Source organism: Pelophylax lessonae (genome assembly GCF_965119305.1).
Source record: "Pelophylax lessonae genome assembly, chromosome: 3".
Lineage (NCBI taxonomy): Eukaryota > Metazoa > Chordata > Amphibia > Anura > Ranidae > Pelophylax > Pelophylax lessonae.
Genome location: NC_138770.1, coordinates 89601239 through 89666734, shown reverse-complemented (window position 1 = coordinate 89666734; position 65496 = coordinate 89601239). Strand labels below are relative to the sequence as shown.

At 42.6% G+C, this 65496-nt stretch overlaps 1 protein-coding gene across 1 annotated transcript; it reads left to right on the top strand.

Annotated features, from left to right (window-relative positions):
* Positions 1 to 7152: 7152 nt before the first annotated feature.
* On the top strand, positions 7153 to 41732 carry LOC309551763 (serotriflin-like). The gene is made up of 10 exons (XM_082252456.1): positions 7153 to 7221; positions 7646 to 7709; positions 12133 to 12210; positions 18789 to 18920; positions 24829 to 24948; positions 26721 to 26808; positions 30587 to 30729; positions 36862 to 36956; positions 38524 to 38609; positions 41547 to 41732. Exons 2-10 carry the CDS (start codon positions 7653 to 7655, stop codon positions 41678 to 41680), a joined length of 933 nt encoding a protein of 310 aa, XP_082108582.1. The 5' UTR covers positions 7153 to 7221; positions 7646 to 7652; the 3' UTR covers positions 41681 to 41732.
* Positions 41733 to 65496: the final 23764 nt, after the last annotated feature.

Genomic DNA, 65496 nt, shown 5'->3' with positions numbered 1-65496 from the left:
ATACAGAATGGGAGGAGCTGATCATAGGTTCCCGCCCAGTGTTCTCTCATCAGTAAGGATGCATTGTACATAATAATTCATGAGAAAAGGAAGAAATAAAAAAGGATCCATCCACACAGGACACAGGGGGGGGGGGGGGGTGGAGGGGCACATATACAGTATAGATGTGCTGGGCTTTGAATGAAGACTACCATAGCATAGTTGCCAACATTTGAAAAAAATTTCCAGGGACACTTTGCAGCACAGCTATCAATTACTTACCACACCCACTTCCCAGAAGCTCCGCCCACTCTGCATAATTAATCTCCGCCTACTTATCAGATTATAGGGTCTACTTCATAAAGAGAGAATTACAGGAATTTGAAAAGGGAATTGAAAACTTGAGGCCAAAGTAGCAGAGTTGGAATAATTCTCCCATTCAGCTGCACTACTTCTGCCTAAAGCTTAAAATTCTCATCACAATTCCCTGCAATTCTAAAGTGTCAGCTTGTCGGAAGGTGCTCTACCTCCCCCTGCTGGCGGATTTCGGAAAGTGCACGATGCTGACACCCTGCCTCCGGTGACACGTTAAATTTGCGACAGGCGGGAAGAGTGAGCGGGCACCGAGAGAGAGACAACCTGCTGCCAGAACTACAACACATAGCTGGGGTGAGAGCGACACTGGGTGGAACAAAATTTTTTTTTAATGATTTACATTGTCCCTGATTAACAGGGACAATGTAAATTACCCGGAACAGGCTCCTATTTGCCGGGATTGTCCCGGGAAAACGGGACAGTTGGCAGGTATGCCATAGGAGAAGGAAGCTGGACACGGGGGGGGGGGGGGGGGATGACTGTCAGTGTAGCTGGAAGTGCTCTGGGGTCTCAGCTCATAGTCTATACAATGATTATAGTACAGGCAACCACACTAAGTCTATGTTTTACACTAGTGCGACTTGTCATGCGACTTTGGACACATAAAGTTGCATGACAAGTCACAGCCCATTGATTTCAATGGCACCCGTTCCCATCTATGCAACTTTAAAAATCAGCGACTTTGAAAAGGTACCTGCACTACTTTAATGCAACTTTTGATGCGACTTTGATCCAGAGAGTGTAAAGTTGGATTAAATCTTCACTCAAAGTCGCATCAAAGTTGCACCCCAAAGTTGCTCTCCAGCCTAGTGGCTATTTTTCCACTAGTGCAACTCTTAAGTTGTGCGATTTAGAGTGCAGGCACCTTTTCAAAGTCAATGATTTTCAAAGTGGCATAGATGAGAACGGGTGCCATTGAAATCAATGGGCTGTGACTTGTCATGCGACTTTATGTGTCCAAAGTCACATGACAAGTCGCGCTAGATGAAACTGAGCCTAAAACTCGTTACTCACATGTAATAAGCAATATAAGTGGATCTGTATCTGTCTAAACTTTCAAAAATGTTTCTTTGTATCTTATTTCTTTCATATACAGTATTGTGCCAGTCACGTGATCTCTCTCTCTCTCTCTCTCTCTCTCTCAGGAGAAGCTGCTAGGCGGAGATCATGTTCTGTGAAGGATAGGAGGGATGGGGTGGGGCTGGGCTTGTCTAGGCATGCCTGTCCAAGAAAGACCGAAAACCTTTTCAGGAAGTGAAAGACAGCTTAGCAAATTCAGATAAAGTGAGATAGCGTTGTCGGTGAAGCACAGGAGGAAGCTAATTGTCTAGCAAAGATAAGACTTTCTAAGCTACACAATCAACTAGCCAGAAAAAGAATAATATCAAAGATAAAGATATTTAACATACTATTAATACAAAAAATTAAATTTTTGACTGGAGTTTCCCTTTAAGGCTAGTAGCATGTAGTTAGGTGCCTGCCTTATGTTTTGGGTTTGTGTATTTATTAAGCAATGTGTTACTGTGGCTTTTTAAAAAAACGGGGGGGGGGGGGGGGGTTGTGAAGATCTCTTTAAAATTTTGGATGATGCTATAGGGGTCGAGCCAGTAGTGAATTAGTTCCCCCTGCAGGTATGCCACTTTTCCTTGTGAAGGGCATAGGTACAGGTGAACTGGCCTCGTGTTCAAGAGTTCAGTGTGGGAAGCAGACAGTGAGGACCTGTATATTTATGTAGCTCTTCTCCAGGTTGCAGCATCCTCAAATGAGACCCCTTCCATAGGGCAACCAAGTGTTATGGAGTTTGTTGCCAAGGTGTACTGCACCTTAAGGTATGGGAGGCACTATTTACTATGAACCATTATCCTAAAGCATCACTAGGGATAGTGTGTCTAAACACCACAGCCAAATAGCACAGCCAACTATTGGTTACCAGTTACAGCAATGTGATTGCAAATGTGAGAAGAATTATGTATTTACTGGGATAAGAAGTAAATGGAGTGTGCGAACAGAGTGTAACTATGGTGTATGAAGAAGAAATTAAGAACTGAGAGTGAAGTCATGTTAACTCTCTGGGTTGGCAGACATATTTAGAAGTGTAACCAAAATAACCCCTTGTGGTTAGGAGTATACCAGTCTACAGTCAACCTTTATGGCTGTGGAAGTAGAAGGTGAAGGAGTAGTGGCCAGCCGGCAATGGAATCGGGCGATGGTAGTGGGTTATGCCAGTCCTGTTGGTTAGGGAACAGTTCTGCTTCTTGTTCCCCACTTCGCGACTGGTACTCCATTTTGGAGTCAAGCACAGCATTTGCCTAGGGACCTGGCCTGGGGTCATGACTGCAAGGCCTTGTGAATTAGAAGTATAGTGGCTTCCCTGTGTGCCCAAGAAGCAGAACCAGCTAGGTGTAAAGGGGGTGTCAGGGAAGACATGCCTGTACAGGTGGAGGTTCGCGGTGCATAGATACGCGCATGCGCAAGCCAGCGACTGTTCAGGCAAAATTACATGGTGGTGGACAAGGGAGTGTGCAAAGGCGAATGCGCACTCGCCTGTCACTAATGCTGGTGCCAGGCGGGCTATTTAAACTGGTTGCAGTATAGACTTGTTTCTGTTTGGTCTGTAGTTTCTTGTGTTATTCCTGTTCCCTGTGCTGACCTCTGATTTTGATCTGGCTTACTCTTGACTTACATTTGTCTGCCTAATACCCTGACCCTGATTCTTCTTCTGCCTGCTGTTTCTGCTCGACCTACCTGAACGTTACCAACCCAGCTCGTCTGACTCTTCACCTGCACTTCCAGTCTGCCTCAGCTGCTTCTTCAGTCTGCCAAGATCTCTGCCAGAGTACCCACCACCAGTCTGTCTGCTGCACATCCTACTGCTGATTGCTGCCATGCAGATTACTGGACTGATTGCAGGCACTCCTACGTTTCAGTGCTCTTATGGCTGCTGTCTCCATATCAGTAACCCCCGAGCGGGTGCTGTACGCGAGGCTCTACTTTACACATCAGGCTCACTGACCAGGTACGTGAGAGGGGGCCTCCGGCCTGAAGGTGTTACTGCCCACACAGAACAGTGAGTTAGAGTGCTACTTTATTGCCTGCAGTGATATTGGGCGTACCTAGGGGCGGTTAATGAAGTGTAGCTCCTCATCTCCCTACCAGTACTTGGAAGCTGTACTGCCTGGCAGAGGGGGAAGCTGAACCAAGATGAAGAATGGAGATAGGAAGAAGCTGGATCCAGGGGCCTGTCGATGTCACTTCCCCTGTATAGAATACATGCCCATGGATATGGAGGGAGGTCACAGTAACACGGAAGTGGAGGAGGTGCACTGTATTCATCAATAGGTTTGTTTCAAGGTGGTCCCACAGTTTTTTGGACTTTATAGAAGGAAGAGCAACTACAGGAGTGAGGACTTTTTTATAAAATCTTGTTAGCACCGTGGTTCACTAATTTAATCATTATTATTGCACAATATGTGCATGATTTAATTTTGTTTTTTAACAATCTTGAAACATCTTTATATCTATTGTTTTTTATGCACCAATCATATATTTTATGTACTATTTGCTGAGTATAATTTTGATAGTACAATATTTAATAGCATTTACATGAGGTTGTTTGTCTATATCATTTTGCAGTAGCGCTGCTCCTCCTTTTTTTTAATTTTTATGCACATTAGTACCCCAGGGTAGAGTACTTGTTTGGTGTTCAGCAGAAGTAATAATAATATTTTTTTCCCTGTAATTAAGGGGTCTGTTTGTTCCGGTAAGAAGTTTGTGCGCACTGGGTGGTCTCGATCTGGTGGAGGTGTGGAGACATTGTAAGAATTGTGTCACTAAGAACATCTTGGAATTAAGAGACTTCATTTCACACTATTTATTTCACATTATATTGCCTTATTGATATTGCACTTGCAGTGTGGTTTAATTGAATTTTTTAATTTGTTCATTATTTATCTATTTATTTATCTGCACAATACCAAGTGTGTTTAATTGGTTGAGCGCAGCCTTTTTTATATCACTATATAAGTTTATCACATTCACGTTTATCACGTTTACGCTGCAGCCCCCAATAGGAATCATTTCCGTATACAGTGTTAATTTCTTTATTTACTCATTTTATTTATTTATTTATTTTTTCCCCAAAATATTTACTCATTTTATTAATTCACATACATTTAGTCCCGGTTCACACTAAGGCGACCTGTGAGGCGACCTGGTCGCCTCACAGGTCGCCTGCGGACCCGTTCTAATAGGAGTGACACAAGTCGCTCCGATTTAGAAAAAGGGTCCGGAGCTTCTTTGGGGCGACCAGGAGGCGACCTCCATAGACTTCAATGTTATGAAGTCCGTGGCGGCCGCTCCGAGGTCGCGGCGCGCTGCTCGCAATGCGACCTCGGAGGTCGCGGTGCGAAGTAGCGTCGCCCCTATGTGAACGGGGCCTTATGCTCATTTTTTTTTTTCAATAATAATATTATCCTCAACATAAATGCAGGAAAAAAGTAAGGTTTATTAACCAAGATGATAATTACCCTTATCTGGCAAAGAGCTAGTTGCGGTAGAATCGGATTATCTTTTTTGTGTAAAAAAACATCATGAAAATATGGGAGAGTAAGCGATAAAAATATGGATCACTAAAAAATGTTTTTCATTTATTTATTTATTTTAATTAGTTTTACAATAACAATTTAAAAATGAGTACTAACCAAAATACAATATACAATATCTCACAAAAGTGAGTACACCCCTCACATTTTTGTAAATATTTTATTATATCTTTTCATGTGACAACACTGAAGAAATGACACTTTGCTACAATGTAAAGTAGTGAGTGTACAGCTTGTATAACAGTGTAAATTTGCTGTCCCCTGAAAATAACTCAACAAACAGCCATTAATGTCTAAACAGCTGGCAACAAAAGTGAGTACAACGCTAAGTGGAAATTGGGCCCAGAGTATCAATGATTTGTGTGGCCATAATTATTTATCAGCTGCCTTAACCCTCTTGGGCATGGAGTTCACCAGAGCTTCACAGCTTGCCACTTGAGTCCTCTTCCATTCCTCCATGATGACATCACAGAGCTGGTGGATGTTAGAGACCTTGCTCAATAAGCTTTAGGTCTGGAGAAATGCTTGGACAGTCCATCACCTTTACCCTCAGCTTCTTTAGCAAGGCAGGGGTTATCTTGAAGAAGTGTTTAAGGAATACTACCCTGCATCCCAGTCTCTGAAAGGAGGGGATCATGCTCTACTTCAGTATGTCACAGTACATGTTAGCATTCATGGTTCCCTCAGTGAACTGTAGCTCCCCAGTGCCAGCAGCACTCATGCAGCCCCAGACCATGACACTCCCACCACCATGCTTGACTGTAGGCAAGACACACTTGTCTTTGCACTCCTCATCTGGTTGTCACCATACACGCTTGACACCATCTGAACCAAATATGTTTATCTTGGTCTCATCAGACCACAGGACATGGTTCCAGTAATCCATGTCCTTAGTTTGCTTGTCTTCAGAAAACTGTTTGCGGGCTTTCTTGTGCATCATCTTTAGAAGAGGCTTCCTTCTGGGACAACAGCCATGCAGACCAATTTGATGCAAGTGTATGGATTGAGCACTGACAGCCTGACCCCCCCACACCTTAAACCTCTGCAGCAATGCTGGCAGCACTCATACGTCTATTTCCCGAAGACAACCTCTGGATATGACGCTGAGCACACGCCCTCAACTTAATTAGTGGACCATGGCAAGGCCTGTTCTGAGTGGAACCTGTCCTGTTAAACCGCTGTATAGTATTGGCCACCATGCTGAAGCTCAGTTTCAGGGTCTTGGCAATCTTCTTGGAGCCTAGGCCATCTGTATTTAGAGCAACAATTCATTTTTTCAGATCCTCAGAGAGCTCTTTGCCATGAGGTACCATGTTGAACTTCCAGTGACCAGTTTGAGAGAGTGAGAGCGATAACACCAAATTAACACACCTGCTCCCCATTCACACCTGAGACCTTGTAACACTAATGAGTCACATGACACCAGGGAGGGAAAATGGCTAATTGGGCCCAATTTGGACATGTTCACTTAGGGGTGTACTCACTTTTGTTGCCAGCAGTTTAGACATTAATGGCTGTGTGTTGAGTTATTTTTAGGGGATAGTAAATGTACACTGTTATACAAGCTGTGCACTCACTACTTTACATTGTAGCAAAGTGTCATTTCTTCAGTGTTGTCACATGAAAAGATATAATAAAATATTTACAAAAATGTGAGGGGTGTACTCACTTTTGTCAGATACTGTATGCTGGACACAGTGACACTTCTTACAGCCATGTGATCTGTAAACTGTCACAGTGTGTCATGGATCCAGGCCATTTGGTACAAGGTGAGCTTTCCAGCCTTGCCAAATCTTACAGGAAAAAGCTTTCTGCCCTTTTATATCTATTATATCGTTTTTGGGGAAAAAAACATGTGTACACGTGTGTTCCAGGCAGGTGCAAAGTCACAAAGTCTTACCATGTCACATACTAAATCTATTTTACACCTGAAAAGCTGTAATTACTATTACTTAATAACAACAAGAAAATGTACACAATAAACATTCCATCGAAATTATGTTTGAAGAGAGTCATGCATTTTTTGTAAGACGGCGAGGAAACGTACTGTGTTCCAGGTGTTTTATCAGGTTATGTTGTTACATTGTGTCTCAATGAGGAAGACTAAAAAAAAAAAAAAGACTAAAAAGCAAACAGGAAGTTGGGAAGGAAGTGTTCCTTGAAATGCCCTATATATATGGCTATATTGGTACAGACAACCAGCATTACCTGGAGGGCTCACTCCTATACAAACCATTGCGGAACCAGCAACCACTTCTAAAACAAGGTAATATAGCAGAAAATACCAAGCTCATCGGTAGGACATGGTCAGTAATCATGCACTGGCAAAAGGATATCAATCATATTTTTAAATGAGGATTAACTTTGAGAAATGTGTAAGAGCTCCCTCTGGTGGTTAACTAAATGACAGACAGAAGAGTTAACATCTTTTCTGAACAACTGTACTGGAAAGAAAAAAAAAATGGATAAGCTACCTTAATCATTTGTTGTTTTCTTTTAAAAGCCTACTAGTAGAGTCGAGCATTGACAATACACTTGCAGGTAGATAAGGTAGGGAGCAAAACAAGATAATTTAGCTGTACTACTTTTAACATAGCAAGTATATGTAATATAATAATAATAATATTAGTAATAATAATGATGATATTGATGATGATAATTTAACTAACTGATGTCCCTTTCTTTTACAGAAATACAATGTTGCTACTTGTTATTATATGCTTCATGGAGCTTTTGGAACACCAAGTAGTACACGTATGTATAAAAAATAGGAATTATGTTTCCAAGAGATTTTTGACCAATATATATATATATATATATCAACTATCTGCCCTATTCCCTGTTCTTCTCTTTCCCCTCTCCTGCTCCCTACCATTTTCCTCTCCTCTTTATTTCTATACCTCCCTGCCTTATTTCCAGTCCTCTCCTCTCCTTCTTGCTCCTCTCCTCTCCTTCTTGTTCGTTTCCTCTCCTTCTTACTCCTCTCTTCTCCACATCTCTCCTCTCTTCTTGCTCCTCTCCTTCTTGCTCCTATCCTTCTTGCTCCTCTATTCTCCGCATCTCTCCTCTCCTTCTTGCTCCTCTCTTCTCCGCATCTCTCCTCTCCTTCTTGCTCCTCTCTTCTCCGCATCTCTCCTCTCCTTCTTGCTCCTCTCTTCTCCGCATCTCTCCTCTCCTTCTTGGTCCTCCCTTCTTCGCATCTCTCCTCTCCTTCTTGCTCCTCTCTTCTCCGCATCTCTCCTCTCCTTCTTGCTCCTCTCTTCTCCGCATCTCTCATCTCCTTCTTGCTCCTCTCTTCTCTGCATCTATCCTCTCCTTCTTGCTCCTCTCCTACTTGCTCCTCTCTTCTCCAAATCTCTCCCCTCCTTCTTGGTCCTCCCTTCTTCGCATCTCTGCTCTCCTTCTTGCTCCTCTCTTCTCCGCATCTCTCCTCTCCTTCTTGCTCCACTCTTCTCCGCATCTCTTCTCTCCTTCTTGCTTCTCTCTTCTCCGCATCTCTTCTTTCCTTCTTGCTCCTCCCTTTCTCCGCATCTCTCCTCTCCTTCTTGCTTCTCTCTTCTCCGCATCTCTTCTTTCCTTCTTGCTCCTCTCTTCTCCGCATCTCTCCTCTCTTTCTTGCTCCTCTCTTCTCCGCATCTCTCTTCTTCTTGCTCCTCTCTTCTCCGCATCTATCCTCTCCTTTTTGCTCCTCTCCTTCTTGCTCCTCTCTTCTCCAAATCCCTCCCCTCCTTCTTGCTCCTCCCTTCTTCACATCTCTCCTCTCTTCTTGCTCCTCTCTTCTCCGCATCTCTCCTCTCCTTCTTGCTCCACTCTTTTCCGCATCTCTCCTCTCCTTCTTGCTTCTCTCTTCTCCGCATCTCTCCTCTCCTTCTTGCTTCTCTCTTCTCCGCATCTCTCCTCTCCTTCTTGCTCCTCTCTTCTCCGCATCTCTCCTCTCCTTCTTGCTCCACTCTTCTCCTCATCTCTCCTCTCCTACTTGCTTCTCTATTCTCCGCATCTCTTCTCTCCTTCTTGGCCCTCTCTTCTCTGCATCTCTCCTCCTATCTGCTCTTTTCCCTGCTCTTCTCTTCTTCTTTCCATTATTCTCCTCTCCTCTTTTCTACACATATCTCATAACCTTTGCTATTCTCTCCTCTTCTCCCTGCCTTTTTCACTTCTCTTTTTAGCTCTTCTCAGCATATTTACTCTTCCCTTCCCTTCCATCATCCTTCCCTTTCACCTCTTGCTTCTTTTCTGCACATCTTCCCCCTGCCCTCCTTCTCTACTACACTTCTCCTCTCATCCCGACATTTCTCCTGTACTTCTCTCCCCTCTGTCCTATGCCATTTCCCTCTAATTTCTTCTTCTCCTTGGATCTCTTCTATGCTTTGCACTCCTCTCCTTCTTGCCTTTTCCCTCTACTCTCTTCTTATCCCTGCCCTTTTCCTTTTCTCTTCACATCTCACTGCCTTTTTCTTCTCCTCATCTCTCCTCTTTTCTTTTCCTCTCTTTTATACACCTCTTCTCCTCCCTGCCCTCCTTCTCTACTACACTTCTCCTCTCATCCCCACGTCTCCTGTACTTCCATCTCCTCTGTCCTATGCCATTTCCCTCAAATCTCTTCTTCTCCTTGGATCTCTTCTATGCTTTGCTCTCCTATCCTTCTTGCCTTTTCCCTCTGCTCTCTTCTTCTCCCTGCCTTTTTTCCTTTTCTCTTCACACCTCACTGCCTTTTTCTTCTCCTCATCTCTCCTCTTTTCTTTTCCTCTCTTTTATACACTTCTTCTCCTCCCTGCCCTTCTTCTCTACTCTCCTTTACGTTACTCCCCTCCTTGCACCTCTTCTTTCGTCACATTCCTTCCTCTGTCTTCCCTTTTCCCCCTGATTGGTGAATTGATTGATTCATTTGAGGTGTATTTCATGCCAAAAGTTATTACATTCATGCATAGAGTGTGGAAGTGTTAGGACCCTTTTCAGGTCACTCAGCTGTCTGTTTTGCCTCTGCGGAAATTCATCTTCTGTATTTGTCCTGGGGACCACTGTCAGTGAGACAAACAATGCTGGGACACCCTTACCTTAGAGAGATTTCCGCTCACTTCCTGTAGTGTCTCCAGGCCTGGAAGTGAAATAAAAACAATAGGACAGCAGAAAAAAAAAACAGAAAGAGGTTCTTTGTAAAGTCCTACTCTGCCCAAAACTTTAGATACAATATACTGTATGTATATTATTAAATAACAACCAAACAACTTATCCTCCACGAAAAATCCAGGGTTCCCGTTACTCACAACATTATTAAATCGGTATTTAATTGTTAGTTAACCTAGTTAGTTAGTGTTAGTTCAAAAAGTGAACTAACACCATACACCCTGCCCCTCCCCACTGTCCCCACTGTACTTACCTCCGGAGATGCTGTAAGTACCCAGCAGTCCAGGGATTTGACATCCCCACTCTTCGACCTCTTTTCCATGCATTGCTTCCAGGACAGACCAGAGTGATTCAATGTGCTGACCAATTTAGGATCACTCTGATCTGTCCCAGAAGCACAGCACAAAGAAGAAAATGACCGGCTGTATGGACACTGACAGCTCAGCTCCATGGGGACCAAGTACAATGTGGACCAAGGGGGTAGGAATGAAGTAGGGTGTTAATTCATATTTCATTTTTCCTGGAAAGTTGAACTAACACTTCAAAAATGTAAAATAATATTGAAAACAAATTCCATAATATTCATTCCATACAGGTGATAGACCTTTCGCATTACCATGCCTCAAAAGATCTAATATCCCTGTTGTAGTAATATGGACCTAAACACAAGGTCAAGTATGGCTGAAATCATGTGAACCTAGGAGTATGATTTAGGACTGTGCAAAAAAACAAAACTTAGAAGCCCAGAGAAAAGATTATGTTCTACATACTGGCTTACTTCTTGGTTGAGACCAAAGTCAGGACCTCAGGGAAGGAAGACAAAAGTGCAAACCACTCAGCCCCAGAGCTAAGGACTGCTCATTTATGACTGCTACAGAGCAAAAATGTTGCAACAGAACTAAATGGTCCTCCGAAGTAAAACTGGTCCTTAGATTTTATTTAAATATGTAATAAAAAATTTGCTTCAGAGGACCTTCTGATGTGTGGTGGCTATTAGGGATGATCGAACGGTTTGGGTTGACCATCGGTTCGACCCGAACATTGGCTGTTCGAAATTCAGCCGAATTCCGAACTTGTTGCGGTAAAAGTTCGGAATTCGGCACCAGAACCGACCAAAATGCAATGGGACAGGAACTGGGCTTTAAAAGCCTGTGATTTTTATCAGAAACATGAGTAAAAGCCAATTGAGGGGGCAGGAGTCTGCTAGGAATGTGATTGGAGTGACTAGGGGGTCCAGAGGCCAATCAGTAGTGAATATGCCCCCCAGTATGTAACATAGCCCCGCCAAATCTCTAGCACTGTAATACAGGGGCTGTGGAAGAGAGTGGAAGCAGTTCTGTTACTCCTGCTTCAAAAGTATCATTTAGCAATTATTAGTGTGAGGAAAGGGATATCTAGTGTAGTTAGGGTACTATATACCACTATAGTTAGATTCAAAAATCTAGTTTCTGTAGGGAAAGTGTTAAGTGTCAGGGTAACCGTAATGTAGTTTAGGGTGAACTGACTCTGACTGCTATGCCAGGGTGACCAAACTCATCCATGTCAGGGTGACCGCCAGAAGAAAAAGATCATTTTTCTTAGAATTATTAATAGAGCAGGGATGGGGTTCAGCTCCTTTCACACCTCTGTGTTTTTGTTTCAGGCGTTTATTGGGCTTTTTTTGTGGACGTCTTTGGAGGCAGGCATGACATCTAAACTTCTGTGTAGGGGTATATATACACACACACATATATGTATATATACACATACACACATATAGGTGTGAAAGGAGCGAAATCCTATCCATGCGCTAATGAAATTATTTGCAGGGATGGGGTTCCGCTCCTTTCACACCTATATGTGTGTATGTGTATATATATATATATATATATGTGTGTGTGTGTGTGTGTCTGTGTGTGTGTATATATACCCGTATACAGAAGTTCAGATGTCATGCCTGCCTCCAAAAATGCCCAAAAAATTCCCAATAAACACATGAAAAAACACACCTGGGCAGAGGGCTTAACATGGTCACTTTTTGTTGCCTGATTTATTACTATTTTTTTATTTCTAGGGTAACCCAAATACAGAGAATCTTGGTGGAAAAATAAGCAAGGTTGAAGGGTCATTTTCTGAAAATCCCCCATTTGAGGTGAGTAATTTACTTAATTTAATATGATGCCCTTCAAAATGTCCAATGCTTGGGGGAAGAACCTACAAGAAGGCAGTTAGAGTACTGTGTAAGTCTTTACTGCCTTTTTGTCTATAATGCTTTGGTATTGTTTCCCCACTGAGCAAGAATGCCAGGACTTTTTCTACCATTTATGAATTTAAGAAAAGAGGTGGTAAGGTAGCAGGGGTTGTTATTACTATATGAATCTAGTGTAAAAATGTAAAATAATTGTTTCTATAGTGCTTTTTTCCTGGTGGAGTAAAGTGCTTTATCTACTTTTGGGACAGCCATCTTGGATGCACCCAGTAAAATTGGACCATAGAAAAATTATTCTCTTTGGCTGTTATGAGTACTTAGCCCTTTACTTTATATACTTCTTTCTTTAAAGAGCACAAAAGGTTGGCCAAGGGAATGAGACCTACTCACTTCTTCATTCACTTACTTACACATAAGAGTAATAAAGGGTGTCAGTCAGATGAAATTCAAAGAGGGACCAATTACTGATATGTTAATAATTGCAAGAAAAAATGAACTAACCCCATAGCACTGCAGAGACTGAAAGTCTTCAAAATAAGTGCCAAGTCAGTGGTTTAGCCTTTATTATAACATACAAAACCTGAGCATTGTATGAAATTACACTCCCCTAAAATCCCTTAGAATTAGTATAAGTGTCACACCAGAAGCCCAAATAAACCTTTACAATGTATTAGTATAAAGCAGTCAAGACCAGGGCTTTTTTTCAGGAGGAACGTAGTGGAACGCAGTTCCGGCACCTCCAGCACTAAATGTACCGTATGTAATGGCAAGGGGTACTTGGGTGTGCTGGAGGAACTATTGTTGCTAGGGGGTCAATAATTGCTGGGAGAGATCTACTGTTTAGGGAGAGGTCTATTTTTGTTGGCTGCTAGGGGATCTATTGTTGCTGGCAGATGTCTGTTGTCACTGGAGTGGTTCTATTGTTCCTGGTGATATATTTTTTTGCAGAGGGGTCTAATCCTGCTGGGGATTATAGTGCCGAAGGGAGATCTATTTTTGAAAGGGGGTTGTATTGTTTCTGGCTGAAGGGGATCTATTATAATTAACAAATGATTTAGCATCAACGATTTGATTACCAATGATTTGAGAACCAATTATCATTAGCAAAATGATACTTGGTTCTGAATGCTCTAAAAAGGACAGTTCTGGGAGGGGGTTAGGGGGTGGAACCAAGGGACGGAGCTCAGGTGGATAGGGGGCGGAGTCAAGGAGTGACTCAACAGGGGGTGTTCCTGCACCTATTCCCTGAGCAAAAAAAGGCCTGGTCAAGAATATACAGTAATAAATATGGAAGTATTAAAACATGCTGGATGCACATGGGGGAGCCAAACTACTACTCTTTCACACAAAGCAACAGTCCGGGTCTCCACCGTTCTGACAGCCCCCCTTGCTCCTGCTCCAATCAACAGCACTGCCCATAGAGCAAGAAAACTGTTGAATTAAGCAGTGTTCAGTGTAGTGGGGAAGTATCAGACCGCTGGAAAGACAGGCTGCTGCTTTGCATGTGGGAACAGTGGTCTGACTCTTTTATGTGCTGCCAGCACTGGGTAAACCATCATATTTATTATTGCATATGCAACCTGATTACATTACAGTAATAAATAGTGAGAGTTTACTTGGTTTTTAAAACTTCAGTTTCAGGAAGCTTACAGTGCTACATAGGGCTATATCATATTAGATATATTTAGAGAGCTTATGTGGGCACACCTCCATTTTGCAGCCCCTGATAATTATAGCATAGACGAAATCCTCAGAAAAAAAAAAACTGAATATCAAAAGATAATAATTAATAAATGTGTGATTTGTTTTGTTCCGAATTGAAATTCTAGCAAAATTTGCATGATTTGGAGATTTGGATGGATCCGAAACTCCCAATCACCATAGTACCAAATTTCAACAAATCCAAAAAAAATTAAATAAAAAAAATTAATTTTATTCAGATGACGTGATGCCAGTGTTGGGGTAGTTACTCAAAAAATGTTACTAGTTACTTCTGTAAATTGTAACGAGATTACTTTACTAGTTACTGCATTTGAAAAGTAACTTCACTACTTATTACTTTACTTTCCTCTTTCTTAATTGACCGTGTAGAAGAAGATACATGGCACTCTTTCTGCATAGAGTTTATTGTATAAACACAGGCTTTGGGAAACATGAGAACAAAACCTGAAAAAACAGAATAAAACATAAAGTGCAACAAAAAGTCATAAACTTCATCCCTCTCTATTCTTCGAAATAACGATTGTATCGCACGGCTTGGGTAACGCAGGAAAGCGCGCTCCTATAGCCTAGTAAAGTAATTTAGTTACCTCCTATAGCCTAGTAAAGTAGCGTAGTTACCAATATTAGTATTGTAACTAGTTACTTTACTTCGTTACCAGAAAAAGTAATGTAGTTACTGTAATCCGTTACTTTGTAACTAGTTACCCCCAACACTGCGTGATGCAATCGTTTGGGACTTTTGGAAAAGGAGGAAGCTTGGACTTTGCAGGCACTGGGTACTTAAAAATCACATTTTATTATATAATACATCTAAAATCATCAAACAAAATCACAAAAAACATATAACGATAATATATCCCATATAGAGGGAAACATAAATACAAAATTGACAGATAGGTGATTACATTGTTGGTAATGATGGACAGTTATACAACCACAGTATAATATGTCAGTAATAATACTTCACATCGAGACGATCCTAGTCGCAGGTGACAGGGAATAGTAGTTTGGGACTTTTGTTAATGTTTGAAGCATCGGAAATAACATAACGACGTAATGAATGATCTGAATTGATTTGGATTTGTTTGTTTTGAGTGTAGCGTGAATATTCATATAAAATTCTTTTTGTATTGGGGTTGAACTTGAATTCTGTTCATTTCTATGTGTGTGGACCAACAAGCAGTCAGTTAGGAATAAGGAAATTAATTCAACGTGATAACATAATAAATTAGTATACATTCATGTGAATTCATTTGTTTTATTCAGATGAGAGTGGTGCGGTAGTCTTTGAGTCTTAGATAATCTTTTTGCATTAACATTTTTCATTATTATAAAAAATGCACTACATATCAAATGGAAACCATTTAGGATTAAATATAGTAAGGTAAAATAAGATGATTCCTACATATTTTGTTTGGGTTAGATGGACGTGGATCCATCAGAATCTCTGAATCATAACATAATGCATGAATCTAAAATTAAATTTGTTTCATTTGTTACTTTCGGATGCACGCGACTCCAGTTGACATCGTCCAATGAGCTCATTCCATTTCTCTTTGCGTGTTGGAATAGCAGGGATGACTCAGACTGCATAAGTAATCTCCTGAAATAATGAAATAACACGTTAAAACCAATATAACAAATCCGAATTACGAATTAATTCAGAACAATAATTACATATATATTATTCATTGATTTACTACTTTGCACATTTGGACTGGATTAGCACATTCTGCACTGATTTGCCTATTTGCACACTTTTTTGCTTATTTGCACATTATTCTATGTCAGTGGTGCTGTATCTTTCTATTTAAAGTGGAGTTCTGGCCACAAAATCGACATAATCAATTGTGGGCCATCCGCTTGCTCTTGGTCACCTGAAAAACAAATGGATAGTTATGATTGTTTTTTTTTTGTTTACTTACCTTGTTATTGAAGAAAAATATACTCACCTTTCTTCCACTTCCTCCCTTGGCGGCCGCGGACCGCGCCGTCACTTCCTCTTTGCATTGATTCCTGGGAGCTGAACGTCATCGCTCACAGGAATCAATGTGCCTGCACCGGCCCCGCTCGTCACTTCCAGTGCGGGCGCTCATTCCCTGCTAAACAGCTTCTGGGCATGCCCAGAAGCTGTGGAGGGATGACGCGCCCGCACTGGAAGTGACGAGTGGGGCCAGTGCAGGCACATTGATTCCTGGAAGCGATGACGTTCAGCTCCCAGGAATCAATGCAAAGAGGAAGTGACGGCGCGGGCCGCGGCCGCCAAGGGAGGAAGTGGAAGAAAGGGGAGTATATTTTTCTTCAATAACAAGGATGCAGAAGAGGATCAAGCTGGCTTCAGCTGCCCACATCCGAGATGGCAGCGCTGGAGAAGAAATTGTCAAGGTAAGTATTTCTTCTAAAAGGTAAGTGCAACCCGGGACATTTCAGAGGCTATCCATTGTGGAATGTACTAGCCCTGACTGTCCCGGGAGTATTTTTAGCTAAATTTCACCCCGTGGCCGGAACTGCGCTTTAATAATTATATATACTCTCCGAGAATAACGATTATGACAAAACAAAAATACTTCTGGACCCGAAGGATTTGCCCCCTTAATGACCAGGCCATTTTTTGCAATTCAACACTGCATTATTTAACGGAAAATTGCACAGTTGTGCAACGCTGTACCCAAATAAAACTAATGTCCTTTTTTTTCCCACAAATAGAGCTTTCTTTCGGTGGAATTTGATCACCTGTGTGATTTTACATTTTTTGCGCTATAAAAAAAAATAGCGACAAATCTGGAAAAAAAAAAAACAATATTTTTCACATTCTGCTATTAAACATTCCCCCCTAAAAAAATTAAAAAATCAAAATTTTCATCCTTTTAGGCCAATTCGTATTCTGCTACATATTTTTGGTACAAACAAAAAAAATCGCAATAAGTGTATTTTGATTGGTTTGCGCAAAAGTTATCGCATCTACAAACTAGGGGAAAGATTTATGTCATTTTTATTTAAATATTGTTTTTTACTAGTAATGGTGGCGATCTGTAATGTTTAGCTGGACTGCGACATTCTGGGGGACAGATCTTACAAGCCGCCGATCACCGCCATTACTAGTAAAAACAAAATAAATAAATAAAAAATCCATGAATATTTCCCATGTAGACACTGTAACTTTTGCGCAAACCAATCAATGTACGCTTATTTTTTTTCACTTTTTTTTTTTGTTTATAGCGCAAAAAATAAAAACCAGAGAGGTGATCAAATACCACCAAAAGAAAGATCTGTTTTTGGGAAAAAAAGGATATACATTTTAGTTGGGTACAGTGTCACACAACCATGCAATTGTCAGTTAAAGCAACGCAGTGCTGCATCGCAAAAAATGCCCTGGTGCTGTAGTGGTTAAACACTGAAGCCCTGTTCACACCTGAGCATTTTTTAGCTCATAAAACACTAATTTCTGAAGTCTCAAAACACCCAACAAGCAAAATCCTATTCTGTTCAATGGCCCCTGTTCACATATGAGGGTTTTGTCGCCTAGAGCAAAACGCCTGAAGCTCAAAAAAGTACATGAGCTTTTTTTTGGCAGATTACAAGCGTTTTTGTTAGATGTCAATGCCTGCCTCCAAACACCTGAAAAAAATGCCAGAAAAGCACCTGAAAAATGCCTGAAAAACGTTAAAAAAAAATGCCTGAAAATTATATGCTCAGGTGTGAATGAAGCCTGAGGCCCTGTTCCCACCCTGTTCACATATGAGCATTTTGTCAACTGAAGCAAAACGCCTGAAGCTCAAAAAAGTACATGAGCTTTTTTTTTGACAGATTAAAAGCGTTTTTGTTAGATGTCAAAGCCTGCCTCCAAACACCTGCAAAAAAAAGCCTGAAAAAACACCTGAAAAAATGCCAAAAAAAATGCCTGAAAATCATACGCTCTGGTGTTAATGGAGCCTGAGGCCCTGTTCACACCTGAGCATTCTTCACCTCATAAAACACTCATCTCTGAAGTCTCAAAACGCCCAACGAGCAAAATCCCATTCATTTCAATGGCCTCTTCACATCTGAGCGTTTTTTGCCGCCTGAAGCAAAACGCCTGAAGCTCAAGAAAGTACTTCAGCTTCTTTTTTGGCAGATTACCAGCAATTTTGCTAGATGTCAATGCCTGCCTCCAAACACTTGCAAAAAAAAAAAAGCCTAAAAAAACTCCTGAAAAACGCATGAAAAAACGCCCAAAAAAACGCCTGAAAATCATACGCTCAGGTGTGAATGGAGCCTGAGGCACTGTTCACACCTGAGCATTCTTCAGCTCGTTAAACGCTCATCTCTGAAGTCTCAAAACGCCCAACAAGCAAAATCCCGTTCATTGCAATGGCCCCTGTTCACATATGGGTGTTTTTTGTCGCCTGAAGCTCAAGAAAGTACATGAGCTTCTTTTTTGGCAGATTACAAGCGTTTTTGTTAGATGTCAATGCCTGCCTCCAAACACTTGCAAAAAAAAGCCTGAAAGAAAGCCTGAAAACTCCCGAAAAAAGCCTGAAAAATGTCCAAAAAACGCCTAAAAAAGATACGCTACAGTGTGAATGGAGCCTAACACAAAAACAAAATAATATTCAATACATACACTTTAACATGACCGCAGTATCTAAGCAATATTTTGGCATATATAGAAATCAATAATGGATGTAAATTAGCAGTGAAAATAATTTGCAGAGATACTGAACAGCAAAACAGCTTGATATTGTATCCTGGTTTAACATATTGGGAGTAAGGTATCTCCATGTCATCCATGCATTTATTGTAACCTTGATTGTTCACAGTTTTCGGACCCCCCTGTGGCATATGTGCCCCCTAACGAGGAAGAATTTACCAATACAAAGCACAAGAAAACTGTAAAGAAAAGGTCAGCTGGAAGAGCAGTAAATCTGCCTGCAGACATTGTGAATAAATACGTAAGTCAATTGTTTAATTGTAATGGCAAATATTTCCTATGGGGAGTCTAAAATGAATAGAATGATCTGTGGATATAATATAATATAATATAATATAATATAATATAATATAATATAATATAATATAATATTTATGATAGGGACCTAATGGTGTCTGGAAACATCTTAAGTTATCATTTGGAGTCAGAAAAGAAGATGTTTTAGTATATGGAGAGTATGGATGAGCCAAAATGCACTGGGTTGGGTGCGAGCAGGGTTTGGCAAACTTCAGCAAAGTTCAAATACTGAAGACGACCCCAGTCTTTTTTTTTTTTCTAATAGCAAACATGTTATAATTACCTGCTCTGTGCAATGGTTTTGCACAGAGCAGCCCCGATCCTCCTCTCCTCAGGTCCCCCTTGCCAGCTTTCCTGGCTCCTCCACCTCCCTGCAAGCCCCTTGTTATAGGGGAACTCGTGCGTGCTCATCCCCGAGCCTCACTCTGTGCCCCCCCCCCCCGCTCTCTTCCCACTGGCTGTGATTGACAGCAGTGGGAGCCACTGCTCAAACACACCACTGCTGTCTTTAGAACAATGAGGAGGCAGAGAGCTGGATTGAGATCGGGCTCAGGTACAGTGCCTTGAAAAAGTATTAATACCCCCCAAAATTTTCTACATTTTGTCATATTACAACCAGAAAAGTAAATGTGTTTTATTGGGATTTTATGTGATAGACCAACACAAAGTGGCACATAATTGTGAAGTGGAAGGAAAATTATAAATGGTTTGCAAAATGTTTTACAAATATATATATATATATATATAAATATATAAAAAGCGTAGCATGCATTTGTATTCAGCCCCCCTGAGTCAATACTTTGTAGAACCGCCTTTCTCTGCAATTACAGCTGCGCATCCTTTTGGGGATGTCTCTACCAGCTTTGCACATCTAGAGAGTGACATTTTTGCCCAATCTTCTGTGCAAAATAGCTTAAGCTCTGTCAGATTGGATGGAGAGCTTCTGTGAACAGCAATTATCAAGTCTTGCCACAGATTCTCAATTGGATTTAGGTCTGGACTTTGACTGGGCTATTCTAACACATGAATATGCTTTGATCTAAACCATTCCATTGTAGCTCTGGCTGTATGTTTAGGGTCGTTGTCCTGCTGGAAGGTGAACCTCCGCCCCAATCTCAAGTCTTTTGAAGACTCTAACAGGTTTTCTTCTAAGATTGCCCTGTATTTGGCTCAATCCCTCTTCCCATCAACTCTGACCAGCTTCCTTGTCCCTGCTGAAGAAAAACATCTCCACAACATGATGCTGCCACCACCATGTTTCATGGTGAGGATGGTGTGTTCAGGTTGATGTGCAGTGTTAGTTTTCTGCTACATATAGCGTTTTGCTTCTAGGCCAAAAAGTTTAATTTTGGTCTTATCTGACCAGAGCACCTTCTTCCACATGTTTGCTGTGTCCCCCACATGGCTTCTTGCAAACTGCAAACAGGACTTCTTATGGCCAGTCTTCCATAAAGGCCAGATTTGTGGAGTGCACGACTAATAGTTGTCTTGTGGACAGATTTTCCCACCTGAGCTGTGGATCTGTGCAGCTCCTCCAGAGTTACCAAGGACCCTTTGGCTGCTTCTCATTATTGCTCTCCTTGCCCACCCTGTCAGTTTAGGTGGATGGCCATGTCTTGGTAGGTTTTCAGTAGTGCCAAACTCCTTTCATTTTCAGATGAGTGATTAAACAGTGCTTCGTGAGATGTTCAAAGCTCGGGATATTTAAACTGCTTTAAACTTCTCTACAACTTTTTCCCTGACATGGCTGGTGTGTTCCTTGGCCTTCATGATGTTGTTTGTTCACTAAGGTTCTCTACCAAACCTCTAAGGGTTTCACAGAACAGCTGTATTTATACTAAAATGAAATTACACACAGGTGGACTCTATTTACTGATTAGGTGACTTCTGAAGGCAATTGGTTCCACTAGATTTTAGTTAGGGGCATCAGAGTAAAGGGGGCTGAATATAAATGCACGCCACACTTTCATATATTTATTTGTAAAAAAAATTAAAAACCATTTTATAATTTTCCTTCCACTTCACAATTATGTGCCACTTTGTGTTGGTCTAGCGCTTAAAATCCCAATAGAATACATTTACGTTTTTGGTTGTAACATGACAAAATGTGGACATTTTCAAGGAGTATGAATACTTTTTCATGGCACTGTATATAGAAAGTATAGGTATGATTTCCCTTTAGCGCAATAAATTGTGTTCATAATTTTAAAAACCCACATCCTAGTGTCAATAAAATATTTTCCCATTTTTTAATCAATGCACGCAGAAAAATAATAAAAAGTGCACATCATTTTAATCTGTGGCCTGTCCCCCCTTCTCCCAGCATTGCTACTGCACTGTGTCAGAGAGGGCAGTGTGATCCCCCTCTCTATCCTGCCCCCCCCCCCCGGCAGTTGCCGCTCGGATAATATAATCAATAGCATTTGGATGATGTGGCCACGGTGGATTATGGGAAATGTAGGGTCCTTAACATGGGGTGGACAGGCTGCAGAACTACAATACCCAGGCACACCATGCACACAGAGGAGGAGTGGACAGAACTTTTTGCAGCTAAACTATGGCACATCTGGGCACACAGTGCAGAAAAACCAGACCGTGTGAACCTGCTGCTGTGCATGCCTGCTCTGGGGAAACAACCCGGTGGAGATCAGAGTTGAGTGTTGCATGCAAAGAGGCTGAGGACTGAGCCACAGAGAGCCTCTGGTGATGCGGACTGTGGGGCAATGACATGCTGCCCTTAACTCACTGTGCCTACCTTCAGAGTGACTGACCCTGAGAGAGCCAGTGAGAGTCTGAACACAGGGACTGAACCCTGTATGGACCTGGTTGTGAGGCCTTGTTAATGAAAACAGAGCCTTCTGGGACAACCGACCGCCATGAGTGTGGGACCAGATGTGTTGCATACCAGGATTGGTGAATAGAATAACCCAGGCTAATCCCTTATTGCCTACAGTTAACACCAATAAAGATTGCCCCTTACTTAACAGCCCATCAGCCATATTTTGTGTACATTCTTAAAGGGGCAGCTTCATGTGCACCACCTTATAGAAAGGCCCCAAACTTAGCTGACTTAAATCTTCTAGAATAGGCATCAGGTACTTTACATTCACTTCAAAGGTGCTTCCTTGTCAGGAACACATACATTATCCCACTACAATGGCTGTATGCATAGAGTGCACTTGGTAACATTTTTTTTGAATAACTATTCCCAAGAGTAACAATGAGGCTTGTCTTTGTGCCATTCATGCTTTCATGGTTGATGCTGTTTATTCCAATGTTGTGCATACTGGTCTAATGAGAAAGGAAAGCTGGAATTCTGCACTCTAATAAAACTGCCCAGGTAAGAAAAGGTAAAAGCAGTTTCAGCCTGACTCCTCTCAGGACATGCAGCTGATGCATTTCGCCCCTCCCCCCTACAGGGCTTAGTCATGACTAAGCCATGTGGGCAGGACAAAACATGTCAGAGGCATGTCCTGGGAGGAGTCAGGCTGAAGAAGCTTTTAGCGTCTCTTACCTGAGCTGTTTATTCAGTGTGCGATGTTCCATCGCATGGATATAGAGATATAGAGATTTTATTGCAGCGTAAGTCAATAGCCGTAGGCGTTAACTCCATAGTCTCATCAGTTAACCTAATTCCTTGACCTGTTTATTGGTATGTGTATTGTGTTTATTATACTTTGCTGCAATATACTTACTTTATCTATCATCAACTGCCTGTGTGGCCTGCTTTCTGTGTACTATTATGGAGTGATAGCATACTAAGTGCCGGTTCACACTTCCACGTTTGCGGAGATCGCATGTAATTCGGAGCGCACTGCTCCTAATTACATGCGATCTGATGTGTGGATGCGAGTTCAGCCATACACTTTGTATGGCTGAATTCGCACTGTATCCGCACCAAACACACACATGAGGCTTTTTTTGAGCCGCAGTAGAATCAGATCGCATAGTGGTTCACACTTGTACGATCAGATTCTGTGCGTACATGCAGATCGCACTGCGATATGCGATCGCAACTGTGGGTGTCGTTAACTTGTAATTGACATCCCCTGCATATCGCATATGGCAGTGTGAACTGCCAGATGTGCGCATGCAATGCGGGATCACGCTGCATATTCGCAGCGTTCCCGCATCGCAGAAGTGTGAACTGGCACTTACACTTAAGTTACAAAGGTGGGAGCTGCTTTCAACCTATAACCAGGTGTGTCAGTGGGGATGAAGCAGTTTGAGGAGTCAGAGCAGAGAACAGAGGATCCATCATACCAAGCAGGCCCTTCAGGGGTTGTGCTTGTGCATGTGCATGTATACACAGTGGTAAATGTCAACCCACTCCCTCCCTCCTTCTCCACACCCCCTGTTGCTAAACAATATTGGGTAGGGATATAGTATGCCAATTGATTGCATTGACTAAAAAACTCACAAAAACGCAAAGTTTTGTAGCACCCTACAGGTAGGTGCTAGGTAAAACTATAGTGGGCCTTGTTTGCCTAACAGCAGGGCTGTGATTTATTTAGCTAGGGTGTCAGGGCTTCCAGATGTGCCTGCTGAGGGGAGAAGTATCCCCACTGGCTCCTGTGAGAGGCGTCTCATAGGGCAGTGTGGGAAGCCCAATCAGGGGACACATCCCAGCTTGTAACTACCCCAGATTATGCTGCAAAGGATTCTGGGAGTGGGTTTAAGTTTGGGGGAAGTGCATGGCACGGTGTCTTTGGCGGGAGCAGAGTCCCAGGAAGGAGAGTGCGGCTGTCTCTCCTCCTGTCTGAGGAAGGTGGATGTCTCGGGGTGTCGCCTGAGTGCCCAGAGAGTGCTGAGTTGAGCTGAGGGGATCCGGTGTGCCTAGAGCCTGCGAAGAGAGAGAGAGGGGTCCAGTCCCAGGAAAGCCTACACAGGTCGTGAGTACTGATGATTGCCCCTGGGGGTCTGCCTGAAGTTAGAGGGGACCACTCCGAAAGAAGTTCTGGGATCCAATGTCAGCTAGCTGTAAAGGGGGTACCTAGGTTGAGGACCCTAAAGCTACAGAGGGGGTACATAATGGACCTTGAAGAGTTCAAGGTCAAAGGGGGCACCTGCAGTTTGGGCCCTGAATTGTACAGAGCGTGCCAGTTACAGTGACAGCTATACAGAGTTCTACTACGTACTACCTCAAGCTGTGCCAGGCGGGGGAAAGTATTCAGTGACTTTCACAGTACAACAGTGTCAGGAGTTCTACAGTTCTCAGTCTTGGATCTTCTGGACTATAAGTTCAGGATTCAGCACTTCTTCTGTTCTACAGAGTGTTCTTAGTGTCAGTGAGCATTGGCTGGCACCGGCTGGCGTCAAGGAAGCGCCAACGGGCATTTCAGAAGTAAAAGTCCCAATTGTAATTAGTTTAAGCCTCAAGGAGTATCCCACTCATTCCCTTCTCCCATCCCCTAATTCCAATAAAAACCCACAAACAAAGATGCCGGAATTGTCGCTGCTTCAGTTGTCACACCCAGGGACTCAGCTCACATGGGCTGGAGAGATTACCGGTACTAATGGCAGACCCACATCAGGCCATAGGCCTGGAAACCTTGCTACAGTTTTAATATAAATCAGTATTAAACATATCAAATGTAATTGCTAATACCTATAAAGTCAAAAAAAGAGCCTTGGATGCAGATGCTGTCTAAACAAAATAAAAGCTAGTGTCAATCATCTCTGACTCTGCCTACAGCATAATAATACACAAAATATACACATTTGATGTCCAATAAAGATCTATTGGGAGCTCTAAAACAGGTATTTGATATTTTAATCTAATTCTTATAAAAGCATTCTGTTTTACTGAATTGGACTTCCTAGTTTGATGAATTTTACTCTTATCTCTACAGATGAATAGTCCAATATCGGACTTTGATTGTTCCATTGAGGCCAATCGAAAAATGATTCTTGATAGCCATAATAAATATAGATGTAATCCCAATCCAACTGCATCCAATATGCTTAAATTGGTAAGTAAGCCTTAAGTACCCACATTTATTATATAATAAAGTATATATAGGAAATGAGGAATGTTGGGTTCCACCAAACAAAATAGTCATTGAAATGTCTGGCAGGAATCCAGGATAATCAAACATTGTCTAAATACAAGAGGCACGTGTATTCTTACTTATATTATGGTGTGCTTTGTGTATTTCTGCAATAGCTGTGCAGTGATCCAGTATGAAATTTTGTATTTGAGCAGGACCTTCCTGTAATAAAGACTATTCACTGCTGCTTTCTCTTGTTGTGAAGTGTGGCTGGTCTTCAGGCCCGGACTGGCCATAGGGCAGACCGGGCATATGCCCCGTGGGCCGAGGCCTCCGCTCCGAACGCATGATCAGTGTCACTATGTCAGACAGACTGTGTGTGTCCCGCCGATTCTGCGGAGACTGAGAGCCGCACCGCATAGGCCGCCCGCCGCTGTCCCCGACTCCCCACTCCTAACTGGCAGCCGGGCTGATGCTGAGCTGAGCCCAGCGCCGCTCACTGCGGCCGGCTCCGCAGCAGCATCCAGCGTAGCTGCGTAGCTCAGGAGGGGTGGACGGACCGTCAGGTGACTAACTCACTGAGATGAAGGCTGAAGGGGGTGGTGGTCTTGTTTTCACCCCCTCCTGCCTGTAGTGGGTGGAGCTGCTGGGCCCCTCCCAAAACTCTATTTGCAGCACAGTGATGATGTAGCCACTACTTTTGTAAATGTAATAACTAGGTTTGCATAGGCATTTGGTGCACATACCAAAGTATATTTTTGTAAATTGTGGCTATTGCGGAATATACAATATTTAAAAGAAAGTCGGTGTGCCCAGAGTGTGGTTTTTAAATTGGTTGTAAAGCCTTACATGCAGTATAGCTAGTGACTAGCCTCAGGCGCTACTTCAAGATAAAAGAAATCCTCCTACATAAGTTGTGTCTGTTTATCTGCACCCTCTCTCTTCTACAGCCTTCTAAAACATACAGATCAAAGGCTATGTCTCAGCTCTAGCAGATGGGGGGTCGGGATCTGACATCACACACTGCACAGTATAGAGCAGGGAGCTAAGTGTAATATGAGACCTGAGTGGAGGGAATGGACACACCCCCTCTACACAATCTCATAGGAAAACATGAACAGCTGAGTCCGTCAGTCACAGGGTATGTGCTGAAGCCCCCCTCCCCCATACCCCTGGATCCTTTGAAGTTGTAACACCCTCCTAGGTAGGTACTAGAAGAAAGTCTAGTTTTTGGGTCTTTCTTCTTACTGGAAAGATTGCCAGGTAAATTTATATTGCTCTCTGTCTACCAGGGAGCAGGATCCATTGGTAGAGTCTGCTCATGGGGCACAGGTGCAGCTGAATGTTTCACACTGGTCCAATAGGGAGGCATATTGGACTGTAAGGGTCTGGTATGGATTTTGGGTGGGACCCCACGCCATTTTTAAAAATAAATTTGGCGGGGGATTCCCCTCCAAATCCATACCAGACCCTGTTTTTTTTTTGTTTTGTTTTGTTGCGGCAATTCTTTTTTTTTTTACTTTCAGCTGTCAGGGGGCAACACTTGCATTTCCCCCACTGACAGCTGATGATTCATCAGTTGTAAAGGATGCAGTGGCCGGCTTCCCAGGCCGCTCCTTAGCAACCAGCTATATACAGAGTTTTTATCAGCAGTTACTGTAAAGAAGCCCTTCCCAAAGAACTTGTGACTACTGGTAATGGTAATTTAAGTATTAATTTTTAAAAATATTACAAATTAACATCTGCCTTTTTAGACATGGAGTGATGATGCTGCAAAAAGTGCACTCGCTTGGGCCAAAAAATGCATACAAGGACACAGTCCTACCCCTAGGAAAATACCAAGTAAGCAAATTTATATTTCATATAGAATGCATTATAATATCATGCTCATATGAACACTTGCATGTATACACTCATAGTCCAGGTCACCCATATAGTTATGAAATTAGCTTGACATTTCAAATGCCCTTCTCGATGTATCCTATCTACAGACAGACAGATATCACATAAAAAAAAAAAAAAACTAGCTGCATATTATGTAATGCCAGTCCCCACCACTAACCTCTGCAGAGAGACCATACTTTCCCTTTAAATTTGGCATATGTAGAGACTCTGCTCCATGCAAACCAAGAGCTGGCTGATCAGTGGTCATGTGATTGCTCAGATCTTAGTCTTAGAGCCCACATGGAACAGCTTTAGCATGGAGGTGAGTATATAGGTTTATTTTTTATATGCCCATACTTTTCCCTTAATTTTGGCATATGTAGAGACGGGGCCGCCATCAGAAATTTTGGGGCCCCTTACACAGTTTTAGGCCTGGGCCCCCTGGCCCCCTGGCCACCCATCCCCCCCTGTCCCTGGACCTAACCATCTACATTCACCAGGACCCGCCCACTGGAAGTCCCACCGAGTCCAATTCCATGTCCTCCTCTTCCAGTCTTAACTCCCCGATCCCATGTCCTTCTCCTTCAGTCCCATCTCCTCCATCCTATGTCATCCTACTCCGTCCCATCCCCTCCATCCCATGTCCTCATCTTCTCCATCCTACGTCCTCCTCCTCCTCCTCTTTCAGTTCCATCTCCTTCATCCCAAGTCCTCCTCCTCCTACAACCCCATCTTCTCTGTCCCATGTCCTCCTCCTCTTTCTGTCCCATCTCCTCCATCCCATGTTCTCCTCCTCCTCCAGTCCCATCGTCTCCATCCCATGTCCTTCTCCTCCTCCAGTCCCATCTCCTCAATCCCATGACCTTACCCTCCTCCAGTTCCATCTCTTCCATCCCATGTCTTTTTCATCCTCCTCCTCCACCCCATGTCCTCTATCCCATGTCCTTCTCCCCCAGTCCCTCCTTCAGTCACATGTCCTCCTCCTCCAGTCCCATCTCCTCCATCCTATGTCCTCCTCCATCCCATGTCCTCCTCCTCCAGTCCCATCTCCTCCATCCTATGTCCTCCTCCATCCCATGTCCTCCTCCTCCAGTCCCATCTCCTCCATCCTATGTTCTCCTCCATGCCATGTCCTCTTCCTCCTCCAGTCCCATCCCCCCCATCCCATGTCCTCCTCTTCCAGGAATTCAGGAATCCAGGATAATTCAGCACAGACACAATGAACATACACATTCAGCAGTGCATGAGAACAGTGTCATATCCCAGGATCACACTATAGATGTTCAGAAACTTTAACTCGTCATTTTAAAGTGAAACAAAATTAATTTTTTTTTTTTTAGTTTTGGATGAAGTAGTGAAGGGTTCAAATACCCCCATCCAACCCCCCCCCCCCTTCTGGTGACAACTCTATTTTTTTCCTTTTGGTCACCAATGGGGACTTCGGTTCTGGGGACAACTGTCTCCAAAGGCATTTCCCTCTCACTGCCTGTTGTGTCTATGGAACCTCATAATGGGACACAGATGGTAAAAAAAGGAATGGGGTTTTAACTCTTCCATAATTTAGCCACTTTGGAAAAAAAAGTGCTTGCTTTATGTATACTTTTTATTACTGATCGATATTTTCGGACATGTAAAAAATGTTTTTTTTTTTTCCCCAGCTACTCCTTGTGGAGGAATCTGGGGGTCTTCCCTTCCTCGGCACTGAAAAGAATGCAAAACTCTAAGTTTGGCTGTTTTGAATGCTGTCAGTTTTTTGAATGTGGCGCCGAGTACCCGGAAGTGATGTTATGACATCACTTCCGGGTTTTTTACATGGAGAAAAAAAACTAGTCCCAGCCCTGCCAGCTAGCTTACTGTGCTCACTATCCACTTATCCTTCACCACCTCTCCTGCCTTATGTCTCCCCTGGCTACTGTCTTCTGCACACTTCCCGGATGCCGGGTCCCGGGCCCCTCCAAGCGCTCGGACCCCCTACATGTGTATCGGCTGTCCCCCCCTGATGGCGGCCATGTGTAGAGACTGGGAGTAGTTGTAACCCACTTCTTTCTTATTTACAGGGTAAAAGAGGGGCGATGTTTCATAGTAGCTGGTTGGAATGATGGGGGTTGCGGTGACTAGTTGAAAACATGTGGATCCCATAGCAGGGGTGTTGGGGGATATTGGAGCTCCTATGCTAATAGAAATAATAGAGGAAACTTTTTTTGAAGTATCATATAATAATTTGTACACATTTTTGTTTGCAATGCACTTTTTATATTGTATTTTGTAAACATGTAATCATGTGCTGTGGTTTCAAAAGGAATATATTATAAAAGGAATATTAAAAAAAAAAAATCCTAAAACAGATAAGTGTAGTGTGAGGAAAAGACTCAACTGATTTACTGATGATGGTCAGGTTGAGGTTGGAGTTGAAGGGTGGTTTGGGTAGGATGGTATGTGGATTCCATCGCATAGGGGTTAGGGCAGGGGTCAGCAACCTGTAGATCGTGATCTACCAGTAGATCTTGGACAGATGACTGGTAGATTGTGGTCTGGGCTTGCTGACCCACCATCCCAGAGCATCAAACAGAGTGCAATGCAGAGGGACTACTTGTAAAGTTGGAGCTGTAGTAGGGAGCAAGAGCCACATAAGCCAATGCCTCCTCTGTACTGCTGGCTCCCATCCCATGCAGAGTGATACCAACTGCACTTCACCTCATATTCCAGACTGGTGGTCTCCAGAGTGGTGCCAGCAGCAGGAAAGAAGAGATCTTCAGGTCAGTGTGAAGCCATACACTGGGCATAATAGTTCACATTGATGCGCCATGGTTTATCTTCACCGCGGGTGCAGTACAGTGTTCCTACAGCTTTCCTGCAGGTTTGCTGTACTTAGCCATAGACTTCTATTATATCCTGCAGGTTTGCTGTGCTTAGCCATAGACTTCTATTATATCCTGCGGGTTTGTTGCACTTTCTGAATGCAGGAGATTTGGTGTGCTTTCAGAAAGTGCACCACACCTGCAAGATATAATATAAGCCAATGGCAAAGCGCAGCTAACCCAGGAAAGTTGCAGATGCACTGCACTACACCCGCGGTGCAGGTAAACCACAGCACATCAATGTAAAAGCAGACTTATAGGGGGCTCATAACAGTAAGAGTTAATTTACATTTGCAGTTTGGGGGTGGTAAAACTCTATAGTTAAGATGAGTTTTTATGAGCCCGGCCCCAACCACACCCCCTTGAGCTGCAGTGGCCATGGGTGTACACATGTCGCAGCAGGAGTTGTATGCCCTGTCATGGTTGGTGGGTGTAGCACCTGCTAAGCATTACCCATTCAAGTGAATGAGGCCACTCTGTAAGTGCCCTGCAACCTTGTGCAGTACAGAAAACAAGGGGTGAAAGTAGGCATAGTGGTGTTGCTTTCTCACCTCCTGTTTTAACCCCTTGGACCTGGCAGAAGCATGCAGTTGTGGGCCCCTGCAGAGTGGCCCTATTTACTGTGCATTTGTGGCCAAGCTCGTAAAAGTGACCCCCAAAGGACTGGCATGACAGCCAGATAAGTGATATTTTGCAAAAGAAGATGTCAGCAAAAACCACCTCTCCATACTTCTTATGTACAAACTTTCTTCAAAACCTTTTCACCAGAATTGTTGCTGTTATGAAGTCAAGGAAGCCCAAGAACCCAACCCAACCCAACCCAAGAAGAAGATATTTTTAATTGTTTAATGAATTTCTCTTTCATTGTCTGTTATCAGATATGAGGTGTGGTGAAAATATATTTCTGGCACCATACAAAGTAACCTGGGACATTGTGACCGACTGTTGGTTCAGTGAAAATGTGGACTTTAGTTTTGGAGTTGGAACTGTAAATGGAGCAGAAGTCGGACACTACACTCAGGTAGGGCTAAAATAATGTAATGTGGTGGTCTGACACTCAACTGTATGGACAATGATCTTCTTATAGCTGAACTCCAGCCAAGCAATTTAAAGTGGAACTAAGCCCTCCTATCGTTTTCAGCCAAGGAAGGGACCATCTTTGCCTCGGTTTGATCTTCAACTGCCTTGATGCTGCACATGTGATCAGTTATGACACCAGTCATTGGATGGTTTGACAGTTTGGTTGAGAGTACAACCAATGTTTTTTTTGAGACTGTTAAAAGTGATGGGTTTACTTCCACTTTAAAAGACACTAGAAATACACGTATGGTTTATGAACTGTTTGTATGTAATTCTGTGAGGCCGCTCTTGTGATTCATACATCTGTGCTAAAGAGCACACCTAACAGGGTGACAACCCCCTCTCTATTAAAATGAAGAAATTTAGTGGTGTTACCTCCCTGGTTCTAGAAAAAGTTAATTTCATAAACTTTCTAAATCATAGCGAGAGTGCACCTACACTTTAATTGCAATGTTTCACCAAAGTGGAATCTTTGTGGATCATATAAAAGACTGAAAAATTAAAGTGTGATGAGACATGCATCTCACACACACTGGGGTAGAATTAGGCTTGGTTCACATTACCACGACCTGAAAGTCACGCAACTTACAATGCAACTTGTAAAGGCGACTTCAGTGCAACTTTGGTGTGACTTTGAAGCAACTTTAGGGAATGCCTGGATAATCTTCCTGTAATGTTGGATCCAAATGACATCAATTAAGATGAGGATCCGAATTGAAGGCAACTTCCATTAAAGCCTATAGGCACAAGTCGCATAGAAGTCACCTTGAAGTAGTATTGGAACCCTTTTTAAAGTGAGAGCGACTTCAGTAATGCTAATTGAGGCCCCTTTTACACTTGTGCGACCTGAAAGTAGTGTGACTTTGACATGACTTTGACGCGACTTGAAGCAATGCCTGTGTAATGTTGAGGTCTTTGGACCTTAAGTCGTATCAAAGTCGGACCAAAGTAGTGCAGGGACTACTTTGAAGTCGCTGCGACTTGAAGTTGCACAGATATGAACGGTACTTATTGGAAATCATAGGGTACGACTTGCCATGCGTCCTTGCAGTGCCAAGTCGCAGGACAAGCCGCTCAAGTGTGAAAGGGGCCTAAGACAGCTCTTGTTGACTAAAATAGATTTTCACGTCACACGACTTGGGCTCTAACAAGTAATGCCTCGTATTAGATAATCGGACAACTTATCATTCGCATTTTGTTGCATGATACTAGTATTGAATTCAACAATGCGTACTAAACGTATGATTTTTTTCGCACGATTCTGGAAAAGCTTCCTGGTTGCATAGCTATGTATCTTAATTTCCTGTTCCTGATCATGCGTGGTCTTTGTCTATCGATTTCTAGCGGACACATACTCGATTGCTAGGCTATCGTACGACAAAAGTTTTCGTGTTTGTCCCTTCGGATTTTGTTGGACGAAATGTCGTGATCGGCTGTCGAAAGCTGTGTACTAATGATCAGATTATCGTGCGATCAATTCGAAAGCGATAAGATCCCAAGTCGCAGCTGTGTGAACCGAGCCTAACTGAAACTGGAGCACTCAAAATCTGGTGCAGCTGTGCATGGTAGCCAATAGGCTTCTAACTTCAGCATGTTCAATTAAGCTTTGACAATTAGATGTCAAATCGCATGTCAAAATGGGGTCAATTGGCGACTTTGCGGATAACAAAGCACTTTACATATCCCAGGAGGCATAGCGCCTAATTTGCATAGTGGATTGGGGGCATGCCAGTGCCGCATCATCATGAGGAATGCCAGCTGAACCCAAAAAGGCCGGCAGGCCTGTCAATGACATCATAAACAACATGGCGGCTTGGGACCCAACAGTGGCGGGAGGATCTCAGCAGGACATCCTATGGGTGGCTGAGTATCTCAAATCTACTTAACACACCACCTGGTAAGCAGAAGAAGAAAAAAAATGAGTGGGGTGGGTGGGTGAACATTTCTTTTTTTAATTTTTAGTACCTAAATCTTAATTATTAGTCCTCTTTATAGTAGAGTTCCGACTGGGAAGAAGCAGCACTAAGAGTCAATCCATTGTGCTAACATAGAGCATGCTGATGGGCGGAGAGATCAGAGCGACAAAGGGATAAGCTTTTCAGTCTGCTGCTTGTCCTTTTACTGTCCAATTACAGCCTAGGGGAGGGAGACCTGTAGGTGTGATTAAAGCGGAGTTCCGGCCTGAAAAAAAAAATGTAAATAAAAATACCCCCGGGACAGTCAGGGCTAGTGCATTTCAGCAATGATAGCCTCTGAACTGTCCCCAGGTTTACTTACATTTTAGAAGAAATACTTACCTTGAAAATTTCTTGTCCAGTGCTGCCATCTCAGGTGTTGGCAGCTGAAGCCAGGGCGTCCTCTTCGGCGTCCTTTTCAGTCCCAGAATGGCCTGCACCGGCCCCGCTCGTCAGTTCCGGTGAAGGCGCGTCCTCCCTGCATAGCTTCTAGGCATGCCCAGAAGCTGTTTAGCAGGGAATGACACGCCTGCGCCGGAACTGACGAGTGGGGCCGGTGCAGGCGCATTGATTCCTGGGAGCGATGACGTTCAGCTCCCAGGATTCAACACAAGAAGGAAGTGACAGCGGCGGCCGTGTCCGCAGAGGGAGGAAGAGGAAGTAAGTTAAGTATATTTTCTTTAAAAACAAGGTAAGTGAATAAAAAAAAAAAATGTTTAATTATCCAATTGTTTTACAGGTAATTAAGAACAAGCGGACAGTGAAAAAAAAAAATTTCAGGGTGGAACTCTTTAACTGCAGCAGAGATAGTACTGTACTAAAAGTAATGCAAAAGCGGGCATAACTTTTTTAATTAACTTACATAGGTTGTTCAAATTTCACATGTTGGTAGAGTAACTCTTCTTCTTCTTCTTCTCTTTTCATTGCAGGTAGATAATAGATTCCAAGCAGAAGTAATGTGCTATCAGTTAGTTCTTGATCAAGGAGGGGTTGCAGGCTGTCTGACATCCACAGAAATCTACAGAATGTTTACAGAGATTACACCTTTGACAAGAGCAATGTCTTTTCACTGGAGACTGTTGTTAACCACTTAAGCCCCGGAAGATTTTACCCCCTGACCAGGCCCTATTTTGCGATTCGGCACTGCGTGAATTTAACGGACAATTGCGCGGTCGTGCGACGCTGTACCCAAATGAAATTGATGTCCTTTTTTCCCCACAAACAGAGCTTTCTTTTGGTGGTATTTGATCACCCGTGCGATTTTTTGATCATGCGCTATAAACAAAAAAAGAGCGTCAATTTTGAAAAAATAACATTATTATTCACATTTTTTTATATGAAATTCCCCCCGAAAAAAGTAAAAATCAAAATTTTTTAACATTTTAGGCCAAATTGTTTTCTGCTACATATGTTTGGTAAAAAAAATCACAATAAGCGTATTTTGATTGGTTTGCGCAAAAGTTATTGCGTTTACTAACTAAGGGAAAGATTTTTGTCATTTTTATTGTTTTTTTTTTAACGAGTAATGGCGGCGATCTGCGATTTTTTTTTGCGGGACTGCGACATTGTGGCAGACAGATCGGACCCCTGACTGACATTTTTGACACTTTTGGGGGTACCAGTGACATTACTGCAGTAATCAGTGCTATATATATATGCACTGTTACTGTACAAATGACACTGGCAGGGAAGGGGTTAACTTTATTGGAGAAGGAGGGGTTAAGTGTGTCCTTAGGGGCGTGCTTCTAACTGTGAAGGGATGTGGCTGTTTGTGTAACTACAGAGATATACAATCCTACATAGCAGGACCGTATGATCTCTGCACTTACACAGGGGAGAATGACAGGCGGCTTTGTTTACATTAGCCGGCTGCCTTTCTCCCTCTGTACCGGACGATCGCGAGTGACCGGCGGACATCGGGTCCGCCGGTCACACGCGTGGACATGTTAGGGAGCGAGCGGGGGTGGGAGTCTGCATCCAGCGGCGCGCGCTTGCCCCCTAGAGCCTCACAGGTGAGCGACGTAGCCCTACGTCACTTTGCCTATGAGGGGCTGACTGCCGCCGTAAATAGTCGTGCGGCAGTCGGCAAGTGGTTAATGGAGTCATCTCCGTAAACATTCTGTAGACTTCTGTGGATGTCGGATAGCCTGCACCCCTCCTTTATCGAGAACCCAATGACGGCACCTTCCTTCTGCTTGGAATCCATTATTTAACTGCAATGAAGAAGAAGATGAGTTACTATAAAGGAAGAGTTACTCTACCTATATGTGAAGTAGAGCCCTCGTATATACAGGCATTTACAAACACAGACAGTAGAGGAGTAGAGGGCAGATCGTTACATGTCACGTCAAAGCCAAGATAACATGCGTAGTAAATATTGATTTAGGAAAACAGCATTGTTCCCTCCCCATTACTCTGCCAACACATGAAATTTGAATGACCTATGTAAATTAATACAAAAAGTTATGCCCACTTTTACAGTACTTTTGGTACAGACCTCATATATAGTTCAACTTTATATTATGTTACCTTTTTCATAAGTAGCACATACTCACCTTTCATTTGGTCCCCCACCACTTGGTTTGGCCACAAACCATGAAGAGAGGAAGTCCTGTGTAAGCTCCAACTCGTGACCTGACAGACCCAAGGACTCTCTCCCCACTCTAATTTAAGAATGAGGAGCCAATAAGCAAACACCCATTTGTAGAAAGAAGTGGAAGAAGTCCATATTTCCCCATACTTGGAAGTTCCAGGTATTTTCCTTACTCTTGGCTGCTGAATGGTGAAGAGACGAGAGGTTAGGTCAATTTTGGGGAACTGGAGAAAGTGCAGAGAAGGGCAACCAAACTGATAAGAGGCATGGAGGAGCTCAGCTATGAGAAAAGATTACAGGAACTGAATGTATTCTCTCTTGAGAAGAGGAGATTAAGGGGGAATAGGATCACCATGTATAAATACATAAGGGGTCCATATAGTGGACTTGGTGTTGAGTTATTCACGTTAAGGTCATCACAGAGGACAAGGGGGCACTCTTTACGTCTAGAGGAAAATACATTTTGTCTCCAAATACGGAAAGGTTTCTTCACAGTAAGAGCTGTGAAAATGTGGATTAGACTCCCTCCAGAGGTGGACTTGGCCAGCTCAGTAGATTTCTTTAAGAAAGGCCTGGATTCTTTCCTAGGTGTACATAATCTAACTGGGTACTAATATTTATAGGTAAAGATCCAGGAAATATCCGATTGCCTCTCAGGGGATCAGGAAGGAATTTTTTCCCCTGCTGGAACAAATTGGGTCATGATTTGCTGTTTTTTTTTGCCTTCCTCTGGATCAACTGTGGTATAGGATTGTGTATATGGGATTGTATGGTTGTGTTTTCTTTTTTTTTTTTTTTTTAGTTGAGCTAGATGGCCTTGTGTCTTTTTTCAACCTGCCTAACTATTGGCACTTTTCCACTGCAAGTACCGGCTCGGCTCCTCTCAGCACTGCTTGGCCCAGCTCGGCTCAGTTTGCTTTTCCACTGCGTGGTACGAGTCACCACCTTTCAGCACTGTATAGGCTCTACTCGGCTTGGTTTACTTTTCCACTGTTGTAGTACTTAGTAGTAAGTGGGTGGGATTACAACGATTCTCTGACCAATCAGTGGCCAGTAGTGACAAACAATCAATGCTGCATGCAAAGGATTGTGGGATATGGTATGGGTACGGCCTGCTTGGAACCCCAACCGAGGTGGTACTGTTTAAGCGAGCCGTACCGACGCCGTACCATGTAGTGGTAAACCGCCGCTGTACCAAACCGTTCTAACCCGTACCATGCGGTACCATGCAGTGGAAAAGCGCCAAACCGAGCCAAACCGATCCATACCATGCAGTGGAAAAGCGCCATATGTAACTATGTATTTGTTTCTCTGTTCATACTAAACTGAGGTCTCGATTTACTAACTTAGGGTCCCAATCCTAACCAAAATTTATAATTTTGTACATAGAGCTTTATTTCATCATAATTTTATTTTGTTTTGTTATACCTAGTGAGTTTATAGACATTCTAATATTTCTAAATGTAAGTAAGTTTTATAGGATGCACCACTGAAATCTGAATTTTATTTTGTATTTTTTTCCTAGGTGATGTGGGGCACTTCCTCTCTCATAGGATGTGGTGTTGCTGAATGTCCAAATCTGGTCAACAAGTATAACTTTGTGTGCCATTACGGCCCAGCGTAAGTATTATTAAAAACAGCACTCATGAAATGGAGTTTATTGGTGAAACACACTCACAAAAACGTAACAGCCGGTGCAAAAAAAAAAAAAAAAAAGTGTGCATACACAAAAAAATGCACGGGGTGTACACATGGTCCTCCTCTGAAGAGAAAGGATCCTTAACCTGATCCCCCGGGTGCAAGGCTCCTGACAGGGACTGGGGTACACACTGGTCCACCTTGCCGAAACCAGTTGGACCCCTTTCTTTGGGAGGCCTACTAAAACAGGCCAACCCTAAGTACTAGGTGGGGCTCCCCTGAAGGGAGACCCCCATGGGAGGGGGAAAACCTGACCAGAAGGCCATGTGCCCTCCCCCACAAGACTTTCAGGGCAGGTCTGAGGACCTACACCCTACTAATCGGGGAGTGAGAAAGTGCATACAGTGCTGTGCAAAAAGAAAAGTGACAAACACATACAAAAAAAAAAGGGAAAGGGTAAGTGGATAAGTGCTGGTACCATAGTAAAATACCATGGCAGGCCCTTCGGCCAGGAATAAAAAATTCCAAAAGGCCCGGCCCTAGAGGCAGGTGTAAAATAAGTGTGGTTACCTTTCGAGTAAGTGACCCAGAGGAAGTAAAAGTATACCTTCCCCTCCTAGCTGAGAAAAGCCATGCTTATTGTCTGTACTTAGATTGGTCAGGGCAGCGAAGGGTGCACATGCTGACCACTGCCCCAAAGGTTTTTGCATTCTTGTCCATATACGGCATAATAGGGGTGTTAAAACATTGTTAAACCGATGTGAAGACCATGGTAAAATAGGGTCAGGCTTTTACTGACATTATGATAACCAAAATGTGTTCTTTCATCTGGGAACTAAAGTGGCTTAAAATGACTAAGGCAGCAAAATACACTATATTATCAAAAGTATTGGGACGCCTGCCTTTACACGCACATGAACTTTAATGGCATCCCAGTCTTAGTCCGCAGGGTTCAATATTGAGTTGACCCACCCTTTGCAGCTATACCAGCTTCCACTCTTCTGGGAAACCACAAGGTTTAGGAGTGTGTCTATGGGAATGTTTGACCATTCTTACAGAAGCACATTTGTGAGGTCAGGCACTGATGGGACGAGAAGGCCTGGCTCGCAGTCTCTGCTCTAATTCATCCCAAAGGTGTTCTATCAGGTTAAGGTCAGGATCAGTCAAGTTCCTTGACCCCAAACCCGCTCATCCATGTCTTTATGGGCCTTGCTTTGTGCACTGGTCCAAATCATTTGGTGGAGGGGGATTTATGGTGTGGGGTTGTTTTTCAACGGTTGGGCTTGGCCCCTTAGTTCCAGTGAAGGGAACTCTTGAGGCGTCAGCATACCAAGACATTTTGGACAATTTAATGCTCCCAAATTTGTGGGGACAGTTTGGGTGAGCGAGTTTGGGGTGGAGGAACTGGCAGACTATTCTGTAAAAGTCTGCTTGATCACTGCTTACTAGCTGACACAGGTATATCATAAATTACATGGGCATCTTTTCTCTAATATGTTCTTTAGATATCTGCATTGTGTATTTTTTTTATGTTATTTTTTTTTTACAGAGGGAACCAAAAACCTACAGCATACCCATACAAAAAGGGAAAGCCTTGTGCAGAATGTCCAAACTCCTGTGAAAATAACCTTTGCAGTAAGTTTTCAAGCCATTTTACCCTTGGTCCATGTGTAGGTGTTTATTAACCACTTGCCTACTGGGCACTTTTATCCCCTTTCTGCCCAGGCCAATTTTTAGCTTTCAGAGCTGCCACACTTTGAATGACAATTGCGCGGTCATACCCAATAACGCTGTACCCAAACTAAATTCTTTATCATTTTTTTTTCACACAAATAGATCTTTCTTTTGGTGGTATTTAATCACCACTGGGTTTTTCAATTTTTACTAAATAAACAAATAAAGACCAAACATTTTGTAAAAAAAAAAGGTTTGCATTGTTTGTTATAAAATGTTGTTATAGCTTTCTTGTTAATTATTCTCCTTAAGAGCCGGTTCACATAGAGGAGACACGACTCCTTACTACTTCGGGGGCGACTTGTGCATAACCGCGCACCACGACTTCGGAGTGACTTGCAGAGACTTCACATAATGGAAGTCTATGCAAGTCGCTCCGAGGTCACCCCGAAATAGTACAGGACCCATTTTCTAAGTCGGAGCGACTTGTGTCGCTCCTATTAGAACGGGTCCTGTAGCGGTCAATGGACCGCGAGGGAGCGCGACTTGTCAGGCTGACAAGTCGCGCTAGTGTGAATGGGCTCTTACTGATGTGCACTGATGAGGCTGCACTGATAGGCGCTGATAGGCTGCACTGATGGGCACTGATGAGGCAATACTGATGAGGCGGCACTGGCGGGCATTGATTGACACTGATAGACTGCACTGATGGGCTGCACTGATATGTGGCACTGATGGGCACTGATAGGCGGCACTTATGGGCACTGGTAGGCGACACTGATGAGGAAGCACTCGTGGGCACTCATGGCAGCACTGGTGGGCACAGATTGGCAGCATTGGTGGGCACAGATTGGCAGCACTGGTGGACGGCACTGGTGGGCACTGATCAGGCTGTACTGATAGGCGGCACTGATGGGTACTGGTAGGTGACACTGATGAAGAGGCACTGATATGCAGCACTTGTGGGCACAGATTGGCAGTACTGGTGTACACTGTTGGGACTGCACTGATAATCAGCCTAGCTATAGCACGGTCGGCATGTGGTTAAAGTGTAACTCAAAGCAAACTTTTTTTAAATGATTTTGGATGGGGTAGGGAATGGTAAAAACCGCTATGGTATTTCTTTGCATCTGTATCCCATGGGGGAGAATTCTCTTCATTTCCTGTCCTGTAGTGAGGGAAAGGTCCTCTTAGACAATTGACACTGAAACAAGTCTTACCATTGGAAGATTTCTCTTTATTCCGGTTCTAGTGAAAGCTCAAAACCTTGCATTTTTTCACCTAGACGAATACAAAGGGTTCTAACCTTTCACTACAAAAGTAAAAAGAAATACAGTTTTAGCTTTATTTACACTTTCATGTAATCAGCAACAGTGATCTCCATTACTAAACCTGTATTTTTAAAAAGTGTGGGCTCTTGATAGCAGGAGAGACATGCTAGGTCTCTTCTGCAATAAGACTGTATCTGTTCGCAGTCTTCTTCTGAATGTAAAGTTAGCTGTCCTGTAATTATTTACTCCTGTGCACATGTGCGGGATCATGTCATCCCCTGCTGGCCAATTAAGTGGCCAAAACCTGGCACCTGGAGGTAGCCCAGGGAGAACATGACAGCAACTGGCAAGGGATGTAACCATCACATCATTGTAAGGTGCAGGTGAGTATTTTGTTTAGTTCTGCTTTATAATGAACTTGTCACGCCTATCGGGGATCTCTTCTGGCATCTGCCAGCAGGGGCAGACTGGTGACTTTTAGCCCAGGGGGCAAGTACAAACCAGAGGCCCATGGTGCAGTGACTCGTCCCCCTCCCACTTTCCCTCACCCCCCCCCCCCCACACTCTCCAAATCCTCCTCCTGACCCCCATTCCAAGCTGAAGCCCTGCTCCAGATACTCTCTACTTACTGGCTGAATCCGGGTTCCCGACCTAGCAAGCAGGGGGAGGTTGGGGGGAGCTCGGTTGGGGCTGGCCAGGGCAGAAGAGTCTCCAGTGGGGCATGGAACCTGGCCTCTGCTCAGACACAGTTTACACCATCCATGCTGGAGGGGAAGGTCTGCGCTTTGTCCTTGTCTTCAAACCTCACTCAGTAGGTCAGCGGCAGGGACTTTTTGCTTCTCTTTACCAGGAATCCTTTAGGCATATTTGTGGCAGAAGTGGTGCAGCCTTTTTATGAGGCATCAGAGCGGCCCAGGGAGCAAATGCCCCCCTGCCCCCTGGCTCAGTCCTCCCCTGTCTGCCAGGACCTGTATGGCAACAATACAATTCAATACAAGAGGGTTAGGAGAGCCCTGCTCCTGCGAACTTACAGTCTAAGTGATGAGACAATAGGTGGTAACTGGGAGGGATGAACTGATGAGGGAAGTAGAAGATTCCACTGTTAGCTGAGGTAGGATAGGCCTCCCTGAAGAGATGAGTTTTCAGGGATCGCCTAAAAGTGGACAGAGTAAGAGATAACCAGACAGATTGGGGTAGTGAGTTCCAGAGAATGAGAGGCTCTGGAGGAGTCCTGGAGATAAGCTTGGGATGAGGAGACAAGGGAGCTAGAGAGCAGAAGGTCTTTGGAGGAGCGGAGAGGACAGTTATGGTAATATTTGGAGATAAGATGGTGATGTAGCTCGGGGCAGAGTTGTAAATGGCTTTGTATGTTATTGTTAATGTTTTTGAATTTATTTGTTGGGCAATGGGAAGCCAGTGTTGATTACAAAGTGCTTGAATAAATTAAAAGCATATCATTTGTTAAAATTACAAGCCTTGGCAAAGCTCAACTATTTTAATTTTATGAAAGGAAACATCTTGTAAAATTTCAAAAAAATATTTGTCAATGCTACCTATTTTTATTAACTAAAACATTTACTTTTTAGATATATTTATAATACGTATTTATGTTTTTTTTTTTTACCAGCCAACCCTTGCCTATATATGGATGACTATGCAAACTGCAAAGATTTTATGACCGGTAACACCTGCGGAAATGACCAAAGCCTTATAAATGACTGTGGTGCCATGTGTCGTTGCACCAAGGGAGAAATAAAATAAGTGCCACTTTCTGTCTTCTATAGCATCGCTTGTGACGTCACTGCCGTTCTAATGAGTGAAATGAGTATTTTTTGATTTTCCCCTATGTAACTGGAAGTTATTAATTTTTTATTTATATTATCTATACATAATTTAAAAAAGGCAAAATTGTAGTAATGCTAAATGTTTGTTATCAGCTATTTAATAAAAGTCTGATGAAGGTACAAGTGTTGGCTAAGCTCAATCATTTTCTATTTTTAAGTGAACTATGAAATAGGAGAATAACGTTTGGAAATACTTTCAAAAGAGATTTCTAATTTATCGGGCCCCTTTTTTTGAGTAAGTTAAAGGATTTGCCCAAGTGGCCCTTCTTATAAAGCCCCAGATACCTTGTCCTGCAAATGCTTACATTGCTTGGTGGAATGAAATCTAACCTGGGAAATACAGTGAAATGAATTCCGAATTATTGTACTATTTTTGTCATAAAAAGGTAGAGTGCCCATTTGCTCGCCATGCACTTTTCCAATTTGTAGCAAATTTGCTTGGCAAGTTTCTGGCAAGAGCACATTTGCAGTGGTGAGTCTACAGCAAGAGCTCTGCAAGTCTACAACATGAAAATTCAGCCACAGTGACCCCTGTGGTGGGATGACTATTGCGCAACATAACTGAACCATAATTTGTGACAATTTGCAGAATCTTTTCAAAGAAAGTTGATCCGGAGTTATGCGATGTGGATTTGCTGCAATTGTGCAACAAACTTGAGAAGCCTGGCAAGTCTAGCAATAGCTTAACAAGTCATTTTCAAACATGCAGCACAATTGCTTGCTATCTGGGCTGGGTTCCTGAGAGTGCCAAGGGAAGAATAGTCTTTCTGCTTTCCTCCATCACACACATCACGCTTCAGGCTAAACCCTGAACTATTAAATATTAAGTAATAGTCATACTCTAACTCCCGAACACTCAGAGTCAAAGAAGGCCCAAGTCAAAATTAACTCTGCACCTGCATCACTTAAACTGGTCTCTCTTAATGCGAGAGGTCTCAACATCCCTAAAAAATGCTCTCAATTCTTCATGTACATCAAAAAGCAAAACGCAGATATCCTTTTCCTACAAGAAACTCGTTTTAGAATGAACAATACCCCCAAACTATCCAACAGAGACTTCCCTACTGTCCATGTTACTACCAACCCCTTGGCAAAATCAAAGGGAGTAGCCATTATCATTTCTAAAAGAATCACACTAAACATCACAGACTCTTTAATAGATAAGGAAGGACTATATATATTTCTAAAAGGCACAATTTGGGGGAGACCAATCACACTGGCTAACATTTAAAGCCCTAATTCAACCCAAGTAAGCTTCTTTTGCAAAATTGCGACACTGTTGGCATTCTTTCAGTCTGGCATTCTTATCATGGGAGGAGACTTCAATGTAGTGCTGAATCCATTGAAAGATACATCTTCTGGTCACTCTTCCTTGCTATACTGAGTGCTCTGACAAATCAAACTCCAACTAAAGGAGTTACAGCTACACGATTCATGGCGCACCCTACATCCTGATGTTAGGGGCTACACTCCCCCCCCCCCACACAACAGTTATTCAAGAATAGATTACATATGGCTCACACAAAAAGACCTCCCACTTGAGACTGCCACTATAGAGCCAATGTTTATATTGGATCACCACTCAATCACCATGACCCTAAAACTTCCAGAACGACTGACATACTCCAAAACCTTGAGGCTCGACACAACTCTCTTAACAGACCCCATAAATGTGACTGCTATCCACACACACATAACTGATTTCTTAGAAAGAAATAAAACTCCAGACACTAACATTCTTACCCAATGGGAAGCCCACAAGTGTGTAATACGAGGGTCTCTCATAGCTATGGCGTCAGCGCGCAAACGAGAATCACAGGCATGTCGATGCCATGTTTAAACCAGTACAAAAACTAGAGACAATCCATAAATTAATTTAAGTGCAAAAAACCTTAGCAGACCTGACTCATACCCGATCTCTTCTAACTGAAGAACTTGGGTGCTAAATCTGACGTAAATTCACATTGTCCCAAAAGCATTTCTATGAAATGGGCAATAAATGTGGAAAAAAACTAGCGAGAACACTACAAGCCAAAATAGCAAATGCTATGATTTATCATCTACGCAAGCTGAATGGGCAAACTATACTAACCAGCGACTAAATTGCAAATGAATTTGCATGTTTCTATTCCGAACTATATAATCTACCCCCCAAAAAACAACCACCGAACAGTAGACCCCGCTCGAAGATCATTGAAGACTTCCTTCAACAATACAGTCCACAACCTCCCACATAATAGCTCATGAAATGGATGGCCCACTAACTCTCGAGGAATTTAGGCTAGCACTCGCACAAACAAAGACAGGGAAAAGCCCGGCCCCAGATGGCTTCTCAACGACATATTACAAAATCTTTTTGGACTTGCTGGTCTATCTATTTCTAGGTGCCTTTAACCTCCTATCAGAACCAAATCTCCCACAAAATAAGCTGCTTGAAGCGCACATTTCAGTTATCCCTAAACCCGGTAAAGACTTAGCAAATGCATTTAATTACAGAATGATCTCACTTTTAAATATCAGTATCAAACTATTCGCCAAGATCCTAGCAAACCGATTACTCCCAATACTTACAAACCTCATAACCAAAGACCAAGTAGGATTTGTTCCAGGCAGAGAAGCCAGGGACAACACCATTAAAGCCTTAAACATCCACATTGGCTAACTAAATTTAACAAACGTGGCTTTTTTCTCTCTAGATGCAGAAAAGGCGTTCGACAGGTTGGCCTGGGATTACCTTGAAGCTGTTCTGCATTCCATTGGCCTAGGTGATCGATTAATCTGATTCATCATGTCCCTATACGTTGATCCCACAGTAAAAGTAAGAGTGAACAGCCTCCTGTCAAACGACTTTCATTTCCGTAACGGCACACGCCAAGGATGCCCCCACTCCACCATACTATTCATCCTGACCCTGGAATTGTTCTTGTGCCGACTGATAGAAAATAAGGACATTAGGGGGATAGAACTAAATGATCGTCAATACAAACTCGCAGCCTTTGCAGACGACATCCTACTCTTTCTCTCCGAACCCCAGATAACACTACCTAACCTTCTAAAGGACTTCCAACTGTTTCAATTTATAGCCCACTTCAAGATCAACTTCAATAATTCACAAGCCCTAAACATAACTCTACTGCAAACACAAGTCGAACAAATTCGCCATAACTTTCCCTTTACATGGCAGTCTGAAGCCATAACTTACCTAGGAATACAACTTTCTGACCTATATGCAAAAAAACTACCTACCGCTTCTCCATGCAATGAAAGAAGATCTTGAATGTTGGAGCAAACCCTTTTTTCTTGGTTTGGGCATGCAGCAATTCTCAAGATGAACATTCTGCCTCGTATACCTTATATCCTTCAAGCAGCCCCTTTCGAACTACCAATATCATTCATTCGTGCGTACAAACACATGTGTACTACATTTCTCTAGAAACAAGGCTGTCCAAAATCAGCTATGCCCAACTCACCATACCTAAACCCAAAGGAGGGATAGATCTCCCAGATATCCAATACTACTACTGGGCATGTCATTTAGCACGCATAGTAGATTGAAACGTCCACTACAATACCAAAGACTAGATTCACTTAGTGGGTTCATTCACTTACACACCCATCAACACTATTCCCTGGTTACAATGTTGTCACGTTCCAATAGACCTACTAGACCACCCAATAATAGGACCAACTATACAATACTTCTAAACAACATGCTCCAAACTTGAACTATCTAAAACACTTGGTCCCATGACACTGATTCTAAAAAACCCAGACTTTCCACCAGGAATGACCAATCGCTTTTTCTCAGGAGACAGACGTAAGTCGGATCTAAGACTCCACCACCTTTTCAATACAGATTCCTTCCTTGAACTTGACCATATCAAAACCTGTTGGCCCAACTCCCTACTAAATCCTTGGACCTATATGCAGCTTAAGCACTTTGTTCAATCCATACGACACACATCCCCTACGCTAGACCCCCTTACTCCCTTTGACAAACTTTGCTTAATGACCAGCCCTTTATGACATGTTGTCTCCAACATCCATGATACACTATGGGCAGATAAACGTGCTAATGGGGGGAAAGCAAACATAGCTTGGACTCAGGACCTACAACTCCACCTGACTGAAAAAAACTGGGAGCGGATTTACCACCACATTCACAAAGGCTCAATCAATATATCCATACAAGAAAACAGTTATAAAATAGTGTCTCGCTGGTATAGGACTTCCTCTCTCCTCCATAAATTTGACCCAAGCACCTCCCATAGACGTTGGAGGTGCCAACGAGCAAAAGGTACGCTCCTACATATCTGGTGGGAATGCCCATCCACCCAATCTTTTTGGAAGAAAGTATATAAACAAATAACTCAGGTGACCACCCACACCCTTGAATACACCCCAGCCCAATACCTTCTCCATCATTCATTCTCCTCCTTCTCTATCTCATACCCAAAATCTTTAACCATCATCATGGTAAATGCAGCCAAAATGTGCATACCAGCATTATGGGGTTCTTCTTCAACCCCTCCATATCTGACTGGTACAAACATATAAACAAGATAGCAGAAATGGAAGAACTTATATCTGTGGAAAAAGACTCTCCCTCTAAATTTTGCTCTACATGAGCAAGTTGGATACAACTCAAAACAGCGAGAGAATATACCAAAGTAATGGGAGTTCCCCCAGGTAACTAAACATCCTTGGGCACATTGAACTTGCTATAACACCCCAGATCCAGCTTTCATTAGTAAATACACTTCTAAAGTATCACAATACCACTCCCACTCTCCCCCCCTTTTTTTTTCTTTCCTCTTCTCCCATCCCCCTGTTTCTCCCTCACATGATCCTCCCTACTCCCCTCTTTGGTTTTCTCCCACTACTTTCCTCACCCCTCAACTACATAAGAGTACCTTACAGAGCTCCTCTTTAGTTCAAAATCCAGACTTCTCACAAATCATACCTTTATGATCTGACTTTTAGAGCTCTCACGTGCTGGTCACGTGTGGAAAGAGAAGGACAAACACAAAGACGACACTGACAACACCCCTTTTACATACAATAGTGAGGAAATATAACCATCAGGATGTAACGAACTCTTAAACAAAACCCAACACAAACTCAGACGGCACAACTGAATACATAGAGTTGATTAGGCATGTGTTTGAGTGTGTATATGATTATATAAACATATACCTATATAAGAAGACCTCACCAAGTATATTCTGTAATGCAGCACTTCCTTTGAACATATAACACAATTGTTCCTTCATCCTTTATGGCTTGTATTTCTTTCTCTCTGTTTCTTTTTTTATACTATGTCGTAACCACATATTATATAACATGCTGTAACCATACAGATTTGACACTGTATCCCTTCTGGATTTTGGAGACCCCACTTTTGTCAATGTACAGTTTCCTTTACTTTTATCCAATAAACTTTAATTTGGAATTAAAAAAAAAAAAAAATGTAAAGGCAATATACTACAGTATATGTATTTTACAACACATTTGAACATCTTGAATGTAATTTTCTATGGTGGTTCCAGGTCAGCTAAAAAAAAATATTTCTAGGGTGACAATGCCATTTAAGAGAAGACTTTTTGAATGGTGAAACACTTGTGACAGCTGAAGCACTTAACTCTTCAGCGTGGCAAGTTTTTGCAGTACAGGCCTTCACTTATTGTAATAACCAGACATTCTACACATTTTTGTCCTTCCCGATGTTCCATTTTAATTGTACAACTCTTACTTAAAAGTGAAACTAGAATAAAATAACGCAATCAACTACTATCACATTCAAGAAGCTTGAAAAAAAAAAAAAAAAAAAACAGCACACGTTCTGGAGTCTGTGACTCTATGCCCTCCACTGATAGGCACACAGTTTTGTTTCTTATCTTACACATCCAGGCTGTAAGGCTGTAAGGCTGTATTAAGTGATGTTTTCACTAATGTATTCAGACAGAAAGCTGCTGCTGATCTGCATGCCTTCTCTCCCTGCTTGCTACTTTACTTTTTTTCTCCCTTCTCTGCGCTGCCTTCTTTCCTTCCTACCATCTTTCCTTTATACCTTTATTTTTTTCTTTCTTCCTTCCTTCCTTACAATTTTCCTACCATCTTTTCTTTCCACTTTACATTTTCCTTTCTTTCTTCTTTCCTTCCTTCCTTCATTCTGTAGCACCCTCCTAATTAGTGCAGGTTAATAGATAATTGTAGTATTGGCTCCTCTGTAATCAGTGGAGCTGGGGTTGATTGTCCTGGCCTGTTCAGTGTCTCCCAGGCTGCTGCTCTGATTATTTCCCCCTGTATTCTAGAAGATTCTAGAATCATAATGGAAGGAAGTACAAAGTGGTCAACCTGAATATTTATGTGGAATTCAGGCAATCCCCGGGGAGGTGTGCCCAGTATTGCGGATGCCACCAAGAAGACATTGAGGTCCCAGCTGGAGCCTCAGCTGGGGTCTATTAGCAAAGCCTAGTCCTGGAGTTGATTTGGGTCTGAAGAAGTGCCAGGTGGACTTCCTGCCCACGTTTCTTTCTTTCTTTCTTTTTCTTTCTTTCTCTTTCTTTCTCTCTTTCTTTCTCTCTCTCTCTCTCTCTTTCTTTCTCTCTCTCTCTCTTTCTTTCTCTCTCTCTCTCTCTCTCTTTCTCTCTCTCTCTCTCTCCCTCTCTTTCTTTCTCTCTCTCTCTCTCTCTCTCTCTCTCTCTCTCTCTCTCTTTCTCTCTCTCTCTCTCTCTCTCTCTCTCTCTTTCTTTCTTTCTTTCTTTCTTTCTTTCTTTCTTTCTTTCTTTCTTTCTTTCTTTCTTTCTTTCTTTTTCTTTCTTTCTTTCTTTCCTTCCTTCCTTCCTTCCTCTCCTCCCTCCTTTCTACTTTTTTCCTTATTTCCCTTATCCCTATTCTTCAACGGCAACAAGACAGAAATAAGGTCTGTATTACTATTGCTTGGCTACTAAGTCATGGCCCCATGTAGTTGCCAGAGTTCCCCTGAGGTATCCTGCCTTTCCTCATTATTAAGTGTTTAATGTGTCTGTCACTTTCTATGCACAGCTTTTTTTTGGGCTTTGTAAGTTATCTTGCAGGTGTAAGGGATTTTGAAATTTGACTTCAGTCAATCTATGTTATGGTCATTAACTCCTCCAACTTTGTAGCGAGGTAATAAAAAAAGAATGTGTGGACATGTGAAGGGTGATTTATTATGTGGGAACAAGCAAAAAAGACTGTAGTAGACTCATGGTTAACCATTTTCAACCAGTGATGCGTGTAACCTTAGAGTTCCTCCAGAGGTTGCAAGAGATTTCTTGAAGTAGATTTCCGGCCACCAGAAAAAAATTTCAATGAAAATACCCCCGGGACAGTCAGGGCTAGTACATTCCACAATGGATAGCCTCTGATCTGTCCCGGTTCGCACTTACCTTTTAGATGAAATACTTACTTTGAAAATTTCTTCTCCAGCGCTGCCATCTCAGGTGTGGGCAGCATCCTTTTCGGTCCCAGATTGCCCTGCACCGGCCCCGCTCGTCAGTTTCCGACACAGGTGCATCCTCCCTGCATAGCTTCTGGGCATGCCCAGAAGCTGTTTAGCAGGGAATGACGCGCCTGCGCCGGAACTGACAAGCGGGGCCAGTGGAGGCGCATTGATTCCTGGGAGCGATGACATTCAGCTCCCAGGAGTCAACGCAAGAAGGAAGTGATGGCGGCGGCTGTGTCCGCAGATGGAGGAAGAGGAAGTAAGCCAGCGCGATCCTCTTCTGCGTCCTCTTCCATCCTCTTCGGTCCCACGATGCACTGCGCCGGCCCCGCTGTCACTTCCGGGGCTGCAGCGTCATCCCTGCACAGCTTCTGGGCATGCCCAGAAGCTGTTTAGCAAGGTATGATGCGCCTGCACCGGAACTGACGTCGGGGCCGGTGCAGGCGCATAGATTCCTGGGAGCGATGACGTTCAGCTCCCAGGAATCATTGCAAAGCGGAAGTGACCAGGCGGGCCGCGGCCGCCGAGGGAGGAAGTGGAAGAAAGGTGAGTATATTTTTTTGCAATTAAAAGGTAAGTAAAAAAAAAAAAAAAAAATCGTAACTATCCATTTCTGTTTTAGGTGACTATAAGCAAGCGGATAGCCCAAAATCGACTATGTTGATTTTGTGGCCGGAACTCTGCTTTAAGCTGTGGCTGATTGACCTACCATGGGATGGTGCCAGCATAGTTCTAGGGCCAATGCCACTTGGCAAAGCCAGCAACATGACACCAATTATATTTTTAAATTTCTGTCTAGGTGGCATTCTGACCACCACTTTAAGGTTTCTTTACTCCTACTGGCTATCAACGTAAGAGGTGTTTTCCCTCTAAACCCTGATGGATTGATTTTAGTTAAAGTTCTCAGGGACCTGAAAGTTATTTTAGAGGTTCCTTCAGAACAGGAAAGTTAAGAAAGACCATTCTAGGTTATCTTGCTCTAAGTTAGCTTGGTATGACTCTGCAATGAGACAGTCTTCAGGAAACTTACAGGGTTAAACAAGTGGGTTTGGCTGGTAATAACAAGGGGCATGTTGGATTTTAATCACTTTCTTTACAAAAATGGTAAACATGGTATGACTATATCCTTAAATTGTAAGCAATCTAGAACTTTCTTTTTGCAATTAAAGTGCCACAAATATACATACATTCATTAAACCTGGATTATATTTGAAACCACACACAACAGTGGATTAGGTTCTATTACAACACAGGTCAAAAGTCTCAGGAATCAATGCACAGATTTCGCAGCAGAACATGTTACTGGGAAGAAAAGAAAAAATCTTGTCCAGTCCTCTTTTGCGGGTCGGGCTGTCACCAAAAAGCTAGTTTCAGTGCCTTTAGATATTATTATATTATTAACAATAATAATAATATATAATACTTATTATATAATAATATAATTATATAATAAATATTATATTATATATTTTATATATTGTATCATATTATATATTTTATATATTATTATAACAGCTCACTCTTCAGCATTTTTCTTCAGACAAGAATCTAGGAACCTCTCCCACCCCCCTCTTATGTTTTTTCTTTTTTCTTTAAATTCTTTATATATATATATATATATATATATATATATATATATATATAAAGAAACATAATTGCTATATCACCAAAGAGTTGCAAAACAGCAAAAATGTATGCAGACAGCAATACATCACCTTGTTCAAAAATAAAGAAGAATGTCATATTGCAAAATGTAAGTCAAGCATTTATCAATGTTGAAATGTGAGACATATACAACTCTACTACTCAGCATACTGTCTAACTGGTAATCTCGACAAATGTTTTACCCCAACTGGCCTTTATACAAGATATAAGGGGTCCATATCCTCCAATATTTCAAACTCTGTTCTTTCATTGACATCGAAAAGTCTTCCATTTCATGAATTTCCTTAATTCTAGCCAGCCAGGTGAGATTTAGTGGGAGTGACTGAGTTCTTCCAAAGTGCTGGTTCATGCGCTTTTACAGCCATTAAGAGGCGTTTCCAACAATGAGTTTTTATAACTTTTATTAGATAAAGGTGTATCATGGAGCATATATGCTACTGGCTTCCTCTCAACAGACACACCAGTTATCGCTTTAACCGTTTGTTCAACCATATCCCCGAAATGATTCAGCTTCGGGCATTCCCCCAAAAAAATGTGAAATAGGGTACCCTCCTCCAACAGCGCTAACAGATATTTGAGGTTTGAGGAAACGATTTAGCACTGATGGGGTTTGGTACCACCTTGTAAGGAGTTTGTATCCTCCTTCTTGATATATCCTCGCCACTGTGAACTTACAGTATGAGCAAATAGTAAGATTCTATCTTTTTTGAGTTTGCGAGAAAGTGATTTGTAGATCTCTTTCCCATTGTTGGAGGAAAGAAAGATTCTGTAGTGCACTGGCCATTATCAAAGAAGAGTACAGGTGAAACAACCAGTGTTTAATTGGTTTCCCTTATTTTTTTTCCTGTCTTAAGCCACGTACACACGCAACGAATTTCCGCCGACCGGTCGTCCATCTTTTGTCCAGAGTGACGTTTTGTTGGTTGGAATGTGCCTAGACTGCACACGAATTTTGCCGCATGACAAAATTCTACTTCAGAAGTGATGTCATGTGTTGGTTTGCTTTCTTTGTGTTCTTTCTTCTCTAAGCATGCCCAGTCTTACTCATAAGATTTTTCCCTGTAGAAATCTGTACTGACTGCACGAAAATCGGACGTCTTTTGACGGAGGACAAAAAATTTTATAGCCTGCACACCAGATTTTTTTCGGCCGAAAAGTCGGAGTCGGTTGTCGGAAGCATCATACTAACAAGCCGAAAATCGGCAGATCGGTCGTCGGACGAAAATTCCCGGCCGAATTTCGACTCGTGTGTACGGGCCTTTAGTCCAAACTATGCATGAGGAATGTCACTCACTGTGGAAGTGGACAGGTATTTTGTGGTCTTTACCATTACAGGTATGGGGGCTTGGGCATAAATGGCTGAGCATTAGCCTTTATGTATTATTATGTGAAGTTTATTCCATCTGTTATGCAATAAACTTCAAAAAGTTGTTTTAAAGAAATGTATAGTATTTCAATGGTTGAGTGTTATTTTATTTTTAACCACTTTTACTTCCTTCCTGACCAGGCCATTTTTTGCAATACGACACCACGTTGCTTTAACTGACAATTGCGCGGTCAAGCAACGATGTACCCTAATAAAATTGTTGTCCTTTTTTTCCTAGAAATAGAGCTTTCTTTTGGTGGTATTTGATCACCTCTACTGTTTTTTTTTGCGCTAAAAACAAAAAAAAAAGAGAAAAAAACAATATTTTTTACTTTTAAAACATATCCAATAAAAAAATGAAAAAAATCTAATTTCTTCATCAATTTAGGCCAATATGTATTCTGCTACATGTTTTTGGTGAAAGAAAAAAATCCAGTTAAAAAAGTTATCACCGCTACAAAATATGGGATAGATTCATGGATTTTTTATTTTTTTTTAATTGTTTTTACTATTAATGGCGGTGGTCAGCGATTTTTAGCGGGACTGCGACATTGCGGCAGACAAATATGACACTAAGGGGGTCATTTACTATAGCTCATGAGTGCAAGATTTGGAGCAGATCTGCATAGAAACCAATCAGCTTCCAGGTTTTATTTTCAAAGCTTAATTGAACAAGCTGAAGTTAAAAGCTGATTGGCTACCATGCACAGCTGAACCAGATTCTGAGTGTTCCAGGCTTAGTAAATCTCCCCCAAAGTGACACTGTTTGGGGACCAGTGACACCAATACAGTGATCAGTGCTAAAAAAATATGTACTGTCACTGTATAAATGACACTGGCAGGGAAGTGGTTAACACCAGGGGCGATCAAAAGGTTAAGTGTGCTCCTAGGGAGTGCGTTCTAACTGTGGGGGGAGTTAATGCACTAGATGAAACAAGAGATTTGTGTTTCTGCTAGCAGAAACATAAGATCTCCATTTTCCTCTGTGACAGAACAGCGGTCTGCCTTGTTTACATAGGCAGACTGCCGTTCTGCCTGTTCTCGGAATGATCGGCGGGTCCTGGCAGCCATCGTCCCCTGATTGGCTCTCGCTGTGACCAATCACGTGCACGCCCCAGATCTGTGCACAAAATCTTGTAGTGTTCTTATTTATTTTAGTTAGGTTTATTTGTTATAAGTGTAGCGAGTGCCTCGCATCTCCCGCAGCCATGTCAAGCTAACCGAGGCTCTTACTAAAGGGAGAGAATGCCTGTCAGGCCATGTGGGGGAATTCGCCCCGCTCCCCCTCCTCACTGACACTGACTCCATTTGTTCTGTTCCTTCCCCTGTATCCTTATTGGCAGGGGAGTGAGACAATCATCAGCAGCAGCAAATCTTTTTGGGACATGTAGTCCCCACCAAAAATGGCCCCATAGCCTTGTATGGGGACAGGACACCCGGCATTCTCTTGCAAGGCAAGGAAGGGATCAAGGACACCATCTTGTCTGCTGAGGAGAAGTCAGTCACCATGAGGCAGAGAAAAGACTGTACCCAGGGGAGAGATGTTACCTCCCGGGTTAGTCCACCGCATTGTTCCAGGCATCCGCGGCCAGTTGGGGACATCCAGCCTAAGAGAGGGGGATCCCAGGTGTGTATCCAGGCACACCTGCACCGTTAAGTAGTAAAGCAAATCTCCTGCGCTCGAGTAGAATATGATGGAGGAAAAAGGGATACTTCAGACTCAAATGAAAAGAAGCCTGTGGCCTTGCTGCCCCCTCAGGATCAAGGGTGTCCAGAACAAACTGGGAAAAGAAGACAAAAGAAAAGGGGTGCACCGACCTAGTGCATCACCACTAAAACCATTTATTAAAATATTATACAATATACTCACAAGGCAGGTGTGATAGTACACACATAAAATCTCCAAGGTAGCCAAAGTCCCACACAAAGCTGAATGGCATGCAGTGTGTCGCATGGGGCTGTTATGGCTGGGCTGACGCGTTTCAGGGGCGAGCACCTGCACCGTTGGCATGAAGAATTCTAGTGTGAGGGGAGCCTGCCTGTTCCAAGACGTTCATTTTTGGCCTTGACCGCAGGATTGGTGAGAGGGCACTTGCCCATCTGCATAAAACAAGGACACTGCACACAGACAGTTACTTAACTTTGCCCTCACTTGCAAGAACCTGGGTCTCATTGGAGCCCTGTTAAGCAGTCATAGTGTCTGCATTGCTATCCGGATACTGTCAGCATACCACAATTACTCTTTGCCAAACAGGAGCACTAAGTGCCCCAACTAAAGTGGCTAGCCAAAGATACAAGGCCTCATCCTTCTTCCAGGGGACTGAAGTTGCTTGTGCCATACGTATACGCACACACATACTCAGGGCTCTGTATATGTAGTGTATGTGCGGGGTAGTCTGACTTGGGAGTTAAGTCACTAAGCACTGAACTAGGTACAGTGTTTGTAGTTGGGCCTGTGGTGTCAGGGGAGAGAAGAGAGAAGTCTAGCATAAGAGAAAGTCATTCTTCTGCTCTCCTCCTGCCTGGACTCATAGAGCCAATTTAGGTAGAGGTAACCAATTCAGTATAAAGTTACCATCTTGTGATTTTCTGTTATAGAAGTGTTTGCCTCTGCTTTTAGGGTTATTTACAGTTGTGGGATCCCCTAAAAGCCTGATATGATATATTGAGTTATGTTGTTCTTGATCTCAGTTACTGCTCCTTAGCTAATTAGTTCGAATATACAGTCTGTTACCTTTCCTCAGAAACCGTATAGTAAAGACATTTCTACGTTTTATCATTGGTCTTTGCACTTACAATATTACAGGTGTGCCAGAGGGGCTGAGATTGTTCTTGGGGTTGAGAGGCAGTGTCAGGGGCTTACTGCTGTGCGCAATCACACTGGAAACCTTCTTGCCGCAAATTGGCGAACGCCAGTGCGCATGCGCGTACACAGAGGCACCCTCACATAGCGTTCTCATGCTCGCGAACGCTTGTGTGCATGCGCGAACAAATTGCTATTGACGCCAAGCGGCCTATTTAAATGCAGCAGCCACACTGAGACTTTGCTGTTTGGTCTTTAGCTTTCCTGTGTCTCCTGTGCCCGTTCCTGCTGTTTCCTGATCATCTAACCTGGCTTACCGCTCACCTTGATTGCCTGCTGCTCGCCCTGACCTCGGCTAGTCTTGACTACGCTTTTGCCTTACCCTGATCTGTTTATCCGCTATTGGACTTGGATCTGCTCTTCGCCTGGTTCGGGAATCCTGAGGCCCGCGACCTGGTGCTAGCATGCAGCCAAATCCATCTCCACCATCAGGAGCCCTGGTGAACACCGGCTAGCACTTAGACCCCGCACTTCAGGTGAACCTGTTTCTTCTGCCAAGGTATCCTGTCGGCATTCCCGTCCCCCGGATTTCATGTAGCATTCTAGGCTCTCTATCATGTGAGAAATCCCTCTACGCATCAGGCTCTGCTACGTCGATCCCGACCAGGGCTGGCCCAAGACATTGTGCTGCCTGGGTCCAAGAATAAAATGCTGCCTCCCCCCCCCCCCAAAAAAAAAATAAAAATGACGTCCACCAAAATGCCCCCACATTCATTATTTAATATAAATATAAACTCTTGAAAATATAATATAATCTGTTATCTTCTTCCATAACTCACCACCAGACCAGTCCACCAAACATCAACTGTCTGTCCTCAGTCCTCCTGCCCCCCCCCCCAAGAAGATCCAGCCTGCCCTGCGTGGGATGGAGTGCGTTGATGTCTGACGTCATTACGCACCCTACGATCACATCAGTTTGCACTACAGGTGGCAGTATGAGATGGGGAAATGCTGCCCGCAACACACCGCAAAATAATGACCCTGCCCCTCTCTAAGTGCCGCCTGGGTCCAATGGACCCAGTGGACCCATTGTAGGGTCGGCCCTGATCCTGACATGCAGAGTACGGAACCAATCATGCTTAAGCGGCTTCTGCAGGAGTAGCTACATAGGGGCATGTTCAATTGCATGGCATTGACCTCTTCATGCTCTGGAAACCAAAGCTACCTCTTTTAAAGGATAGTCTGTGCTGATCTATGCCCCGGCCTCTCCATCTCTACCATGGCCGGTCAAGACCTTTAAAAGTGTACTGTACAATAAGCAGGGCGTGCACCTCTTCTTTTTTTTTTTTTTTTTTTTTTTTTTTTTTTACCTCTTCTATTTTTACGGCAAGTCAAACTCACAAAAAGTTTTTCTTTTTTGAACACCTAATGTAGGAAGGTCCTCCCAGATTGTTAATGAAATGATAACAGCCCAGCAGTCTCCACAAAGAAAACAAAAATAGATTACAAGTCTCAGAACCTTAAGTGATCTTGTGGGCTTCCTGTTTAGCTACCTAATCTAATGGATGATTTAAAATGAATTAGCAGATAACTGAGTGTGCCGCCGATGAGGGATGTTCCTTGCTTGATTACAATTCTCTACTTCCCTTTTACAAGTGCAATTAGTTATATCAAATGGTACACATAGACAACAAAAACATTTTCAGATTAAAGTAGGGAAATTCTTTTCTCCTTCCTTCCCATGCATTGTTGAGTTTTTTATAAAGCAGTGAATGTGAACATTACTGGTGATAAGTCAATTGTTATCATTTAAAACACATGCACCTACGAGATTCACCTGCAGTATGTTTGGTGAATGTCAGATTTACTATTTTATAAATATGTCCCTTGTTATTTAGGTATGCAAGTTGTAAGGTAAAGCCTACGGGCCTGAAAAAATCATTTTGTAAATGGATAGAAAACGGGCTTAAAGACCGTATTCAGAGAGTAGTAGTTAATGATTCATACTCTAACCACTTAAGCCCCGGAAAATTTTACCGCCTTCCTGACCAGGGCCTATTTTGCGATTCGGCACTACGTGACTTCAACGGACAATTGCACGGTCGTGCGACGCTGTACCCAAATGAAATTGATGTCCTTTTTTTCCCACAAACAGAGCTTTCTTTTGGTGGTATTTGATCACCTGTACGATTTTTTGATCATGCGCTATAAACAAAAAAAGAGCGACAATTTTGCAAAAATAACAATATTTTTCACATGTTTTCACATAAAATTCCCCACCAAAAAAATGTAAAAATCAAATTTTTTTTAACATTTTAGGCCAATTTGTTTTCTGCTACATATGTATGGTAAATAAAATCGCAATAAGTGTATTTTGATTGGTTTGCGCAAAAGTTATTGCGTTTACTAATTAAGGGAAAGATTTTTGTCATTTTCTTTTTTAACGAGTAATGGCGGCGATCTGCGATTTTTGTTGCGGGACTGCGACATTGCGGCGGACAGATCGGACCCTTGACTGACATTTTTGACACTTTTGGGGGTACCTGTGACATTACTGCAGTAATCAGTGCTATACATGTGCACTGTTACTGTAAAAATGACACTGGCAGGGAAGGGGTTAACTTTATTAGAGAAGGAGGGGTTAAGTTTGTCCCTAGGGGCATGCTTCTAACTGTAAAGGGGCGTGGCTTTTCATGTAACAGCAGAGATCTACGGTCCTACATAGCAGGATGGTATGATCTCTGCTGTTACACAGGGGAGAATGACAGGCAGCTTTGTTTACATTAGCCGCCTGCCTTTCTCCCTCTGTAACCGACGATCGCGAGTGACCGGTGGATATCGGGTCCGCCGGTCACACGCACAGGGATCCCAGTGAGCAAGCGGGGGCGCGCTCGCCCCCTATTGGCTCGCAGGCAAGTGACGTACCGGTACATCACTTTGCCTGCACGGGGCTGACCGCCACAGTATATGTACTTGCAGTGGTCGGCAAGTGGCTAAATGGTCTAAGGTTATCAGTGATGCACCCAAAGGTTCAGTGTTGGGATCCTTACTTTTTAGTATATTTATAAATGATATAGGGTCTGGGAGTAAAAGTACCATTTCAGTCTTTGCAGATGACGCCAAGCTTTGCAGTGGAATAACTTCCTTACAGAATGTCTTACAAGCCAACCTCAATGCACTGTTTAATTGGACAACTATGTGACAGGTAAGGTTTAAAGGAGTTGTAAAGTCAGGAAGGTTTTTCTTATCTTAATTCATTCTATGCATTAAGATAAAAATCATTCTGTGTGTAGCAGCCTCCCTAGCACCCCATAATACTTATCTGAGCCCCCTCTCTGTCCAGCGATATCCACGAGTCCCTCAGCTGTCCTGGGACTTGTCCTTCTGATTGGCTGAGATACAGCCGCGGTGCCATTGGCTCCCATGGCTGTCAATCAAATTCAGTGAGCCAATCAGGAGAGAGAGGGGACAGGACATAACTGCAGCTCCCTGTCTGAATGTACACACAGAGCTGCAGCCCGGCTCTGGTGCCCCCATAGCAAGCTGCTTGCTGTTGGGGCAATCGATAGGAGGGAGGGGCCAAGAGTAAGAACAAGGGACCTGAGAAGAGGAGGATCCTGGCTGCTCTGTGCAAAACCCACTGCACAGAGCAGGTAAGTATAACATGTTTGTTATTTTTTTTTTTTTAAAAAAGAGACTTTACATTTATCAGCATTAAAGTGATTGTAAAGTTATGCACTTGGGGGCTAGGAATATGCATGCATCATACATACTAGAGGGCAGTGGCGGCTGGTGCTCCATGGGTCGGGGGGGGCGGCAGCAGACGGACCTGACCACGGACCACACCAGCTCCAGCCCGCACCGCACACCATACCCCCTTCCCCCGGTCGCCGGCTCACTCACCCTGTGCTGCCCCTGGACTGACATGTGGAAGCGGTGGCGGCTTCCCCCTCAGTCTCCTCCGTGTCCCCCTTCATTGGTCGGGCTTCCCTTGCATCTCCTCCCTCCTCCTCCTTCGCCAATAGGATGGCTTCTCCTTTCAGCCAATCAAGAAACGGGTCTCAGGACCCGCTTCCTTATTGGCCAGGGGATGAATCCGTGTGACAACAGCGAATATTCATTCGCTATTGTCACAAAACTGGGTGGGATCAGGGAGCAGTGCTCTGCGCCCTGAGCCCACCCTTTTTTGAAGTCTATTAGAGCCTCTGGCTCTAATCACGTGCTTAACCCCCCCCCCCCCCATTGGAATCCATACATACGGCACCCTCCATGTAGATTAGGGAGCCGGACGCATTGGATGGAGGGATGGTGCCCCTGCGCCCCAAATGGACGGGCCACCACTGCTAGGGGAAGTACTACTGGGGGAATCCATAGTGGAGAAGGATCTGGGTGTTCTGGAAGATCACAAGCCTAATAATAGCATGCAATGCCAAGCTGCAGTTTCCAAAGCGAGCAAAGTCCTTTCTTGTATTAGGAGACGTATGGACTCCAGAGAGAGAGATATCATTTTGCCCCTGTACAAATCATTAGTAAGACCTCATCTGGAACATGCAGTTCAGTTTTGGGCACCAGTTCACAATAAAGGATAATGGGAAACTGGGAAAAGTTCAGAGAAGGGCGACCAAACTGATAAGAGGTATGGAAGAGCTTAGCTATGAGGAAAGAATAGAGGAACGAAATGTATTCTCTCTTGAGAAGAGCAGAATAAGGGGGGATATGATCAACATGTACAAAGGGGTCCATATAGTGAACTTGCCAAATTGGTGCTGAGTTGTTTACTTTAAAGTCATCAAAGAGGACAAGGGGGCATGCTTTACATCTGGAGGAAAAGAGCTTTAATCTCCAAATATGAAAAGGCTTCTTCACAGTAGGAGTTGTGAAAATGTGTTATAGACTCCCTCAAGAGGTGGTTCTGTTCAGCTCAGTAGATTGTTTTAAAAAGGCCTGGATTCTTTCCTAAATGCATAATATAACTGGGTACTAATATTTATAGGTTAAGTTGGTCCAGGGAATATCGGATCCTGGGAGATAGGATTGTGTATATAGGATTATATGAATGTTTTCCCTTTTTATTGGTTGAACTAGATGGACTTGTGTCTTTTTTCAACCAGTCTAACTATGTAACTAAGTAACTTATTTGAGAACCTGCATATTGCATTTGTAGTGGAAATGTGGAGATGTACAATGTTCCATATTTTGACTGTTTGGACTAACCAAGGACTGCCCACATCTGAAGTATATTGATGCCATCTCTGGCACTGTGATAGTCATTCCTGCTCTGGCCTGTATATACAGAATACATGACCAAATATTCTCCAACTCAGGAAATGCGTGAACTGCTCTTTATGGTTTGGCCAGCCCATGTTCACCAAATGCAGCAATGTCTGTGAGGAGAATAACAATATTCTGGGCAGACAAAGGATTTTGTAACATGGATTTACAGTACATAAAACTGAGGTCTGTAGTCCTGGTTTTAGACAGGTAGAAGCAGTTGGAAAGTGTATTGACAATTGGGCATTTTGACCCTGGATGGAGGAGGAAGCCTGTAGCATAGATTTGCATGCATCTGAGATTATAGCCTTGGTCCTAGGGAGGAAGGGATGTTGGAACATTGATTTGTATGCATGTGGGGTTTGTAGTCTTGGCCCTTGAAAGGTTGTAACATGAATTTGCATGTCCCCAAGGATTTATCCTTGGCCCTGGAAAAGAAAATAGGATTTTCATACACCTGAGGTTGCAGCCTTGACCCTAGAGAGGCAGGGCAATTAGAACATAAGTATGTATAGATCTGAGCTCTGTAACCCCTGGCCCTGGGAAGGAAATCTTAGACAGTTGGTTTTCAAAGTATTTGTGAACACACTAGAATAAAAGCTCATGATAATACAGGAAACAGTATGTCAATAATGTAATCAGATATACTTTTTAAAACAAAAGTTATTTACCTTTTTAATGTTTTTTTCAGCACTCACTATCACGTACCTGGAGATGAGCCTGACACTATGAGGAAGGCCTCCCTTGCGCCTCCGACTCGGGACCCCTGATAGTGCAGACAGGGGACACCGGAGTGTAGAGTAGCACGAGTGCCTGGAGGTTTGCTTGAAGCGGACGATGGCCACTGGTGAAGGTCGCCAGAGAAGTCCGATGAGCAGGGTGTTGAGCAGGCAGCAGGTGCTGGAAGCAGGGGTTCCTGGGTAACAGGAGGAGCCTCCTGGGCAGGATGGACAGATCTGGGAATGACAGAAGCGTGGTAAGACAAGCCGAGTCAGGAGCCAATCGGGAACGTAGAAGCCAGTAGGAGCAGACAGGAAGAGAGGTCACGGGACAAGGCAAGGTCGGTGCAGGTGGAGAGCAGAGAATCGTCAGGACAAGCCGGATCTGGAACTAGGAACAAGATGCAGGTAAACAGGTAACAGGTATCCAAGGCTGAAGACAAAGCAGCACTAGAGCAGTGTAATGGCTGGGTTTAAATAGTCCCTTTGCTGCCAATGTCTAACGCACGTTCGCGTACTCACGAACGTGCGTGCGCGGTTGCGCGAGTTCGCGCATGCGCATTGGCCATTGTCAGGTTTCTGACAGGAACATGTCTTTGCACAGCAAATGTTCTCTTACACTCACGTAATAACACAGCCCTGTCAGCAGAGCCCCTCCACCTCCATCCACAGTGACAATGCCTGGTAATCAGAGGAGAGGAGGGGTGGATTTAACATGATGCTTCTGCAGTAGATTGGCCCTCCACCTCCATCCAGAGTAACCATGCAAATCAATCAGCAATGGCAGGATGACTTGATATTTAGCAGTAACATACAAAATAAACATTTTACAGGGTACAGTATATGGATAACCAAACACAGATGAATTAATCATTTCTGGGGTAACATGCACTTTAGTGACTGCTTATATATATTTTTATTATTAATAATATTATTCAATATATTTCTATAGTGCTTTTCTTGTCTAGGCAGTACTCAAAGCACTTTATTCACCATTGGGGCAGATGGTTACATAGTTATATAATTACATAGTTATTTGGGTTGAAAAAAGACAAGTCCATCCAGTTGAACCAACAGAAGGAAAAACAAAAACAAAAAACAACACACATAAATCGAAAACCTTCATATACCCTATCCTATACCAACAGTTGATCCAGACAAAGGCAAAATGGTAGGGCAACCATCTTGGGTGCACTTCGTATATACTAGAGCTAACTTTTTTTGTTTGTTTTTAACAGGAGCAAATTAGCCTACCAGTTGTGTTTTTGGAGTGCTAGCTAGTCTTTTTTCAGGTAAACCCAAACCTTGAGATTAGATGAGAGACCAAACTATAACTTTGTCATATGGCATTCCCATAATTTCTGCAAATAAAGACACTTTCCTTTAAATTTATATTTAAAAAAACATACAGAAGTGTTATACGATATAAAAAATAAAATAAAAATAAATAAATAAAAAAGTTCACATTAATAAAAAAATAATAATTAAGGCCCATTCAGAAGCCATACTGTTTTGTTTGTAGAAAAACCACAACATTCATGTATACTAAATAGTTCAAGAACTACCTGATGTAGAAGTTTTTACTTTATTTAACACCACGCATGACAATTTGCTAATATTTGAAAGTGATACTAAACACAAACTGTTCATTTTATGTTGTCCCTTATATTTCTGTATATGAATGATGGCACTGTAATTATTGTAATAAAAAAAAAACATCTAAGTACCTTTTTCCTAATAAATATATAGCTATCACATGATTCAGCTTTGTCTTCAGTGAAACATAAGCAGGAGGAGATTCTAGTCTTCTGCTGCTGGTCACATGTTTAAAAAAAAACATGTTTAAAAAAAAAAAAAACTACCTCCGGAATACAGAGTAAAAATAAATAAATAATATCAATAAAAAGTTTTCAATTGGCATATAAATATATATTTGAAATTAAATATTTATTATTTTGGGGAAATAACATGGGGTGGGCAGATTTCTGCCAGTCACAGGTGTCACTCCCCTCCAGCCTGTGTATTAGAATAAGAGGGAGGTGAAGCCTCCATTAATCTACATGTTATATCTTGCCCTTACTGTGTTTAGCTGGTCATGAAGGAGGAGGGAGGGAGTGGGCTGTCATTTACCACTGTGTATATTCCCACATGTGTGATTCTATAGTCACATGTATACGCTATAAAGAAAGATGAAGTCTCAATGTCCAAATGGATTTACTGATATCATTTCCTCTCATAAATGACACTGAAAGATTATTGAGACCTTATCATGCAAATGTATAGGGCTTTAAAGGTGCCACATCCAGTTAAGCATAAAAATATAAATTTTTTTAATATAAAAAAAAATGTAAAAAAGGGGTTAAAACAAGAGAACATCCTATCAATATAGGTTTTAACTACAAAAGAACTGCAGTTTGTGTATATTGACAAATACAAATATAACATAACCCCAATAATCATGAAGAGTATGCCATGCAAAGGTCCCTGACACATTTCGTAGGGACAATGCCCGCTTCCTCAGGGAGAAATGAGAAGGGGGTTCTAAAGATTATGAACAAAAAATGGCAGTAAATATCATATAAATGCATCGACGTACAGGTAAATAAAATCATCCATATATACACGTGGTAATGATAATAACAGTAATAATACTACCTGTCATGAATACATAATTATAAGCAGCCTGGACCGGGGAAGTGGAAAAAATTACCACTGCATAACGGAGGAACAAACCACATTCACAAATATAAGGAGGGAAGTGAAGTATACTCCCTAGGAGGAAAGAAATGATATGAAAAAACAAAAAAAAAATGTAAAAACTGTATATAAGCCTATGAAGACATGCACACCTCCTATTACATACACCCCAAGAAGTAGCCAGAGACGTCACGAGCGGGGTGCGGGGGGGGCGGACCGCACCAGGGTGTCCGCCGGGTGGAGGGTGACACCGCTCTGCCTCTCTTGTCTCTTCCTTATCTAACTGTGCGGGCCGCCGGGCCGGCATCGCATCGCCGCTGCGCCGCCGCCGCATAGTACTGTGTCAGTGAGTGTCACTCAGTCTGCTGCCAGCCAGTGCTTCTTTGCTCCGCCTCTCTCGGGGCCGGGCTGCGCGCCCTGAGCCTCCCCTCCCTCACTCCCTGCCCTCACGTTCAGGCAGAGCGGGCGGGGGCGGAGCCAGTCGCGGTGACGTCAACGCTAGGGAGATGAGACATGTGAGTAGTCATGTGCGGGCGGCCAGGCCGGGTGATGTTGAACTTAGTGCAAAATAAGTACAGATAATCGCTGTACCTGGTGTGAGCGATCTACTGCGGGGACACTGTCTGGGTGACCTGTGTGGCCTTAAAGATGACAAATACTTTGCTTTCCTACAAATAACCTAAATGGGTCTCCCTAGGAAGAAATCCATTGGACAATTTAGGCTTCTGAAACTCAGTTCAGGCACCATCTCGTAGATGTTCTTTTTTAATTAGAAATAGCCTGTGTTATAAACTATCGCTTATACTAGAGCTGAGCCTGTATTGGAGCGATTTACTAAAGGAGAATGTACATTTTACCCTGAAAAGCTTGAGTTTATAGTGAATAGCCAACCATCCATGTGCAGAGAAATAAAATATAGAAAATTCTTCTGCACCTGATTCCTTGAATTCAGAGCAGCTTTGCTAAACAAAGCGAAAAAGTACATATTTTATATGGATGAAACTGGAGTTATTTTATTTAGCCAAAAATATTGACCCTCCGAATCCCAATAAATATAAACCAGGACCAATAAATATTGCAGGGACAGGAAGTAACTCCTGTCTACCTCTGTAGCTCCCGTTATTATATATATATATAGTATAGTTTGTACAATATGGTCAATTAAACTTTTGCCTAAATGAATAACGTTTCCCTAGATCCGGTTATATGTATGTATATATATATATATATATATATATATATATATATATATATATAAATAAATAAAAAAAATATATATAATATATATATATATATACATTTTTAACTATATATATATATATATATATATATATATATATATATATATATATATATATATATATATATATATAGTCTGTGCAGTAACAAACAGAGCGATCTACACTTTCTAAAGTCATGTATGTACAATATTAATTCGATCTGAATTCTTACTGGTTATTAACATTTTCATTTTTTTGGACGTCCTTTGTTTTTTTTACATTTAAATGTTTTTTTTTTTGTTTTGGATAGAGTGGAAATGGATTAGAATCCACTCTAACATATATGTACATGCAAAAAAAAAGATAGGTTTGAGCCATATATATCTTATATGTTGTAGTACATTTAGCTAGTTATTTCTTGCTAGATTTTCTTACTAGATTATACATCTACAGCGATTTATTTTTTTATTGTGGGAATCCCCCCCCATACAAGTTCCATGATTTGTGTCTGTGTGTATATTGAC

Excerpts from the sequence above, each read along its gene's own strand:
- LOC309551763 (XM_082252456.1), top strand. The coding sequence starts at position 7,653 with ATGTTGCTACTTGTTATTATATGCTTCATGGAGCTTTTGGAACACCAA. Across the intron at positions 24,949-26,720 it reads CATCCAATATGCTTAAATTG|ACATGGAGTGATGATGCTGC; the intron begins GTAAGTAAGCCT and ends CTGCCTTTTTAG. Across the intron at positions 38,610-41,546 it reads CTGTGAAAATAACCTTTGCA|CCAACCCTTGCCTATATATG; the intron begins GTAAGTTTTCAA and ends TTTTTTTACCAG.